We start from the raw sequence: 70,717 nt of genomic DNA on the forward strand, positions 1-70,717 counted from the left end.
AAAAAGACGCCAGTTAGGAAGCCTTCCTCCCACAGAGGAGTACATGGGTTCAATGCCTGGCTCCAGTTCCTGGCTCCTGACTCCGGATTGCTGCTAATGCAGACTCTGGTAGGCAGTGATGGTTCAGGTAGTTGGGTTCCTGCCACTCTGATGGGATACCTGAATGAGTCCCTGGTGCCTGGCTTCAACTTCAGCCCAGTATGGGCTGTCATACACATCTGGGGTATAGACCAGTAGAAGGAAGATCCCTCTCTCTCTCTCCTTCTCTCTCTCTGTGACGCCTCCTTCCAAATAATAAATCTTTTATTTTTTATTTATTTATTTATTTTTGACAGGCAGAGTGGACAGTGAGAGAGAGAGAAGGAGAGAAAGGTCTTCCTTTTGCCGTTGGTTCACCCTCCAATGGCCACCACGGCTGGCGTGCTGCGGCCAGCGCACCGCGCTGATCCGATGGCAGGAGCCAGGTACTTATCCTGGTCTCCCATGGGGTGCAGGGCCCAACTACTTGGGCCATCCTCCACTGCACTCCCTGGCCACAGCGGAGAGCTGGCCTGGAAGAGGGGCACCCGGGACAGAATCCGGCGCCCCAACCGGGACTAGAACCCGGAGTGCTGGCACCGCAAGGTGGAGGATTAGCCTAGTGAGCTGTGGCGCCGGCCCCAAATAAATAAATCTTAAAAAAAAAAAAAAAAAAGACGTCTCCACCTCAATACTTATGAACTTATTCATATCTAGAAGAAGGATTCTTTTTAAGAGCTATTCTATGAAGAAAGATGTCTAAAATTGTTTCTATCACAGTCAATATCCTTCTAAATGTTATTGTTTAAGGGAGATATTATAGAAAATAGCCAGCCACAATAGAATTAATAAATAGACTGTTCTTAAGTGACCAGAGAAACGTGATTATAGTCTGGGTATTAGGTGAAATGAATTAAACTGCTGATGCTGTCAGTGTGATATTAACATTATGGACACATAGGAAAATTATGTACTTTTAAGAGATGCATACTGATATATGTAAGAGTGAATTGAAAAACTTTCTAGGTTTAAAAAACAATTCAGGAAGGGCCAGCACCATGGCTCACTTGGCTAATCCTCTGCCTGCGGCACTGTCATCCCACATGGGCACCGGGTTCTAGTCCCAGCTGCTCCTCTTCCAATCCAGCTTTCTGCTGTGGCCCAGGAAGGCAGTGGAGGCTGGCCTAAGTGCTGGGGCCCCTGTACCCATGTGGGAGACCCGGAAGAAACACCTGGCTCCTGGCTCCTGGCTTCAGATCAGCTCTGGCCGTTGTGGTCATTTGGGGAATGAACCAGCGGAATGGACTTGGCATGGACTTGGGAATGGACTCTCTCTCTGCCTCTGCATCTCTGTAACTTTGCCTTTCAAATAAATAAATAAATAAAAATTTAGAGTGAGAAAGGGAGAGACACAGAATGAGATCTTTTATCCACAGGTTCACTCCCCAGACGGCAGAAGTCCAGGGCTGGGCCTGGTCAAAGCTAGGAACCAGGAGCTTCATCTGGGTCTCCCACGTAGATGCTGGGGCCAGAATTCTTGGGCCATCCTCAACTGCTTTCCCAGGCACATTAGCAGGGACCTGAATCAGAAGTGGAGCAAGTGGGACAGGGACCAGCACCCATATGGAATGCCAGTGTCTCAGGCAGGGGTTTAGGCAGCTCTGACACAACACATACCCCCATAGATTCATTTTAAAGCATTTTATTTGAAAGGCAGAGAGAAAGCAAGAGAGACAGAGACAAACAGAAAGAGAGATCTCTTGATCACTGGTTCACTCCCCCAAATGCTTGCAACTTTTGAGGTTGGGCCAAGCCAAAGCCAGGAGCCAGGAACTCAGTCAAGGTCTCCCACACCGGCAGCAGGGACTCCAGTCTTTAAACCATCACTTGCTGACTCCCAGAGCATATATTAGCAGAAAGCTGGAATCAGAGCATAGCTGGGATTCAAACCCAGGCCCTCTGATATGGGATGTGGGTGTACCAAGCTGTGTCTTAGCTCTGGCACCAGATACGTGCCCCAACTGTAAACTCCTTGAGAGTAGGAGCTATGCCTATCACTTCCAGGCCTTTTGGCTAAGATCAAGTTGTAGGAACTAGGCTTTATACAGAACTTCTTTGCATGGCTCACAAACTTAAGTCCAGAACTATATACTTAAAAGGTAATTTTGTTTTCCCTACAGACTGGGGTTGAGGGGGGAGGAATGCTTACTTTTTTCTGAAGTAATGGGATGGAACCTGAAGTCTACAGCTGTAGAAGAAGCCTCAGTGAGAAGCTAATAGAATCCTAATATCTTTTTACCTCCTAGCAGTGCTCAGGAATAATTAATGTTTATGCAGGTCTTTGAGATCTTCAGATGAAAGGGGCTTTAAGAGTTCGAATTATGATGATGATTCTTGTGTCTCTTCCAAAGCCTCAGACCAAGTTTCACAGCACCCCTCAGGTTTTCCCAGACTAAGTAGTGTCCAGGGATACCCCCGAAGGTGTCTAAGAAGTGACTTTCCAACACTGCTTAAAATTTTCACGAAAAACAAACTTAAAAATAAGACTAGAGAATAGTGCCCAACAAGGCTTGGGTATTACGGTGCAGTGAGTTAAGTCATCAATTGGGATGCCTGTGTCCATATCAGCGTGCCTGGTTCAAGTGCCTGCCACCCTAGGCTTACAATCCAGCTTCCTGCTAACATGCACCCTGCAAGGCAGCGGACGATGGCCCAAGTACTTGGGTTCCTCCCATCCACGTGAGAGACCTGGATGGAGTTCCTGGCTCCTGTTTTCCACCTGGCCAGCCCTGGCTGTTAAGGGCATTTCTGGAGTGAACCACTGGATGGAAGATTGATCCCTCTCCCCCCGCCTACTCCCCCCCCCATCTCTTTCTCTATGTCACTTTGCCTTTCAAATATAAATAAATAAATGAACAAATAAATAATTAAAAAAAGAGAAAGAAATGGCCTGCGCTGTGGTGTAATGGGCTAAACCTCTACCTGCCACAGTGCTGGCCCTAGAGACTGATCATTTACAGGTAGAAGATAATCATCCTTTTTGAGTTACTGGCATTAGTCTTAAATTTTACTGTAAAAGTTTTTTTGGGGGCTGGTGCTGGTAGAGTCCCAGGCTGACCCACTTCCAACCAGCTCCCTGCTAATATGCCTGGGAAAGCAGCAGAAGAAGATGGCCCAAGTCCCTGGGACCCTGGGCCCATGCAGGAGAAGAGATGCATGCTGTAGCAAAAGAGCCATAATGGCAGGGCCAGGGCTGTGGTGTAGTAGGTAAAGCTGCCGCCTGCAATGCCGGCATCCCATATGGGCGCCGGTTCAAGTCCCGGCTGCTCCACTTCTGATTCAGCTCTTCTGATTCAGCTCTCTGCTATGACCTGGGAAAGCAATACAAAATGGCCCAAGTCCTTGGGCCCCTGCACCCACCTGGGAAACTCTGAAGAAGTTCCAAGCTCCTGGCTGCAGATCGGTGCAGCTCCAGCCGTTGCGGCCAATTGGGCAGTGAATCAGCGAAGGAAGACATCTCTCTCTCCCTCTCTCTCTCTCTCTGCCTCTGCTTCTCTCTCTGTGTAACTCTGACTTTCAAATAAATCTTAAAAAAGAAAGAAAGAAAGTTTAGACCACAAATTTAAAAATTCCAACAAAACAAACTCTTGGCTTTTTGAGCAAAAGTAAAACCAAGAAGCTCTCCGTGATCCCCAGCAGGGAGGTGCCCTGCTCTGGAGCCAGTTATTTGCCTCTCACATCTGGTCCCATGCCCTTTGCTGGCCTCACCCTCGGGCTCTGTAGTAACCAGATTCTGCAGTTACCAGAACCAGAAACTTCATGTTCCAGTTATTGCAACTCAAAGAGACTTTTATCTGAATATGAAAGCATTGGCCCAAGTTCTGCTCTTCAGGAAGTATTATAGTTCTTTCTTTTTTTTTTTTTCTTTTTTCTGTCTGTTTCTTTTGTTAAAAAAAGATTATTTATTTTATTTGAAAAGCAGAGTTACGGCCGGCACTGCAGCTCACTAGGCTAATCCTCCACCTGCGGCGCCGGCACCCTGGGTTCTAGTCCCAGTCGGGGCGCCGGTACTGTCCCGGTTGCTCCTCTTCCAGTCCAGCTCTCTGCTGTGGCCCGGGAAGGCAGTGGAGGATGGCCCAAGTGCTTGGGCCCCTGCACCCCATGGGAGACCAGGAGGAAGCACCTGGCTCCTGGCTTCAGATCAGCACGGTGCGCCAGCCGTAGTGGCCATTTGGGGAGTGAACCACCGAAAGAAAGACCTTTCTCTCTGTCTCTTTCTCTCTCTCACTGTCTAACTCTGCCTGTCCAAAAAAAAAAAAAAAAAAAAAAAAAAAAAAAAAAAAAGCAGAGTTACAGGGGGAGAGAGAGAGAGAGGAGAAACACAGAGATCTTCCATCCACAGGTTCACTCCCCAAATGGCCGCAATGGCTGCAGTGACCCAGGCCAAAGCCAGGAGCCAGGAGCTTTATCCGGGTCTCCTATGTGAGTACAGGAGCCAAAGCATTTGGGCCACCTTATGCTGTTTTCCCAGGCTATTAGCAGGGAGCTGGAATGGAAGTAGATCAGCTGGGAATTGAACGAGTGCCCATATAGGATGCGGATGTCACAGGTGGAGGCTTAACCCTCTATGCCACAGTACTGACCCCTTTCTGTCTTTATTTCTATCTCACGCATAATAACTCAAGTAATCTCTCTCTCTCTGATTTATTTATTTGAAAGGAAGATTTACAGAGGCAGAGACAGAGGGAGAGAGTCTTCCATCTGCTGATTCCCTCCCTAAATAGCCACAATGGCTGGAGCTGGGCCAATCTGAAGCCAGGAGCTAGGAGCTTCTTCCAGGTCTCCCAGGTGGGTGCAGGGGCCCAAGGACTTGAGCCATCTTCTACTGCTTTCCCACGCCATAGCAGAGAGCCGAATTGGAATTGGAGCAGCCGGGACTTGAACCCATGCCCATACGGGATGCCAGCACTGCAGGTGGCAGCTTTACCTGCTATGCCACAGCACCAGTCCCTCAAGTAATCTCTCGATTAGCAGTTGAAAATTGTTTGGGATCCAAAGTGGAAGATGTTTTTTCAACAGGCAAGCTTTGGTTTTTTTCTAGCCTCTGTTTTCCTTGTTAACTGTTTACCTCCATTTCCTCTTTGCTTTATGCCTGCATCCTTGTTTTGGGTGACCTGGATTGGTACCACTTTAGCAGTAATTCATTAACCATAAAAACATCTTTCCTGAGACTATTCCTATGACTGCCTGTGTTAGATGGAAAGAAACAAGCTCCAATGGTTTTGCAGGCCCAGGCAGACATGGAAACATAACAATTAAGCAGTAAATCATGACACGATGCTGTCTGAGCATGCCTCAGATGTGCTGGAAAATGCTGAATGTCCTCACCTGCCAGCAGAAAAGAAAAAAAAAAAAAGGCCAGGCAAGCTTAACCAGACAGGACTTATTCCTGGTATGATCATAAAGCCACCCCTGGCTTGTATTTCCAGGAATGAAAAATCCAGTGTATTAAGAGCCGGGGTTATATTACACCCCAAATGCTAATTCCCTCCTTAGCAGATCAAATCAAACCATTTCCTGATCTGCAAGGGGCAACTTAGGTTAGGCTAATGTGTGAGATTAGAAGTCCTCTATTACTATGACCAGCTTGCCAAGAAAGTGTGCAGGTTAATTAAAACAACAACAACAAAACCACATAAAGAGACTTCATCCCAGACCCTAATTAGAAGAAGTAGGTTTTGCATCTGGGTCTGCTGTCAATTAAGTGCTCCAGCCCCACAGTGCCTGGCACTGGCCTCATAGGCTCCTTGTTGCCATTGATACCTGCACCGGGGCATCTGTGCGGTCAGCCCTTGACTCCCAGCTCAGATATTAGGAAAATAAGCAAACTTGCACTTGAAATAATATTGCTAATTCAGGTAAGCCATGAACTAAAAGGCTTTTTTGTGCTTGGACTGGGATCCTCCCCACCTCCCAACCACCATTTATAACTTTTTTTTTTTTTGGTAGGAAAATGCTTCCTGGCTTATTTATTACCTTTGGAATAAAAATCCCCCAGGAAATTGCTGACTGTGTGTCCACACCCCAGGATCTGATTCTGGAAGGGACTTTAGAGATCATACAGTCGGATTCCAGACTGCCTTATGCCTTCCATTGGAGTGCTCCAAGGTGCGGGGAGCAAGGATGCCTCCTCACAACTAAACTGCTCACCATCAGTGTCCTCTCTGTGTGACCCTGACCATCTGGTGTAACAGCATCACCTGCGAGCTTGTTAGAAGTGCAGATTCTCAGGGTTGGCATGCAGCTTAGTAGGTTAAGCCACTGCCTCCAACACCAGCATCCCGCACAGGCACCAGTTCAAGTCCTGGCTATTCCACTTTCGATCCAGCTCTGGCTAATGTGCACCTCCACCCCTTGGAAGGTTTATTTTATTTGTATTTGAGAGGCAGAGACAGAAAGAAGTCTTCCATCTGCTGGTTCACTCCCTAGTTGGCTCCAACAGCCAGAGTTGCACTGATCCAAAGCCAGGAGCTTCTTCGGGGACTCCCACGTGGGTGCAGGGGCCCAAGGACTTGGGCCATCTTCTACTGCTTTCCCAGGCTGTAGCAGAGAGCTGGATTGGAAGTGGAGCAGCCGGTGCCAATATGAACTGGTGCCAATATGGGATGCTGGCGCTACAGGTGTAGGCCTAGCCACAATGCCAGTCTCTCTCTCCCTCTCTCTCTCTCTCTCTCTCCCCCCCTCCATCTCTATCTCTATCTCTGCCTTTCAAATAAACAAATCTTTTTTTTTTTTTCAGTACAGATTCTCGGGCCTCACTGAGAAGCAGGAGTTTGGGGATGGGCTCCAGCACTGCACCCTAGCAACTGCTTTTGGTGCTGCTGGGGTTTGAGAGCAGCACAGGTATGGAGGCTTTAATGCACTTATTATCTGTGTAAATGGCCACTTGTGGCCCATTTTGCAACCCGGTCTTTGCATGTGAAAAGCAGAAATGACCTCGTTTTGCCCTCTTCTCAAGAGTTGGCGGCCCACATCGGAGTTCCACACCCTCTACCTGTCTCTCATCCATGATGGAGCCAAGGTTCTGCTGAGAGGAAGCGCTCCTGCCAGTACCAGGCCTCTCAGGCATGGTGGTCACCAGGATAAGGGGTTCCCATGTGATTCGGAAGCAGCCTGGGCAAGCTGAGGTCAGGGCTGTGAAGGCCTGGCGGCTGCCGAGAAAAAAGAGGTCCTGCCTGGTCCTCGTGGGGAGCCACCTGCTCAGGAAACACCTGGTGGTCAGGAGAGCTGAGGGCAAGAGCAAACGTCTGCAGTAACCTTCCATGGGCTGTTATCAGAACCAATGGCAAGGCAGGGCCGGCCCCAGGGCTCTAGGTCCTTTCAGAGAAAGGCACAGAATGAGGACTTATTCCATGTGGGTGACATTTACCTACTTGGCTCTCTGCCTTATACAAATTCAACTGGGAGTGCTTGGGAAAAGGGCCTCCACCCAGCTGGAGTTTTCCTGCTGAGATTCGGCCGCCTGGCCACACATAGTCATTTGCTTCAGTTGCTGAGTCTCATTCTGTCGTAGGACCTCCACAACTTAGCCAGCAACTCTCCTCTTGATAGGCACTTGGGTTGTTTTTTGTTGTTGTTGTTGTTGCTTGTTTACTGTGAACAGATGATGGGATGATGTGAAAGATCAACAAGGAACAAAGAACTTTCTTGATAACAAAACCTATTATGGGGACCATCACTGTAGTGCAGTAGGTTAATCCTCCACCTGCAGTGCTGGCATCCCATATGGGCACCAGTTCAAGTTCCGGCTGCTCCATTTCCAATCCGGCTCTCTGCTGTGTCCTGGGAAAGCAGTAGAAGATGGCCTAAGTCCTTGGGCCCCTGCACCTGCATGGGAAACTTGGAAGAAGCCCCTGGCTTCAAATCGGTGCCGCTCAGGCCATTGTGGCCAACTGGGGAGTGAAACAGAGGATGGAAGAAACAAACAAACAGAAACAGAGACTCCTCTTAGACCCCCATGCTTTGCCGCTCCCCAGTCTAGGCAGTGCCCACGTCCTTCACACCTGTCTCCCAGGCCTCCCTGCTCCAGTGCTAAGGCCACATTTCATCCATCATGGCCTCTGCCTGGGTGAGCTCCCTCCGCCATCCTCACACCCTTCCACCTGTACTCACCCTGCTCCCAGGGTAGCCTCCCTGAACCCGAGTATCAAGATGTCGCTCCTCTGCTTGAAACTTCTACCAGGCGCTCTGCACTTCTAGGGGAAAGTTTCAACACCCAAACTAGCCACTGTGTCTCAGTGCACACTGGGCCTCCCTCGGACCCTGTGTTTCAGCCACACTGACTACCGTGCTCGCCTGTATCCACCTGATTACTCACACCTTCCTGTCTGCTCACCTTGTACCTTTCCTGATTCTCCTACGCCTGCTTTTCTCCAACTTTCCCTGCCTTCCTGATAGCATTGCCCCTCCCTGCCTTCATACCTTGCTGGGTGCCATGGATAACTCCGACAGTGCCAAGAACACCTGCTGCCCTATTAGCCCCCTGTCTACCTGTGACAGGTCGTGGTCTCCCAAGGACACGGACTGCGTGTCATTTATTGTGGTCTTTCTAGATTCCAGCACAGTATCTGAAAGATAGCTGGTGCTCAATAAATATTTGATAGAGGAAAGTTAGTTTTCATTAGCTTCTTTGGTAATGTCACATTTTTGTTTTTGCATGGGGATTATGTCCTACTTCTCTTTGACCTCAGAAGATGTTAGCCTTTCTCTCTCATCACTGTTTCTTTTCTTTTCTTTTTTTATTTGACAGAGTTACAGACAGTGAGAGAGAGAGAGAGAGAGACAGAGAGAGAGACAGAAAAGAAAGATCTTCCTTCCGTTGTTTCACTCCCCAAATGGCCGCCACGGCCGGCGCTGCACCGATCTGAAGCCAGGAGCCAGGTGCCTCCTCCTGGTCTCCCATGCGGGTGCAAGGGCCCTTACACTTGGGCCATCCTCCACTGCCTTCCTGGGCCACAGCAGAGAGCTGGACTGGAAGAGGAGCAACCAGGACTAGAACCTGGCACCCATATGGGATGCCGGCGCTGCAGACGGAGGATTAACCAAGTGAGCCATGGTGTCGGACCCTCATCACTGTTTCTAGACTGCACAGACTCTGGTGTTCACCCAGAGTGCTTCAAATAGTTTGCAGGAAAATGGAATTAAAAAACAGTGCTGGGGTTGGCATTGTGGTGCAGCCACTTAGAAGGCCAGCACCCCATACCAGAGAGCCAGTTAGAGTACCGGCTGCTCCGCTTTTGATCCAGCTTCCTGCTAATGTGCCTGGGAAATTAGTGGATGATAGTCCACTCGGGGCCCTGCTACCAATGTAGAAGACCTGGATGAAGTTCCAAGTTCCTGGTTGCAGCCTGGCCCAGCCCGTCCTTGAGGCCATTTGGGGAGTCGGAACCAGCAGAAGGAAGATCTGTCTCTGTCTGTCCCTCTTTCTACTTCTCAGCCTTTGAAATAAATAAAAGCTTTTTTAAAAAAATGATCCCTTGCACCCACATGGGAGACCCAGAAGAAGCTCCTGGCTCCTGGCATTGGATCGGCACAGCTTCGGTCACTGCAGTCATCTGGGGAGTGAACCAGAAGATGGAAAACTCTCTCTCTCTCTCTCTTTCTGTCTCTCTCTCTCTGCCTCTGCCTCTCTGCAACTTTGCCTTTCAAATAAGTAAATAAATCTTTAAAAAAAATGATCCCTAGGAAAAGAGATGGTGGTACTGCCTACTGAGTTAGGGAATGCAAAAGATAAAGCAAGTTGAGGGGGAAATAACTTTTTTTTTTTTTGACAGGCAGAGTGGACAGTGAGAGAGAGGAGAGAGACAGAGAGAAAGGTCTTCCTTTTCCATTGGTTCACCCCCCAATGGCCACTGCAGCCAGCGCGCTGCGGCTGGTGCACCGTGCTGATCCGAAGCCAGGAGCCAGGTGCTTCTCCTGGTCTCCCATGCAGGTGCAGGGCCCAAGCACTTGGGCCATCCTCCACTGCACTCCTGGGCCACAGCAGAGAGCTGGCCTGGAAGAGGAGCAACCGAGACAGAATCCGGCGCCCCGACTGGGACTAGAACCCGGTGTGCTGGCGCTGCAGGCGGAGGATTAGCCTAGTGAGCCGTGGCACTGGCTGAGGGGGAAATAATCTTTAGATAGACAAGGGACATCCAAATGACAAAAAGCGTTGCTAGAGGCCCAGTGTGGCATGCCAAGGAACCGAGGTGAAGAAGAGAGGGTAGGACAACCTCAGAGAAACACGTGAAGACCCCAGTAAGGATGGAGAGGACTGAGAGAAGTGGAAGAAGGATGTGGAGGGGGCCGGTGCTGTAGTAAAGCTGCCACCTGCAGTGCCGGCATTCCCATAGGCACGTCAGTTCGAGTCCCAGCTGCTCCACTTCCTATCCAGTGCTCTGCTATGGCCTGGGAAAGCAGCAGAAGATGGCCCAAGTCCTTGGGCCCGTACACCCACTTGGGAGACCCTGAGGAAGCTCCTGGCTCTTGCTTCAGACTAGCGCAGCTCTGGCCATTGCGGCCATCTGGGGAGTGAACCAGTGGATGGAGGACCCCTCTCTCTTCTGCCTTTCCTTCTCTCTCTGTGTAACTCTTTCAAATAAATAAATAAATAATTTTTTTTAAAAAAAGAAGAAGGGTGTGGAGTTGAGGAAGGTTTTTTTTTTTTTAAGTTTAAGACATGTACACATAGATATGTATCTCAACTGTGGAAAAAACAGCTAGTGGAAATGATATGTATTTGAAAATATCTGACATTAGGGATCCATCTTTCTAACATGTTGTGGATGCTGAAATTTTAAACAAAAGGGAATGATATTTCCATGAAGTCATTCTTAGCATAAAATGCATCCTAGACAGTGTAAACATTTCACACAACCCCTCTTGCTTCATCGACAGCAAGCAACAGTTTCGATGCACACACCAGGTATATATCCCAAATCACAACAATCGCACAAAGGAAGGTAACTTAGAATGGCAGGCACAGGCCCAATGTCTTCATCTGCATCTGCATCCCATTAGCATCGTACCAGCAGCCAGCCCCTCTCATTGGGCTTCTCTGTTTACACAGCAGCTGTGACGCAAATGTGCAAGCATTTTCCAGATTCATGCAGATAATATCAGAATATCATTATAAATTCATGACACAGACACTGGCGGGCTGCACATGGAACCCGGCTATATAAAGGGACCCAGCAAGAGGGACATGGGAAGCAGAGACAGCAGGAACGTTCCAGGCTGAGTCTCCCCTGCCCCTACTCAACAGAGCTCGGAGAGTTTCCGGCTGGAAGAAGATGCCCAAGCAGCTTGCCCAAATGTCTGCTTGCTTCTCCCTGCAGGGCTCTGGCCTCTGAGGCGCTTTCCCTGTGAGGACACCAGGTCACCCCAGGCAGGCAGGCAGGGAACCATCCAGCCCTCTGCTCTCCTGTCTCCGGTGAGTCTTCTCTGTTTGCTGCTCTTGCCTCCAGGCCTGCATCACTGCTGGACCTCGGCAGTAGCCTGATTGGTCTTTAGCTGTGGAATCAGACCTGACTCTAAATGCTGGCTCTGATGCCTTACTGCTGTGTGACCTAGGTCAAATCCCTTAACTTGTCTGTTCTGTTCCCGTACCTGTGAGATAGAGACGGCTACTCAGCAAGTGGTGGCTAACATTGTGTTGTTTAAGCTTCCAATCTCTCCTCAGGGATATTCAAAACCTGCTGTTCCAGGCTGGCACTGTGGCATAGTGGGCTAAACCTCTGCCTGTGGCACTGGTATCCCATATAGGTGCCGGTTCAAGTCCCAGCTGCTCTACTTCTAATCCAGCTCTCTGCTATGGCCTGGGAAAGCAGTAGAAGATGGCCCAAGTACTTGGGCTCCTACACCCACATGGGAGACCCAGAAGAAGCTCCTGTCTCCTGGCTTCTGATCAGCTCAGCTCCAGTCATTGTGGCCAGCTGGGGAGTGAACTAGTGGATGGAAGACCTCTCTTTCTGTCCCTCCCTCTCTGTAACTCTACCTCTCAAATAAATAAATAAAATCTTAAAAAAAAAAAAAAACTTGCCATTCCTCCTCGGTGGAATGAGGTGCGGGCACTGCAGCCTGGTGCTAAGAGCCATCGTCTCCTGTGGCTTCCACCCTTGCCCTCTGCCCAGCCTCCCACAGTGACAGCAGACTTCTTCCTGGGCCCTGAACAAAATGCTCACCTCCTCTGTGCCTTTCCACCAAATGTGTCTGTTTATCTGTGTGTGCGTGTGTGTGTGTTGCGAATGTGCTTTTTTTACCTAACCAGTCTGTGCAAGCCATACTCACTCAAAACCCCAACACACACACACACACACACACACACGCACTCCCCTTCCTCTCTCATGCCTTTCAGAGGCAGTGTGCATATACATGTGTCTATCAGAACATTTACTGGTCTGTGAAGTTTTAAGGATGCTTTTTCATTTGCTATGATCTCAAAGCACGTGGAGTGCGCCCTTTCCTTTTTCCATCCTGGTATCTCGGCCTGGTCCTGCTCCCTCTCACCCATCTCTGTTCCTGCACTTCAGAGGTAAGGGACAAACGGCCATGAAATGGAATTGAACAACCACCTGTACTGCAGGTCGCTAAACCTTTGGCGTGAGCTGTGATGTGACAGCTTCATCTTCACACAGCAAATTCCTTTGTGGTTATTGACTCCGCACAGGAATATGAAGCCTGTGTGCCGTGATTGCTTTATCCTCCGGGTGGCAGAGAGAAGAAAGACTCAGCTCCCCAGCGCTGGTCCTAACAGCTGAAAAACCAGATATGGTAAAGGGGTTTTGAGGATGTGCAGAGAAAAAAGTGCGTATGTTTTTATGAAGTCAAATGAACTGAGCTTCATGAGGCCTTGAGCGAGGGCCAGCTGGTCAGCGCCTTGCTGGTAGGCGTCTCTGTTTTTTCATTGAGAAACCCTATAGTTGGGCCGGCGCCGCGGCTCAATAGGCTAATCCTCCACCTAGCGGCCCCGGCACACCGGGTTCTAGTCCCGGTCGGGGCACTGGATTCTGTCCCTGTTGCCCCTCTTCCAGACCAGCTCTCTGCTGTGGCCCAGGAAGGCAGTGGGAAGTAGGATACCATGGGATACCATGGGATACCAGGAGAAGCACCTGGCTCCTGTCATCGGATCAGCACGGTGCGCCGGCCGCAGCACGCCAGCCGTGGCAACCATTGGAGGGTGAACCAATGGAAAAGGAAGACCTTTCTCTCTGTCTCTCTCTCTCACTGTCCACTCTGCCTGTCCAAAAAAAAAAAAAAAAAAAAAAAGAAGAAAAGAAACCCTATAGTTGACCTACAGTTTCACGCCTCAGTCTGAGTCTGTTTTGAATACTGTGCTAATCTGAAATAGGTTACTAGGCAAAACTTGAAGTTCCACAGTTAAATAAATTTGTGAACTATTGGATTAAACAGAGATTTCTCATGGCTTTTATTATGTTAATGAACTCCCAGAGCCTCTAAAAGGGGGCACCTGATGAAGGAATTGTCACAGCCAGAGTATCTGTGTCCCCCAGTGTGAGGATGTCAGAGGAAGTAGCCTTTGTGAGGGGAGGAGGGTCAGCCGAGGTCATGAGGATAGAGTGCTCCTACGGGGTTAGTGTCCTGAGAAGAGGAGGAGCCAGGATACCTGTCTCTCTCTCCCTCCCTCCCTCCCTCCCTCTCCAGCCCACTGCCCCCTCGTGAGCATGTAGTGGAGAGGCAGCCATCTGCCAGCGGGGAGAAAGGCCCTTACCAAGAACTGGATCAGCCAGCACCTGGGTTTGGGCCTTCCCAGCCTCCAGAGCTGTGGGGAGTGTCTGCTGTGTAAGCCACTCAGTCTTTGGGATTTTGTTACAGCAACCAAGCTAAGGCAGGAGCGTCTCCAAATTTATTTGAAAATGGAATTATTTTATAACAGCATTTTGTGGTACACAGTGATTCACAGAATATGCTTTGGGAAATACAGCTCTAATATTTTTTAAAGATTTCTTTTATTTATTTGAAACAGTTACAGAGAGAGAGGGAGAGACACACAGAGATCTTCCATCCACTGATTCACTCCCCAAATGGCCGCAATGGTCAGGGCTGTGCTAAGAGGAAGCCAGGAGCTTCATCCAGGTCTCCCACATGGGTGTAGGGACCAAAGCTCTTGGGTCATTCTCCGCTGCTTTCCCAGGCACATTAGTAGGGAGCCGGATCGGAAGTGGAGCAGTCAGGACTCAAACCAGTGCCCATCTGGAATACCGGCAGTGCAGGCTGTTGCTTAACCCACTATGCCACAATGCCAGTCCCTCTAATTTAGATCTAGTATCACCTGTAGGCTGTCTGTGAGTTTGTTTCATCTCCTAATAGCAGTAGACGGCATGCAGAATTCCTTTCCTTCCCCCACTGTACAGAGGGCTTCTACAGTGAGCAGGATAAATGTGCATTTCATATTCTTCATGAATCCTTTATACAGCCCAGGTACACCAATTACAGACTTTCAGTAAATATTCACGAGAAAGCCCTCTACTCACGTGTGGAAGGTCAGAGAATTTTTCCATCATTTCTATCCTTATTTTCTTTTTTTAAAATTATTTATTTATCTGAAAGTCAGAGTTACGCAGAGAGAGAAGGAAAGGTAGGGAGAGAGAGGTCTTCCATACACTGGTTCACTCCCCAATTGGTTGCAACGGCCAGAGCTGCACCGATCCGAAGCCAGGAGCCAGGAGCTTCTTCCAGGTCTCCCACGCGGGTGCAGGGGCCCAAGGACTTGGGCCATCTTCTACTGCTTTCCCAGACCAAAGCAGAGAGCTGGATTGGAAGTGGAACAGCTGGGACTCGAACTGGCACCCACATGAGATGCCCGCACTGCAGGCGTCAGCTTTACCTGCTACACCACAGCGCCGGCCCCTATCATTATCTTCCTATCTAGAGCAGCACAGATTGCCTTCCAAGGCTCCAAATAATTAAAAGAGAATTTATGTACTGAAACCAATGCTATATTATAGCAACAAGGAATTATTTATTCACACATAAGACAGTTTGTTTTACCTTCTATTCATTTTTTAAATTCTTTAATTTTTAAAAATATTATTATTCTTATTTGAAAGGCAGAGTTACAGAGAGGGACAGAGAGAGACAGAAGTGTTCCATCCACTGGCTCACTCCTCAAATGGAGGCAATGGCTGGGGCTGGGCTAGGCGGAAGCCAGGAGCCAGAAGCTTCTTCCGGGTCTCCCACGTGTGTGCAAGGGCCCAAGCACGTGGGCTATCTTCCACTGCTTTCCCAGGTGCATTAGCAGGGAGCTATATTGAAAGAGGAGTAGCCAGGTCTTGAACCATCACCTGCATGGGATGCCAGCATTGCAGGTAGTGGCTTAACCCGCTATGCCATAGCGCCAGCCCTTGTCTTCTATTTGAAATACATTAGAATGCAAGAGTTATCTGGAGGCGCCCTTCACCCTCTGGAACTTTCAGGAAGCATGCTGTTGTGAATAGCTGAGTTTTTTGAGTACTGGGACAGGCGGCAGCTTTACCCACTATGCCACAGCACCAGCCCCTCAGCAGACTTTTTCTAAAATGTGCATTATGCTGAGCCGAGGGTTCTATGAGAAAACTGCATAGCTAGCTGTTTAGTCTTTTGGCCTCTTTCTTCCTTCCTTCCTTCCTTCCTTCCTTCCTTCCTTCCTTCCTTCCTTCCTTTCTTTCTTTCTTTCTTTCTTTCTTTCTTTCTTTCTTTCTTTTGACAGGCAGAGAGGACAGTGAGAGAGAGACAGAGAGAAAGGTCTTCCTTTGCCCTTGGTTCACCCCCCAATGGCCACTGCGGCCAGTGTGCTGCAGCCGGCGTACTGCGCTGATCCGAAGCCAGGAGCCAGGTGCTTCTCCTGGTCTCCCATGCAGGTGCAGGGCCCAAGGACTTGGGCCATCCTCCTCTGCACTCCCGGGCCACAGCAGAGAGCTGGCCTGGAAGAGGAGCAACCGGGACAGAATCTGGCACCCCAACTGGGACTGGAACCCGGTGTGCCGGCGCTGCAGGCGGAGGAGTAGCTTACTGAGCTGCGGCGCCAGCCTTTTTTTTTTTTTTTTTTCTTACTTTTTATTTTTTAAAAATGTGTTCCAGATAGGTTGTGGGGAGCAATCCGGACTGGACTAAGTTACTGGAATTAAGACTTATTCTATGCATCTGCTCTCCCACAATATGGCGCTGGGAGAGAAGTAAACAGCTTCTACCCAGCTGCCTCTCACCAACTTGACAAGCTGCAGGAGCTGCTCCTGATTGGAGGAGAGCGGCGTGCTCGGCGTGTGGGCAGCCGAGTTGGGATTGGTGGAGAGGACTATAAAGGAGGAGAGAGATGGCATGCACCGGGAACATCTATGGGGAACATCTAAGGGAACCCGTGCAGCCCCCGAGAAAGCCGGCCGGCGGTGTGCCGCTCCCCTGCGGAAGTGGGGAATGCGGCCAGGGGGAACTGCCCTTCCACGGAGGTGGAAGGGATAGTAGCCAACCCGGGAAGAACCAGCAGCAAACCCGGGGAGGGCCGAGCAGACGAAAGAACAGCGCAGGGTCCTGTGTCGTTCCTCCACGAAGAGGGGGAGCGACATAATGGTGCCGTGACTCGGATAGGAAACCTAGCTCGGATAGGAAACCTAGGACGGATAGCAAACTTAAGAGGGAAGAAACGGGAAGAACTGGGAAAATATCGGAGAGAGAAACTAGCAAACAGCCTAGGGAAAAGCCGGACGAAAAAGGAGCCGGAAGAAGCTATTGAAAGCCTAGGCATAGACTCGAAATAGCCTAGGGAAAAGCCGGACGAAAAAGGAGCCGGAAGAAGCTATTGAAAGCCTAGGCATAGACTCAGATACGGACTACGGGGGGAAGCTGGGAGAAATCTCTAAGGTCGAAAGCGAAAGTGAAAGCTAGAACAAACAGACTCGGACGCGGACTGTGGGGAGAGGCCAGGAGAAATGAGGGAGGAATATTGTTGGAAGAAAACTTAGGGAAACATACCGGGTAGAGAAAAATGTTAGGGAAATTGAAGCCGCGGGGGGCAGGCCGAGGCGGAAACGGAAGCCACTTTGGGGTTCTCAAGTTAGCCCGGGAATAGGGGGCGAAAAGTTGAAACCAGAAGCTGAAACGTGAGCCAGGTTGGGATCCGTCTGATTAGCCCGGGGAGCAAAGGACGGGAAGCCAAACCGTGGGGCGGAGACGTACGCTGGGTTGAATTCGCCAGGCTAGCCCGGGGAACTTGGATTGAATGCTAGTGGTGGAGACGCAAGCTACGCTGTGTTACTCGCGGAAGCCGCCGCGTGCAGAGAGAGCACGGGGCGTGAATAGATAGGGAACGCTGGCGTAGGCCGTGGTTCAGACGCGAAAGGGTTAAGCGTGGAGACCGCGGAGCGCGCAAAGCCGAGCCGCGCAAAGCCGGGAAGCTGCGCAGATGAGAGAGGCGCGCGGGCTGAAGCGGCGCAGAGCCGGGAACCCGCCGGCGGGGCGAGGTGCCGGAAAGCTGCGGGGATAAGAGAAACAGAAGTTTAGAAGTAAAAGAGAAATAGGAATGTTGGCAGACAGAAGTAAAATGGGAGAAATAGAAATGCCCGGAGATAGAGAAATAGAGAAAAATAAGGCCTCCCCTCAACATGCCAATGAGAAAGCTTGGATTCGGTCTGCCCAATTAAGTGAGGCGATGAGCACCTGTGGGCAGCTAGCAGCTTATGCGCCGCAGGTCACCGAAGACAGGCACGAATTAACATCAGTAAGGCCTCCCCACAAAAAGGCAATGAGAAGGCTTGGATTCGGTTTGCCTGATAGGTTTTGTAAGCCCCTGCGGGCAGAACAGAGCATGCGCTGCAGGGCACCGAACACAGGCACGCATCAGCGCCTAAAAACCTCCTCACAACATGGCGAAGAGAGGACCCGGATTCGGTTTGCCTGATTGATAGGACTTGTAAGAGCCTGTGGCAACTCTAGCAAGTAGAGCAGAGTGTGTGCCGCGGGACACCGAAGACAGGCGCGTATCAACGCCAAAAAATAAAAAGAAAGGGGGATCTGTGGGGAGCAATCCGGACTGGACTAAGTTACTGGAATTAAGACTTATTCTATGCATCTGCTCTCCCACAATATGGCGCTGGGAGAGAAGTAAACAGCTTCCGCACAGCTGCCTCCAGTTCAACCAATTAACTGTAGGACTTGCTCCTGATTGGAGAGCAGCGTACTCGGCGTGTGGGCAGCCGAGTTAGGATTGGCGGAGGAGGACTATAAAGGAGGAGAGAGATGGCATGCACCGGGAACATCTATGGGGAACATCTAAGGGAACCCGTGCAGCCCCCGAGAAAGCCGGCCGGCGGTGTGCCGCTCCCCTGCGGAAGTGGGGAATGCGGCCAGGGGGAACTGCCCTTCCACGGAGGTGGAAGGGATAGTAGCCAACCCGGGAAGAACCAGCAGCAAACCCGGGGAGGGCCGAGCAGACGAAAGAACAGCGCAGGGTCCTGTGTCGTTCCTCCACGAAGAGGGGGAGCGACATAGGTGAGTTATGAAAATAAACGTAGGGGCCAGCGCTGTGGCATAGTGGTAAAGTCGCCACCTGCAGTGCCCGCATCCTCTATGGGCACTGGTTCTAGACCTGGATTCTCCACTTTCAATCCAGCTCTCTGCTATGACCTGGGATAGAAGATATCCCAAGCCCTTGGGCCCCTGCACCCACGTGGGAGACCTGGAAGAAGGTCCTGGCTCCTGGCTTCGGATCGGTGCAGCTCCTGTTTTTGTGGCCAACTGGGGAGTACACCAGCAGATGGAATACCTCTCTCTCCTCTGCCTTTCCTTCTCTCTGTGTAACTCTGACTTTCAAATAAATAAATAAATCTTAAAAGAAAAAAAAGAAAAGAAATGGTGTTTATTGATTCGAAGCTGAATCCTAATCCGGTTGCCCAGTGAGCAACCCTAACCTTTAGTTGATAAGGCCAAACACCTTTCATCTTGAAAATCTCAAAGATAAACTTTGACCACACCCAGTGGTGGAAAAGTTCGTTCTAGTAATGATTGTGGTTGTAGTTCTTCAACCATTCAGAAGCAGAAGTGTAGAGCCATCAGAGTTTCCTGAGCTCACATGGCAAAACCTATGAGTAAAAAATATCTAACTTCCCCCTAAATATCACTTCCTCTTTGGTCCCCACAGCTAAATGTAAACAAAATAGTGAAGGTTATTTCTTTATCAAAGATCCAGTTCGTGGATATGATGGTTAATTTTATCTGTCACTGGACTGGGCTGTGGAGTACCTGATATTTGGTCAAACATTACTCGGGGTGTTCCTGTGGGGGTGTTTTTGGATGAGATTAACATTTAAATCAGTGGACTGAGGTAAGCACAATGTTGTCTCATTGTGGGCCTCATCCAATCAGGTGACAAAAAGCCTGAACGAACTCTTTTCCATTAAGGACAATTCCTCCTGCCTGACTGCTTTTGAATTGAGACATCAGCTGTTCCCTAACTTTGAACTTGAAGACTTAGAACTGAAACACCAACACTTTATTCAGTTTCCACCCTGCCAGCCTTCTCATGAAAACTATACCATTGGCTCTCCTGGGTCTCCAACTCACTGATTCACCCTACAAAGCTTGATCTCGGGACTTGTCAGCCTCCATAATCACACGAGCCAATATCCTATTATCTACCTACCTACCAACCTACCTGTCCGTCTGTCCTTTTGTCCATCCATCCAATTGGTTCTCTGGAAAACCCTAATGCAGTAGACATACACTAAAGTCAAACACCATCACTTTCTAGCAAGAAAAATCATCTTTTGAAAGGCTTGGCTCGCAGAACTCTTACAGGAGAGTGGATTTTTATTGACTAGAGAAAAATCAAATTCAATGTTGAAAAAATTCCAGTGCTGAGATACTGAATTTCTGGAAGACAGGCATGGTGTTAGTTTTGCTTTATAGTTCTAGTACAGTCAATAGCATGACAGAAATTAACATTTTAAATGAAACAATACTGTGTGATAGTGATGCTAAGAAGAAGAATCGATGAGGCTTTGTAAACCCGTGTTGTGATAACGCAAACAAGGCGCTAGCTAGGGCAATTAGGAGTGATGGAATTGATTGATGGAGTGCACCCTGAAGGAAGCTCATTTCGCGCTGAGACTACGCAGAGGTAGGCTTCTATATTCAGCACCGACGGGGTGCAGCTGCTTCTGCTCTGTACCTTAGTCTCTCCTCTGCTCCCTCCTTGCCTTTCCAGCATCGGCGTTAAATACAAGCCTTGTCTACCTCTCGGCTCCACCTCACCCTTAACATGTCCTGTTTTCTTCCACCCAATAAAGGCAGGAGGGTGGAGTTGTGCCTTCCCTGGCAGCCAGACATCTTAGGGCTTGCTTCAGGCTCCACCTCCCACCCCACGCACCATCTCTTACCCAGAAGCTGTTTTTCCATGCGAGGAGCTGACCTCATTGTTCCTGGGGCTGGAGCCATCCCTAAGTCGACTGCCAGTTTGGGAGTTTATGGCAGTTCTGTGATTTTGGCACAGGAGTCAGCCCTGTCACAAAGACAGTGTTCGCTCCCACCTCTCCCCTTCTCTGAGCGTGCGACTGGCACGTCCCACGTGCATGGGGCCTATGGATACACTAGTTTCGTAGCCTCGCTGTCATTTCTGGGACTTGCCAGGACACCGCTCTGCTTCCTGTTCCTGCAGAGCAGCATGACATTTGGCTCCACCGAGCCCCTGTCATGTTGCCACACAAACATCGCCTGTCTGGTGCTCTCGTTTCCTCGCAGTGAACTATTATTGCACATCGCCTCAGGACGCTCTCACAGTGTCCCTCTCCCTTGGCTGAGCCAGTCTTCAAAAAGCAAATGTGTAACTAGAGTCATGCTTTTAGGGAACATGGATAGAACAGGACTAGTGCAGTTTACTGGAGAGAACACCAAACATGGCTGCCCTGTTTGAACAACAGAGGAACGCTCCCCACCCCCACGCACCGTTTAGTTGCCACAAGCATACACATACCTTCCTGTCCCTTCCCTACCTGACACCCTGAGCGGGAGGTGGCAGCAGTTAGCTCTTAATTTCCATAAACACCGATCAGCCTGGCCACATAGCACCGTCTGCCGGACAGCATCCTCAGATGCCCAGCTAATCAGCCGTCTTTCTAGACTGGATGTGCTGTTGGCTGTAATGCTAACTTCAGGTGGCTCAATTTTCCCATTGTTTAAATGAATTTAATGGTGAGCAATACAAGTCGAATTGTGCATCTTTAGGATAGAATGTATTGCACTACTGCAACTACATTTTTTCAGAGGTACCTTGGGAATAATTAATTATCTGATTTACTGCCATAGGAATTTATCAAATATCCAACTAATATTCACTTAACATCTACCCTGAGTGTGTCATGTGCTCATTGTGAAGATATGATAATGTTTACAAATTGATACTTGGGCCTATTTAGTAACAGGAATTTAAATGCAACAGAAGAGAACTGGCATAGCAGGTAAAGCTACCACCTGCAGTGCCGGCATCCTATATGGGCAATGGTTCAAGACCCGGCTGCTCCACTTCCAATCCAGTTCTCTGCTATGGCCAAGGAAAGCAGTGGAAGATGGCCTAAGTCCTTGGGCCCCTGCACCCACGTGGGAGACCTGGGAGAAGCTCCTGGCTCTTGGCTTCAGATTGGCACAGCTCCAGCTGCTGCGGCCACGCGGGGGATGAACCAGAGGATGGAAGACCCCTCTTCCTCTCTGTCTCCTTCTGTTTGTAACTCTGCCTTTCGAATAAATAAATGTCTGTAAAAAAATGAATGCAACAGAAGGATGAAATGTGAACAATTCCATTTAAACTTCAGGTTTGAGGAGGACTAGATATAACGTTAGTAAGTGGAGTGCACCTGCCATATTAGAAGGACCGAGCTTAATCCTCACTGGCTAGAAACCATTATGGTGACACAGAAATGTTATGTCGACCTAAACTGAACTTGACTCTGGAAGAAAGACTCCAGGCCGTTGAAATGGCCATTTTGATGCCCTTCCAGAAGAAAGAATTATGAAGGAACAAGGAAAAGACTTGGGGCTCAGGTCTCTACTGCTCAGACTCCCCGCGGGCTTAGAGCAGGGGAAGAGAGAGCGGGACGCGGTTTCCTGGTCCGCAGATGCTGGTATTTAGCTGGTGAGACACCCCCTTTGCAAAGTGCCGCTCCCTAGGCACAGGATCCCTATTTTCTGGTGTAATTTTTCTTTATCTACTGAGAAGCCCACACAGGCCTTTTTTCTCTCTTTGCCTCCTGTGTGACAGCCACAGAATCTAAACTTCACAGCCCTGGCAACTCTATTTTTGCTCGCGCCGCCACAGCTACACGGCTTCTGCATTTGTTGTTGTTTGTCCCTCAGCACTGTGCTTCGTGGGTCCGCCATCCTCACAGCAGAGAGCGCGATCCTGCCTCCTGACACCCCTCCGCTCGGCACACCCGCGGCTCTGGAACCGCAGAGGAATTTAGAAGTGCCACCCCTGTGTCCGGGCGAAGTTACAGCAGGGTTTCGAAGCAGCGTGGACTCTAAACGTCACTCCTGCCGCCGCGTTTCGCAAGGGCCCCCTCGCCTACGACGTGTTTTTCAAACAGAACTGAAGTGGATAAACCCCAGAACGCAAACAGGCGGAAGAATGAGCCGAGCGGAGGGGGCAGACATCCGGCGGCTGCCCCGCTCTGGAGGGGTTAGAGCAGCTCTGGAAACCTGGGGGCAAAAACCCTCGCTGGCTGTTGCAGGGGGGCCTCCCGAGGTCGCGTCCCCTGCCCCTCAGGTCGGGCGGGCTCCCCGGGCGGAGGAAGCAGGCCTCCCCGATCCACTTCCGGGATTGCAGCTTCTCTCCTCACACTCCCGGGAGCACAGCCTTCTCAGGCCACGACTCTCCGCGACCCAAAAATAACTACACAGATGTGAGGAAAAGGGCCAAAGCCTGCGGCACGGGGCGGCGCTTAGCCACAACCTTATCGCTCACAGCCAGAACGCTCGAAACCGAACCCTGCACTAGCCTTTTATAGCCGGTCCCTCGAGCCCCGCCCTAGCAACTGCTCCTAGCAACGCCTCGCCCTCGCGTTCTGCCCTCTTATCGGCCTCCGCCAGGCCCTTCCTGTTCCCCTCCCCCACGCCAGCGCCGCTCAGACGCCCGCGTCACGTGACTTGCCCCAGGGGAGGGGAGGGGCGAGCGGAAACGTGCGGGGCGGGGCGCTGGAGGGAGCGGCTGGCGTCATCGGCATGCGACCGGCTAGTTAGTTGTGGCGCCTGGTGTTTCAGGGCATCTCCGGGTTCCGGGATTAGATGAAATGGCGGAGGCTGCGGGGCTGGTGTGGGTTCGTGGCCCCGGCTTCGGGTGCAGGGCGGTGCGATGTACTTCGACTCAGTGCTCCGTGCAGGATTTCATCTACCAACTTTGCCAAAATCGGGTGAGGATCGCGGTTCCTGGAAGGGGAAACACTCGGACCATTGGGAGGGCTGCGTGCCGGGAGGGTCTGTCGGGAGGGATAGGCTGCGTCTGTTTGGGATTTTGAGTTTCTGAGACTGAGTTCTTCAGTTTTAAGGTACCTCAGACTGATACTCATACCTTCCTTTGCTTTCGTGTTGTGGTGGTCTTGCTTTGCCTCTCAAAGGAGGAGAAAAACTTGAGAAGCAAACCAAAAACCCTGCAGCAACAGGTGCTTAGTCCACACTTCGGTCGTTCATCAGTAAATGAGATAGTTGGACTTTCAGATGACCTGAAAAACCTCCGTTCAGACTGTGGATCGGCGACGTGCGCTTTGTGCGCTGATCACACAGTCCTGTTAGTTCCAGCCGATTTTTAACCCCGCCTCCGTCGTGCTGTTTCTTTCGCTGTTCTTTGTAAGCTTAATATTGTTGGCATTACCCGCTTAAGTCAAAGCTTCGCTAGACTTGGACGTCCCCACAAAGAAGTGTTTACAGATGTTTTTCAGATTCCTCGTTTTTATTTCTATGCTTACAGTCCAGTCTAAAAAGAATGTTAAGCAGAACCATTTTTGATCATCTGAATCGAGAAATGTTTCCCAAAATAGTTGGATTTTAATGTCTTTGTAAATAAGTATTATCTCAGGAGTACAGTTTTCAGATCTATTGACAGTTGAGCCAAAGTGGGACCAGAAAAAAGTAACAATCCTAACTGTGAGGAATGCTGGAAATAAGAGTTTTTAAACCAGAGGCCAAAATATAAATGAATTCAGTTACTCAAGGAACAGGACCATAGCGAATATGAATAGAAACACAATTTTAAAACGGACATCTGTTGAGATACAGGGACCAAAAAAAAAGCCCATTTTCACACTATGCTGTTTAAAATGAAACTGAAAAAGTTAGTGTTAGCGCCCACTGAAAAAAATTAAAATCTGCCCCGCTCTTCCTCAGACGTGGAGAATGCCAGCTGTACGGTTTGCAGGAAGCAGTGTTTCCCTGAGGGCTTGCTGCAGTGGTGAAATGGCACTGGGGCCCCTTGCAAGTGTACTGTTATTCAGGGAGAAACCTGGTGTTCAAGAACTGGACTGTAAGGAACTTTGAAATTATTCCAGTAAGAAGGAAATATCCCACTCTTTTACTTTTTTCTAAAGACTTTATTTATTTATTGAGAGGTAGAGTTATAGACAGTGAGAGGGAGAGACAAAGAGAAAGGTCTTCCATCCACTGGTTCACTCCCCAGATGGCTCCAACAGCTGGAGCTGAGCCCATCGGAAGCCAAGAGCTTCTTCCAGGTCTCCCATGTGTGTGCAGGAGCCCAAAGACTTGGGTCATCTGCTTTCCCAGGCCATAGCAGAGCTGGATGGGAAGAGGAGCAGCCAACGCTAGAAATGATGCCCATATGGGATGCTGGCACTCTTCCTTTGAATATCTAAGTCACTCTGATACAGAGAAGCACCCTTGATTTCCAGTGCACATGCAGAACTTCAGATTAAGGGTTTCTAAATACTATATTCCACGTTTGTCTGAAATTTGTAGTTTCCAAGGAAAGAGGAGCCTGAATCTGCAGCACAGTCCAAACCTGATGTCTTCCTACACATAGCCCTGCTTTGTTTTGAGCTAACCTCCACCCATGCTTCAAATCCTACGGTGTCTCAGTTTCTTTCGTTGGTGAGATACCCCTTGGTTTCTCTTGTGTGCAGTTCCCCCTCACTGGCAGTGAGTCAGTAAATTTGACTTTATTTCTCTCTGGCCTTGGGCTGGTTGGGCAAAGACTGGCATAATACTCTGTGGTTGAAATGCTTTATGATATGGAATAGTTAAAAACAGTTAAATTAATTTTAAATTTTCTCTTTTTTTTTCCTAGTAGTGATTTAATTGCTAAGAATCTTAGCAAGTAGAAAATGCAGTTTTTATCAGTTATCTTGTTTAAAAAGCACTTCTCTTTGGAAATTAAGTATGATGCATAATCATTCTACCTTCACATTACTGTCTTTCAAAATTATTTAAAATTTTAGAAGTACCATAACCTCTAGACATATAAAGTGACTAAAAGAACTCAAAGTGGCTTTTAGTTTGTAAACATTAAATAGATACAAGGTGCATTACCTGCATCATTTAATTATTATGTCAGTCCTTTGAGGCAAGCAGTATGTTACAAACAAGAGTCCCTTCGTGTTAATCACTTCATTGCAGGGAGCCTGAACTTTCTTGCTCCTGGGTTCTGCCATCATATTTGGGAAAATGCGCATCCACTCACGTCCAACTCCAGACCCCTCCTGCCCAGGCATGTGGCAGTGACTGGTAGGGAGGCTGCAGTCACATGTGTCTGCCTCACTGGGACTTCACAGCCAGCAGCAGTTCTGCTCAGTGCTGAGCCAGCACTGCTCAGCAGTTCTGTGTTTCCTTCAGCCAGCACAGGCCTGCACTGGGTTGAATGCTGATCTGTGTAGCCCTCAGGGTGGCTGCGTGGAGTATGCAGCTTCACAGAACCTCAGCTTATCTCCAGTAGCCTTGCTGGTATCCCCCAGGGATGACAAATGAGGGGACAGTAATGTGTACCATGGTGTGGGATTGGGTAGCCCATCTTAGTTCACCATTCTTCCACTGTCCTGGGTTACTGTTTGACATTCTCTTTCTCTAAATTCCCCATCCTTTGCTCCTGAGGCCTGAACTTTCTGAAGAAGTACAAGCAGTAAGCAAAGAATATCTTCATCGTCACACCAGTGCCCCGAACTGCCTGCCATGTATTCAGCCTTCTCTTCCGTGGCTATGGTGCACTGCCCTTTTTATTTTAGTAGTGATTTGTAATTATCACTGACTCTGCACAGGGTCTCTACCCTCTCACCTTAGGAAAGACTTATTTTAGCATTTGTTCTTTCTCCCTGAGTTTTCCGGTGTTGTGTCTACCTGAGTGCAAACATAAGCCAGCATCCCTTCCAACTGTCGCTTCATTTTCTCTGAATTGATTTATTTTCTTTCTTTTTTTTTTTTTAAGATTTTATTTATTTATGAGGCAGAGAGGGCGAGACAGAGAGAAAGGTCTTATTTTTTTTAAATTTTTATTTATTTATTTATTTTTTGACAGACAGAGTGGACAGTGAGAGAGAGAGACAGAGAGAAAAGTCTTCCTTTTCCATTGGTTCACCCTCCAATGGCCGCCGCGGCCGGCGCGCTGCAGCTGGCGCACCGTGCTGATCCGAAGGCAGGAGCCAGGTGCTTCTCCTGGTCTCCCATGGGGTGCAAGGCCCAAGCACTTGGGCCATCCTCCACTGCCTTCCCGGGCCACAGCAGAGAGCTGGCCTGGAAGAGGGGCAACCGGGACAGAATCCGGCGCCCTGACCAGGACTAGAACCCGGTGTGCTGGCACCACAGGCGGAGGATTAGCCTGTTGAGCCACGGCGCCGGCCGAGAAAGGTCTTCTAACCACTGATTCACTCCCCACATGGCCACAACTGTTGGAGCTGGGCCGATCTGAAGCCAGGAGCCAGGGACTTCCTCTGGGTCATCTTCCATTGCTTTCCCAGGCCATCAGCAGGGAGCTGGATCTGAAGTGGAGTAGCCAGGACTCTAACCAGCACACATGTGAGATGCTGACACTGTAAGTGGAGGCTTAACCTACTGTGCCACAGCGCCAGCTCCAGAAAAAAATTCTAAAATGTAATGCTCTTCTCCTTTAGAACCCATTCTAGTTAGACTTCTGTTCCCATAATTCTAACAAAGCAGATCTAATCTTGCTCATTAATATCTTTGTGATTGCCACATCCAGTGATCAGTTTCCTATGTTCCTCTTGCTTTGCTTGGCAGCTTCATTTGGCACAACTGTAACCTCCTAGAGACACTTTTCTTGCTTTGCAGACATCACTCTCAGTTCTCCTTCTCCTTACTGCCTTGACCAGTCTCATCTTGCTGCTTCCTCTTCATCTTCCTAATGTCTTAACCTTCGAGTCACCAGGGTTTTGGTTTCTGATCTTTTTAAAAAATATTTATTTATTTTTAAGGTTTATTTATTTATTTGAAAGGCAGAGAGAGAGAGGTCTTCCATCCGCTGGCTCATTCCTCAACTGGCCACAATGGCCGGAGCTGGGCTGATCCAAAGCCAGGAACCAGGAACTTCTTCCAAGTCTCCCACATGGATGCAGGCACCCAAGGACTTGGGCCATCGTCTGCTGCTGTCCCAGGCTGTAGCAGGGAGCTGGATCGGAAGTGGAGCAGCTGGGACTCAAACCAGCACCCATATGAGATGCTGGCACTTCAGGCAGCAGCTTTACCCCCTATGCCACAGCGCCGACCCCCTGAAGTCTTAATTTCAACTCAACAGCCAGAGTGATTGTTTAAAAACATTCAGATTATAGAACTTGTTCAAAACCCTACAATAGGTTTATTTAGAGTAAAATCCAGACTCCTTAGCTTTTAAAGCCTTACCATGCTCCTGTGCTTATTTTGTTCCAATCATAGTGGCCATTTTGCTGTTCCTTGAGTACTCTGAGCTTATTTCTGCTTCAGATCTTTGTTTCCTACTGCCTGTATGTGGAATGCTGTTCCCCTAGATAACTTGTTCCCTCACTTTATTTTACTCTGCTCAACTGTCACTTGATGAGAGAAGGTTTCTATATGGATTATATAAAATAATAGATCACCACCACATTCAGCCACATATCCCATCCCTTATCCTGTTTATCCTCGCTTGGCATACTGTGTAATTTGTTTGCTTTGTCTTCCCCTCTGGGATGGTAGCTCCAGGAGGCAGATGGATTTTAGTTTTTATTTGCTATAATAAACTAACACCTGAAATCTACCTGGCAAATAATAGGTACTTAACTAAAGTTACTGAATGATGAATGGTTCCCTTTGAAATAGCTGTGTGCTTCAGAATGAATTGCTAATAGTGTTTGTTTCAGGAAGACACTAATAATATATTTTCTCTTTCCTAATGGTGTTTAGATCTCTGCGTTCCTGATATTCTAGATGTAGATTGAATTATGTACTTCCTAGTTCCATGTGGTTTTTTTTTTTTTTTTTTTATTTCTAAGTTTTATTTATTTGAAAGAGTCACAGAGAGGCTGGCACTGTGACATAGCAGATGAAACTGCTGCCTGCATCCCATAGGGGTGCTAGTTCAAGTCCCAGCTGCCTTGACTCAGATTAACTATTAAAGGAGAAAAAAAGCACTTTTTGTTTTCACCAAAAAAGACTGAGCCTTCTAAGTATCATTATCAGGCAACGTTAGGAAAAAATTGTCCCCAGACTGCATCATGTGAAATGACTTTTGCTTTCAGTACTTTTTTTTTTTTTTTTTTTTTGACAGGCAGAGTGGACAGAGAGAGAGACAGAGAGAAAGGTCTTCCTTTTGCCGTTGGTTCACCCTCCAATGGCCACCGCGGCTGGCGTGCTGCAGCCGTTGCACCGCGCTGATCCGATGGCAGGAGCCAGGTGCTTTTCCTGGTCTCCCATGGGGTGCAGGGCCCAAGCACTTGGGCCATCCTCCACTGCACTCCCTGGCCACAGCAGAGAGCTGGCCTGGAAGAGGGGCAACCGGGAAAGAATCCAGCGCCCCAACCGGGACTAGAACCCAGTGTGCCGGCGCCGCAAGGCAGAGGATTAGCCTAGTGAGCTGCGGTGCCAGCCCCCCTCTTTTTTTCTTAAGATTTATTTATTTGAAAGTCAAAGTTACACTGAGGGAGAGGAGGGAGATTTTCCATCTGCTGGTGCATTCCTTGGATGGCCACAATGACTAGGGCTGGGCCAGGCTGAAGCCAGGAGCTTCTTCTGGATCTCCCACATGGGTGGCAGGAGCCCAAGCACTGGGGCCATCTTCTACATCTTTTCCCAGGCCATTAGTAAGGAGCTGGACCGGAAGTGGAACAGCCGGGACCCAAACGGAGCACCCATTTGAATGCTGCCATTGCAAGCATTGGCTTTACCCGCTACACCACAATGCCTGCCCGTCTTTCAATACTTTTCATTTTCTTTTTAAATATTTTTTGTTTTGTTTATTTTAAAGAGTTACAGAGAGAGGAGGAGGGAGAGCAAGCGCACATGAGGGAGCTTCTATCTGCTGGTTCACTCTCCAAATGGCTGTAACAGGTGGGACTGGGCCAGGCTGAAGTCAGGATTCAGTGCTTCTTCTGGGTCTCCCATGTGGGTGCAGGGGCTCAAGTATGTGGGCCATCTTCTGCTGCTTTCCCAGGTACCTAAGCAGGGAGCTAGATCGAAAGTGGAGTAGACCGGCGCCGCGGCTCACTAGGCTAATCCTCCGCCTGCAGCACCGGCACACCGGGTTCTAGTCCCAGTTGGGGCGCCGGATTCTGTCCTGATTGCTCCTCTTCCAGTCCAGCTCTCTGCTGTGACCCGGGAGTGCAGTGGAGGATGGCCCAAGTGCTTTGGGCTCTGCACCCGCATGGGAAACGAGGAGGAAGCACCTGGCTCCTGGCTTCAGATTGGTGCAGCACGCTGGCCTCAGCGCACCAGCCACTTGGGGGGTGAACCAATGGAAAAAGGAAGATTTTCTCTCTGTCTCTCTCACTGTCTAACTCTGCCTGTCAAAAAAAGAAAGAAAGTGGAGTAGCCGGGAATCAAACCAGTGCTCAAATGGGATGCTGGCGTCACAGGTGGAGGCTTAACCTTCTACACCACAACACTGGGCTTAGTACTTTTTATTTTGAATTCAACAGATATTAATTGAACACAAACTATCTGCTGTGGCTGTGTTAATAAAAAATAGTAAATTAGGTCCCTTTTGTAAGAAACTCGGCTCATGCAAGGCATTAAGAAAACCCAAACTTGTCTCTAGGATATTCCTGTGGAATACTTCTTTGTGAAATGCAACGGAGCCCTCATTAACACCGGCGACACAGTGCAGCATGGAGCTGTGTACAGTTTGGAACCCAGGCTTCGTGGTGGAAAAGGAGGTAGGCATGACTGTGGATTGCACAGCTGATACACATCTGTAGTTTTGAGTAGAATGTATTAAATTAACAAATTTCTTTGTCTCAGTAGTTTGCCAGCCTTGGTTTGCCTAATGAAATTCTTATTTACCTGCCTAATGTTAATATTTTCTCTTTTATTCTTTTTGAGGAAGAAATAATTGTATGACATAAGGCCCACTTCATCTGGCCAGATAGCTCTAAGGAAGCCTAGGGTAATGCTTGGGGAGAGATCAGATGAAGAGGGGTGACTGTAGAAGAAATAGCTTCAAACAGTCAGCTGTTCTTCTGCACCTGTCAGGATCTTGTCTCATTATTATAGTTGCAAGGGAGGTTTAAAGTCACCTCAGGAAACACAGCTGTGTACCAGTTGGGGTAGATAAAGGTCTTGGTTGTGTTGATACATCCAAGAGAGAAAAACACTAAAAGCAAAACCACAGTATGAGTAGTTTTTGTTATTTCTCCTGAGGCGCTACTGTGTAATCCCTAAGCTTTCTCAAAATCTAAGTGGTTTTGGTTTGGCTTTCCAAGAGCTGACATCTCAAGACTATAACCACCTTGCTGATTGAAGTTGTATCAAGCATATCGAATGAAGCTTGTCACATCAGCCAGTGACAGCTTAAAATTGCCTTTTAAACTCATTGAAAATTTTTACTGTATAATTTTTAAGTTTTTTTTTTAAGGTTTATTTTATTTATAAGGTGAGTTACAGAGAGAGGTAGAGACAGAGAGAGAGGTCTTCCAACTGCTGGCTCACTCCCCAGATGACCACAACAACTGGGCCAGGCCGAAGCCAGGAACCAGGAGCTTCTTCTGGGTCTCCCATGTGGGTGTCGGGGGCTCAAGCACTTGGGCCATCCTCTGCTGCTTTCCCAGGCACATTGGCAGGGGACTGGATCAGAGTGGAACAGATGGGACTCGAACAGGCGCCCCTATGGGATGCTGGCGCTGCAGACTGGGTCTTTAACTTGTTGCACCACAGTGCTAGCCCCATAAGTTTTAAGTTCTGAATTTGGGAATCGTGGGGGCTCTTTTACTGAGTAAAGCCCTCTAAGTATCCCAGCTGTACAGGTACAATATTTCAGAAATGTAAAATGAAGCCAAAGACATGAAGCAGCATCTAGTTGATGAATCCTTTCATCTTTCTTGTCCATCTCCTTAAAAAAAGGGGGGGGGGTGGGTGGGTAGAGGTTACTTTGACTATTAGCCTTGTCGTATAGACTATTTTCACAGATTTAGCTTTCAGCCATCCTTGAGTTCGTTTTAACCTGCTTTCTCCAAACACATTGGCTCAGGTTTTGGATCTATGCTTCGAGCACTTGGTGCTCAGATTGAGAAGACAACCAATCGGGAAGCTTGCCGGGACCTCAGTGGAAGGAGATTACGAGATGTGAATCACGAAAAAGCGTAAGTTCTTTTTGTTCTTTTATTTAGATTTTTTTTTTTAAAGACAAAATCACAGAGAGAGAAAGATGGAGAGATCCAGGCCAAAGCCAAAAGCTTGGAGCTGCTGTCTTCCATGTGGCTGCAGGGGCTTCAAGCACATGGGCCATCTTCAGATGCTTTCTCAGGCTCATTAAAAGGGAGCTGAATGGGAAATGGAGCAGCCAGCATACAAACCGGTGCCCATATCGGATGCTGGCATCGCAGAGAGCAGATTACCCTGCTTTGCCATAATGCTAGCCCCCTGTTGTTATTTTTTAAGACAGAAATAGACTTTCTTATCTGTAGTGATTATATGGATGCCCTGCATATCAAAAATGTAAACTTGAAATACTCTCTGTTGTAACATTGAATCTTATGCATATTTTGATAACTGAGTTTTAGTTATGTCTGTTACTGTATGCTGGTAGTAAGCATGGCACCATTTTCTGGGGGAATGTCATGTTGTGAACAAGAGCCTGTTGGTCGGGGCTGGTGCTGTGGCATAGTGGGTAAAGCCACCGCCTGCATTGCCAGCATCCCATATGGGCGCCAGTTCAAGTTCCAGCTACTCCACTTCCAATCCAGCTCTCTGCTATGGCCTAGGAAAGCAGTAGAAGATGACCCAAGTCCTTGGGCCCCTGCACTTGTGTGGGAGACCTGGAAGAAGCTCCTGCCTCCTGGCTTTGGGTTGGCGCAGCTCCGACCATTGCAGCCAGTTGAAGAGCGAACCAGCAAATGGAAGACCTTTCACTCTCTCTCTGCCTCTCCCCTCTCTCTGTGTAACTCTGACTTTCAAATAAATAAATAAGTCTTATATAAAAAAAAAAAAAGAATCTATTGGTTTGTCTGGAGGGCATTTCGTATGTGTAGGCACATGTTTGGCATAGCCACGCAATTACGTGTCTTTCTCTCCCTTCCCCAGAATGGCAGAATGGGTAAAACAGCAGGCTGAGCGGGAGGCTGAGAAGGAGCAAAAGCGCCTGGAACGACTGCAGCGGAAGCTTGCAGAGCCCAAACACTGCTTCACCAGCCCCGACTACCAGCAGCAGTGCCATGAGATGGCGGAGCGTCTGGAGGACTCCGTCCTCAAAGGTGAGAGTGAGAATGGCATAGTGTGGTCAGCAGCTACCTGGAAGCCCGCAGTTTCAGATGGCTACACCCTGCCCACAGAAAGCAGTTGTTAAGCTTAGTTTGGGCCACAGACTTCCAAGAAGCTTCTGAAAGCCTTGGGAATGCACCTCTCATAAATGAATGCAGTGTACTTTGCCCCTTCTGAACATAGCACAGGCACACACACCATTTGTCATGTTTGACCCCTGAGTTCCACTGACCTATGGGCCCCAGGTACAAGTCACATTTGTGTTTGTGTTCAGGGATAGGCTAAGTCTGCAGAGTTCTAGACCTCACTGTATTTGCTCCCAACTTTAGGTCAGGTTTTTTTGTTTATTTGTTTTTGGTTTTGGGTTTTTTAAGATTTATTTTATTTATTTGAATGGCATAGTTACAGAAAGAGGTAGACAGAGAGGTCTTCCATCCACTGGTTTGCTCGCCAAATAGCAGCAACGGCTGGAGCTGAGCTGATCAGAAGCCTAGAGCAGGAGCTTCTTCTGGGTCTCCTATGGGGGCACAGGGGCCCAAGGACTGCTCCACTGCTTTCCCAGGTGCATTAGCAGGGAGCTGAGTTGGAAGTGGAGAAGCTGGGGCTTGAAACGGCTCCATATGGGATGCCGGCGCTGCAAGGTGGGGCTTTAACCTGCTGCACCATGGGGCTGTTTTTTTTTTTTTTTTTTTTTTTTTTTTTAAGATTATTTGAAAGGCACAGTTACAGGCTGGGGCAGGAGAGATAGAGAGAGAGATCGATCTTCCATCTGCTGGTTCACTCCACAAATGACTACAACAGCCAGGCCTAGACCAGAGCAAAGCCAGGAGCCTGGAATTCCATCCAGGTCTCCCATGTGGGTGGCAGGGGCCCAAGCACTTGGGCCATCTTGTGCGACTTTACCAGGCATGTTAGCAGGGAACTGGATCAGAAGTGAAGCATCCAGAACTCAATGGTGACCATGTGGGATGCCACCATTGTTGTGGCAGCTTAACTTTTCTGGGCCACAGCACCAACCCCATGGTCAGTTTTTTAAGAGTGAATCTCGGCCAGCGCCGTGGCTCACTAGGCTAATCCTCTGCTTAGCGGCGCCGGCACACCGGGTTCTAGTCCCGGTCGGGGCACCGGATTCTGTCCCGGTTGCCCCTCTTCCAGGCCAGCTCTCTGCTGTGGCCAGGGAGTGCAGTGGAGGATGGCCCAGGTGCTTGGGCCCTGCACCCCATGGGAGACCAGGAAAAGCACCTGGCTCCTGGCTCCTGCCATCGGATCAGCGCGGTGCGCAGGCTGCAGCGCACTGGCCGCGGCGGCCATTGGAGGGTGAACCAACGGCAAAAGGAAGACCTTTCTCTCTGTCTCTCTCTCTCACTGTCCACTCTGCCTGTCAAAAAAAAAAAAAAAAAAGTGAATCTCATTAATTTTTATTTTATTATTTTTTAGCATCTGAAGCATTATATAAGACTTGATATGAGTGCAGTTGATTACAAAGGAATCTTTTCTGTCAAATAGGTTATGATATAATGAGAAAGACAAATATATGCAGATATCTCACATGAGAGGATGAATATGTAGGTTTGAGGAGGGCTAGATGTGAATTTGTCAGCCTAAAACTACGTATTGGACATTGGTGTTTTAAAAATCTGGTTCTAGCCAGGCTGCTGTGGCTCAGCTGACAAAAAGATTCATACAGAGAAAAAAAATTTTTTTGACAGGCAGAGTGGACAGTGAGAGAGAGAGACAGAAAGGTCTTCCTTTGCCATTGGTTCACCCTCCAATGGCCGCTGCGGCCGGCGCAGCGTGTTGATCCAAAGCCAGGAGCCAGGTGCTTCTCCTGGTCTCCCATGGGGTGCAGGGCCCAAGCACTTAGGCCATCCTCCACTGCACTCCCGGGCCACAGCAGAGAGCTGGCCTGGAAGAGGAGCAACCGGGACAGAATCCGGCGCCCTGACCGGGACTAGAACCTGGTATGCCGGTGCCGCAAGTGGAGGATTAGCCTAGTGATCCGCGGCGCTGGCCAATACAGAGAGAAATTTAAAAACCATTAATTAGGCCTGCGCCGCGGCTCACTTGGCTAATCCTCCGCCTGGGCCCCAGCACCCTGGGGTTCTAGTCCCGGTCGGGGCGCCAGATTCTGTCCCGGTCGCTCCTCTTCCAGTCCAGCTCTCTGCTGTGGCCCAGGAAGGCAGTGGAGGATGGCCTAAGTGCTTGGGCCCTGCACCCACATGGGAGACGAGGAGGAAGTACCTGGCTCCTGGCTTCGGATCAGTACAGTGCGCCGGCCGTAGTGGCCATTTGGGGGGTGAACCAACCTAAGACCTTTCTCTCTGTCTCTCTGTCTTAACTCTGCCTGTCAAAAAAAAAAAAGTTAATTGAGGTATCTTTTGAAATGAACCGTGTTGTTGGAAAGATACTTTTGCTTTGACATAAAGAGCCTGTGAAAATCAGCATAGCTACTGATGCCTTCCAAGATCACCCTTGGTTCTGGAATTAATTGTGATCTGAATAATGCTTACTCTTTAAATGGCATTGAGAGATATGGGTGCTCAGCTGTTCAGTTTTCCACTTACCTTTTCAATAACTGTGCAATGAATTGTACATTTTTCCTATTACCTGTATTAAAATAAATTGAATTACTTGTTTAAAAAAAAATCTGGCTCTAGAACCAGAACTATTTATTGCTTGAATCTGTGCATTTTAGATTAATCCCATTTTAATTATTTATATAAAATTTTTATGTCTTTTAAGAAATGTAAGTCCAGAACATTAGGTTACAACTCTTTTAGCAATCTAGATTATTTATGGTTTCCATAAGCTCAGTGTTGATAGTACAAACAGTTGTTAAACTTTCTGATTAGGTATGCAGGCTGCTTCCAGCAAGTTGGTATCAGCAGAAGTAAGTGAGAATCGGAAACGGTTTAACCAGTCAAAAACAGACCGAGGAGCCAGGGCAAAGAAAAGGAAATGCTTTTGGTAAGTGCATATGTTTCATTTTCTTTTTTTCTTTTTTTCTTTTTTTTTTTTTTTTTTTTTTTTTTTGACAGGCAGAGTGGACAGTGAGAGAGAGAGACAGAGAGAAAGGTCTTCCTTTGCCGTTGGTTCACCCTCCAATGGCCGTCGCGGCTGGCGCACTGCGGCCTGCGCACCGCGCTGATCCGATGGCAGGAGCCAGGAGCCAGGTGCTTTTCCTGGTCTCCCATGGGGTGCAGGGCCCAAGCACCTGGGCCATCCTCCACTGCACTCCCTGGCCACAGCAGAGAGCTGGCCTGGAAGAGGGGCAACCGGGACAGAATCTGGCGCCCCAACCGGGACTAGAACCCAGTGTGCCGGCGCCGCAAGGCGGAGGATTAGCCTAGTGAGCCGCGGCGCCGGCATGTTTCATTTTCATTACAAATTGATCTTTGAAGACTGAGATGATATATTTTCCTTCTGTCTGGCGTAAACACCTGTTTAAGTAAAGTGTGATGGAAGCTCAGAAAATTCAGAGTGCTTCATACTCCCAGCTTCACATATTGTCACAAGTACCTACTCACAGTGGTTTCTGCTGGAAGTGATATTAATAGAATCTAAAGGTTAATTTTTTTTCCTTACAATTAAATATCTTATGTGATAGGTTTATGTTTGAGTTATTTTTGGTGTTGAAAGAGTTAACTGAAAAATTCTAGGTGGAAGTGGATCTGTACTTTCCAGGTGGTTCTGTTTTCTCTGGGTTTCACAGGCATGGCAGAGGTCTTTGGTCACTTTGCCAGCACTCTTGCTCTGGGGATAAAAGCATAACTGTACTTTTCCTTACCCCTTCTTCTGATAGTTCTTTCGCCTCTCCCAGCTGCTTCTCTGGTTGCCCGCGCAGTTCTGTTGGGCCAAGTTCTAGAAAGTGGTAAGAGTAAAGGGATCTTGCTTCCTTGCTGGCCGCCCCTTTGGGGATAGAAAGATAATTATTACTCACAGATCTTGTAATTCTGTGAGTTCAGCATAGAATTCTGTGTGTGCTTTCACAAATAGGAATTAAATGTTCCTGAGAGAAGGCCAGTGCTGCGGCTCACTAGGCTAATCCTCCGCCTGCGGCGCTGGCACCCCGGGTTCTAGTCCCGGTTGGGGTGCCGGATTCTGCCCCGGTTGCTCATGGAGTGCAGTGGAGGATAGCCCAAGTGCTTGGGCCCTGCACCCGCATGGGAGACCAGGAGGAAGCACCTGGCTCCTGCCTTCAGATCGGCGCAGCGTGTTGGCCGTAGCAGCCATCTGGGAGGTGAACCAACAGAAGGAAGACCTTTCTTTCTGTCTCTCTATCTATCTATAACTCTACCTGTCTAACTCTGCCTGTCAAAAAAAAAAAAAAAAAAAAGTTCCTGAGAGAAAAGATAGTGACATTACTTTTTTTTTTTAAGTCATATTTATTGTGGTATTATTTGTAAACGCTAAAACTCTAACTTTTTGGTTGATCAGTTCTGTTTCTGAGAAATCTGTAGTCACGGAAATGCCACCACAGTTAAGATGGAGTATTTTTGTCAGCCTAAATAGTTCTGTGCATCCCTTTGTAGTTAGTTCCCTGCTGCTCCCCGTCCCCTGGCATCCTCTGGCATCCTCTGGCTACCATGTGACGTTTGTTCTTAACAGTGTGGTTGTCTCCTGGCAGTCACAGAGCCTTCTGTGCTGCCCTTTAACTTAGCCCTCCGCCCATAGGGGCCGTCTGTGGGATTCCGGCTCATTCCATGTTATTGCTGAGTGCCATTGCGTGGTGTGGGTGTGTCACGAATAGTGTACATCACGGTTTGTTTATTTTCCATTTGAGACACATTCATTGGTTTCCAGTTTTGAATATTAGGAATAAAAAAATGGAATTTTCTTTATGACTTAATTTTTCTAATTCCCAGCAGTTGAAATTAATATAGGTGATTAAAGCTTTAAACAAGATCAATTTTAAGAGATTTTTAACCTTAAGATTTATTTATTTAATTGAAAAGCAAAATTAGAGGAGGGACACATGGGGCGGGGTGGGGAAGGGAGACCTTCCATCTACTGGTTCACTTCCCAAATAGCCACAACAGGTGGAAGCCAGGAGCCTGGAACTCCATCCAGGTGTCTCACATGAGTGGCAGGGGCCTGCACTGTGGCGCAGAGGGTTAAAGCCCCCGCCTGCAGTGCTGGCATCCCATATGGGCACCAGTTTGAGTCCCAGCTGCTCCACCTTTTTTTTGTTTGTTTGTTTAAGAACTATTTTATTTGTTTTGAAAGAGGAGTTACAGAGAGAAGCAGAGCCAGAGAGAGCGAGAGAGAGGTCTTCCATTCACTGGTTCACTCCCCAGTTGGCCACAATGGCCGGAGCTACACCAATCCGAAGCCAGGAGCCAGGAGCTTCTTTCAGGTCTCCCACATGGGTGCAGGGGCCCAAGTAATTGGACCGTCTTCTATTGCTTTCCCAGGCCATAGCAGAGAGCTAGATTGGAAGAGGAGCAGCTGGGACTCGAACCAGTGCCTATATGGGATGCCGGTGCTGCAGGCTGGGGCTTTAACCCACTGTGCCACAGCGCCAGCCCCCTGGCTGCTCCACTTCTGATCTAGCTCTCTGCTATGGCCTGGCAAGCAGTAGAAGATGGCCCACGTCCTTGGGCCCTTGTGTTGGGAGACCTGAAAAAAACTCCTGGCTCCTGGCTTCAGATCAGCCCAGCACTGACTTTTGAGGTCATTTGGGGAATGAATCAGCGGATGAAAGATCTCTCTCTCTCTCTCTCTCTCTGCCTCTTCCTCTTTCTAACTGTGCCTTTCAAATAAATAAATAAATCTTTAAAACAAAAAAAACAAATCAAAACATAAAAAGGATCAGCTAGGTCTTGAACCACTGCCTATACAGGATGCCAGTGTTGCAAGCAGTGTCTTAACCTTCTGTGCCACAACACTGGCCCCAACTTTAAAAACTTTAAAAAAAGAGAGATCCTCAGGGCCAGCACTGTGGTGTAGTGGATGGTGCCGCCACCTGCAGTGTCGGTGTCCCATGTAGGCGCCATTTAGAGTCCCTGCTGCTCTACCTCTGGTCCACCTTTTTTTTTTTTTTTTTTTTTTTTTTTTTTAAGATTTATTTATTTACTTGAAAGAGTTACACACAGAGAGAAGGAGAGGCAGAGAGAGAGAGGTCTTCCATTCACTGGTTCACTCCCCAGTTGGCCGCAATGGCCAGAGCTGCGCCGATCCAAAGCCAGGAGCCAGGAGCTTCTTCCAGGTCTCCCATGCGGGTGCAGGGGCCCAAGGACTTGGGCCATCTTCTACTGCTTTCCCAGGCCATAGCAGAGAACTGGATAGGAAGTGAAGCAGCCGGGACATGAACCAGCACCCATATGGGATGCCGGCACTGTAGGCAACTGTCTTACCCGCTACGCCACAGCACCAGCCTCTCTGGTCCACTTCTGATCCAGCTCTCTGCTGGAGATGGCCCAGATCCTTGGGCCTGTGCACTCACGTGGAAGACCAGAGGAAGCTTCTAGCTCCTGGCTTTGGATTAGCTCAGCTCCAGCCATTGCAGCCATCTAGGGAGTAAGCAGATGGAAGACACTTCTCTCTTTTTCTTTCTCTCTCTCTTCCTCTCTCTGCCTCTTTGTACCGCTGCCTTTCAAATAAATAAATCTTTAAAAAAAAAAAAAAAAAAAAGATAGTTCCTCTTGGATCTTTGCAATGGTGAGTTCCAGTGTCTTTGAAATTTTTTTTTTTGTTAAATTGATGCCTTTGAAACTTTTTTTTTTATAAAGATTTATTTATGTATCTGAAAGGCAGAGTTACAAAGAGGGAGGGAGGAAGAGGGAGAGAAAAATCTTCCATATCCTGGTTTACTTCCCAAATAGCTGCAACAGCCAAGGCTGGGCCAGGTTGAAGCCAGGAGCCAGGAACTTCCTGCAGGTCTCCCACGTGGGTGCAGGGGCCAAGCACCTGAGACATCTTCCCTGCTTTCCTAGGCCATTAGCAGGGAGCTGGATTGGAAGTAGAGCAGCCAGAACACGAACTGATGCCCATATGGGATGCCAGGGTGCAGGTGGCAGCTTAACCCACTATGCCGCAGTGCTGGTCTCTGGAATATCTTTGTAATTTACCCATCCTCCATCTGAAGTTAGCAGAGACTTTCATTCAGAGTCCATTTCCTGGACAAACTGCAACTCTGGTTTAAGGAGAAGCTGTCATTGGTGTTAAACCCTTCTGTTGCTTCTGACAGGTTGGGCATGGAGGGGCTAGAGACTGCAGAGGGGTCCAGCTCTGAGAGCTCAGATGCTGACAGTGAAGAAGGACCCAGTACTTCAGGGATGAGCTCCTGTGCTCCAAAAGACAGCAGTGATGGTGTTGAGGTGGCGGCCGCGTTTCCCAGTGATTCCCAGAGGGCAAGGGTGTTGAGTGCACCAGAGGAGCTGCAGGTCCCAGTGCCTGACTCTGGGAAGGCTGTTTCAGAAGACTTGCGAGCTGAGCTGGGAGAGAAATCTGTCCAGGAGCACGTGGAAAGGGAGATGGCTGTTGAGACAGAGGAGGAAAAGGGAAGGAAGGCAGAGAATCAAGAACCCACAGAAGGAGAAGCAGCTGGGACAAAAGAAATGACTGAAGGGGACGGAGCTGCCAAGGTGGCATCTGGAGAAGACACGGACAGCGTTTCCATTGCCAACATTGCCAAGCTGGAGGAAAGCCAGTCGGCAAACACAGTGAGTACTTCTCAGGGGTTGATGTCAATAGAACTGAGTCAATTTAATCTCTCCAGTAAGTCATTAAAATGGAAATATGCCTTTCCCATCAATTGCTTAATGAATGGCCCAACACTAAGAAATACAGATAATGATTGTCCCCTCAAAAAGGGTGTTTTGTTTTTGTTTTTGTTTTTCTTTGAAAGAGAGAAAGAGAAAAATCTGCTGTCTTCTGGTTCACTCCCAAAATGCCTACAACAACCAGGGCTGAGCCAGGCTAAAGCCAGCAGCCAGGAACTCAATCCAGGTCTCCCGTGTGGGTGTCAGGGACTTAAGTACTGGAGCCATCATCTGCTTCCTCCAGATGTGTGTTGCAGGAAGCTTTTTCTTTTTGTCTCTGGAATTCATACTATTTTGCTAGTAGGTGGCGTCCTTTGTTCTGTATGTCATCACATTTTAGCTTTCCTGAAATTAGATGTGTATCTCATATTAGAGCTTAATTGGTATTGTTTATTCTTTCCTAATACATTCAATAGTGCATGGGTAGAGGGTAGGCATTGGCTTGGTGGTTAAGATGCCTCTTGGGGGGTTCGAATCACCTGTCAGAGTGCCTGGGTTCAAGTCTTGGCTCTGCTCCCAGGTCCAGCTTCCTGCTGATGTGCACTGTGCAAGGCAGCAGGTAATGGCTCAGCTCCTTGGGTCCCTGCTACTCACGTGCAACACCTGGATTGAGTCCCAATTCCTGGCTTTGGTCTGGCCCAGCCCCAGCTGTTGTGGACATTTAGGGAGTAAACTATGAGATGGGATATTTCTCTCTCCGCCTTTCAAATAAATTAAAAAAAAAAAATCATTTCATTGTTGTAGTATATTACCATGGGTGGCATCTTAGATTTGATGAAGAAATGTCCTCATTTTCCCTATCACTAAATCGCTGCTCAGTTTTGTCTTCTCATTTGAGATATAGTTGGATGTAAAGGTCTTTCCTATAGAAGAGGAGCTGCTCCTTTTTAACTTATCATTAAATCTTGAGTACCACATTCAGCCTTTTGAAAGGTCATTTTCACTGTACACACTTTCCTGAAAGAGTTCATTATTCACCATTTACAGTGGACTGACTGCCAGCAAAAGTCTTCAGATTTTACTGTGTGATCTAATGGGTTACTTTTGAGAATAGATGAAACCTGATTTCCTTTGATAAACACAAAGTCTACCATTTATTTAACCAACACCTTCCCCTGACCCCAGTGAATCAGCAAAATATATAGATACCCCTTTCTGGGGAGGAGAGTGGATCTTTTTTTGCTAGGGACTCTAATTTGATCTTCACACCATCTCTGGAGTTGTAAGGGGGTGATTTTTATGTTAGATGTGTATCATAAGAGCTTTATTGTCACTCAAGTCTTGGAAAAATGAGTGAAGGAATAGTAGAATAAAAGCTGGTTTGATTTGTTTAAAAAAGATTTTATTTACTTATTTGAAAAGCAGAATTACAGAGAGGGTGGGGGAGACAGTGGTCTTCCATGTGCCAGTTCTTTCTCCAAATGGCCGCATTGCCGGAGCCAGGAGCTTCCTGCAGGTTTCCTGCATGGGTGCAGGGGCCCAAACACTGGGCCAACCTCTGCTGCTTTCCCAGGCACATTAGCAAGCAACTGAATTGGAGAGGAGTAGCTGGGACTGAGACAGGAACAGGTGCCCGTATGGGATGCTGGGGCCGCGGGTGGCGACCTAATCTACACAATAGTGCTGGCCCCAGCTGATTTGATTTTCAGTGTTACTCATGGAAATTTTGGACTTGGGGTTGTAGTAAGAGCTGCTGGTTCAGGTCTCCAAACTCACGTACGTGACATTTTAGATTTTGGCCATAAATAAGTCAAGGTTCACTCCAGAAATCTAACAAAATAGCTTTTTTAAAAAAACAAAGATCAACTCGAGAGTGAGTCTGTCCTCATAGCACTTTAATATTTTTGGAAATAACAAAGTCATTGTTCTTTGAATACATTAAAACAATTAGAAGTAAACATTTTCATTCTTCACAGTACATCCATTATTAGAAGCAATTAATTTTTCTAAAAATATTAATTTATTTATTTGAAAGGCAGATTTACAGAGAGGCAGAGGCAGAGAGAGAGGTCTTCCATCCGCTGGTTCGCTCCCCAGATGGCTGCAATGGCCAGAGCTGAGCTGATCCGAAACCAGGAGCTTCTTCCAGGTCTCCCACCTGGGCGCAGGGGCCCAAGCACTTGGACCATCTTCCACTGTTTTCCAAGGCCATCAGCAGGGAACTGGATTGAGGTGGAGCAGCTGGAACTCAACTCGACCGGCACCCGCACAGGATGCCAGAGCTACAGGTGGAAGCTTAACCTACCGTGCCACAGCACCAGCCCAGAAGTATTAATTTTGACTTAAAGTCTATAAAGGGGGTTGGTGGATAGAACAGTTACAAGTCTATTGAATAGCATTTAAATTGGTTGAATTATGTAAGTGGGAATTCTGACAGTCTTAATTATTCAATTAGAATAGAAAGCATTAGGATTGTGGAATTAATAGATTCAGAGACATGGGAATCTCATTAAAATTAAGCTTTTTAATAAAGGTGCCTGTTCTTTTCTGTGGTTGTATTTTACTGTTTGGATTTTTATTGGAAAAATCATAAAAGGGAAAAAGCAACACTAAGAATTTGTTCAGGGATTCTATATTTCTGTTACTGTCCTTAATACTTGTTTTCTGAAAATATAGATGAACAATTTTATTAATTGCATTGAGAATGTATACAGATGGGGCCAGCATTGTGGCATAACGGGTAAAGCCACTGCCTGCTGTGTCAGCATCCCATATGGGCGCTGGTTCAAATCCTGACTGCTCCACTTCTGATCCAGCTCTCTGCTATGGCCTGGGAAAGCAGTGAAAGGTGGCCCAAGTCCTTGGGCCCCTGCGCCTGTGTGCAGAGACCCCGAGCAAGCTCCTGGCTCCTGGCTTCAGATCAGCGCAGCTCTGGCCGCTGCAGCCATTGGGGAATGAACCAATGGACGGAAGACCTTTCTCTCTGTCTCTCCCTCTCACTGTCTGTAACTCTACCTCTCAAATAAATAAATAAAATCTTTGAAAAAAATAAATGTAAATAAATAAACCTTTAAAAAAAATAAAAAAATGTAAACGGAATTAGATCTAGATGATTTTAAAATTCATAGCAAGATGTGGCGGATTAAATGAAATGTCTTCTTTCTTTTTTCCCCTCAGGTTCTTGGTCAGGAGACTATAGATTTATTGGCCTTCAGCTCCGTGGCAGAACTGGAGTCGCTGGGTTTGGAGAGGCTCAAGTGTGGACTGCTGGCCCTGGGACTGAAATGTGGGGGCACTCTGCAGGAGCGGGCGTCGAGGCTCTTCTCTGTCAGAGGACTGGCGAGGGAGCAGATCGACCCAGCTTTATTTGCCAAGCCTGTGAAAGGGAAGAAGAAATGAACTGGACCCGAGCTGGCTTCCTGTTTCTTTATATTCTGCCACTTAGAACCTGCCTAACGTGGACTCTCAGCCAATATTCGTATTGTTAATAAAAACTAACTTTTTAATAACTCAATTCTAACTCTCTTTTCATTATTGCATGTGTGGTATTATTGTGTGAGACCATTAGGCCCTGAAGTTTTTTTTGTGAGGTTTTTTTATATTAATAAGTATAGAGCTATTCAGATTTTTGGCTTCATACTGTGTCATTTAGGTAAGTTGTATTTTCAAGGAATTTATACATTTGACCCCTCGGAGTCAGGTTCATAGAGTTATCCACAGCAGTAACTTTTTTTTTTAAGGTTTACTTATTTGAAAGGCAGAGTTAAAGAGAGGCAGAGAGAAAGAGAGAGAGGTCTTCCATCCACTGGTTCACTCCCCAGATGGCCACAGTGGCTGGAGCTGTGCCAATCCAAAGCCAGGAGCCAGGAGCTTCCTCTGGATCTCCCATGATGGTGCATGGACCCAAGGACTTGGGCCATCTTCCGTTGCTTTCCCAGGCCATATCGGAGAGCTGGATCAGAAGTGGACCATCTGGTACTCGAACCAGTGCCCATATGGGATGCCAGCACTGCAGGTGGTGTCTTTACCCGCAGTGCCATAGCGCCGGCCCCTACAATAATTGCTTCTTACCCTTCTAATTGTCACAGCTGTTTGAAAACTTCTTTCTTCTGTTTTAAAAAATATTTCTTTATCTGAAAGGCAGTAATTGACATCTTCCATCCACTGATTCACTCACCAAATGGACCCAGTGGCTAGGACTGGTCTAGGCCAAAGCCAGTAGCCATTTGGGTCTCCCACATGGATGGCAGGGGCCCAATTACTTGGACTAATCCTACTGCCTTCCCAGACACAGGAAGCTGGATGGGAGGTGGAGCAGCTGGGACTGCGGTGCTCTGGTAGAGGTGCCAGCATTGCAAGCAGCAGCTGAAATCACCGCCACAAGGCTGGCCCTCGCCTTGTTTTTTTTTTTTTTTTTTTTTTTTTAACATTTTACTGGCGCCAGCACTATGGTGCAGAAGAGAGGGAGAGAGATATCTTCCACCTGCTGGTTCTGTCCCTAAATGGCTGCAACAGCCTGGGCTGAATGAAGGTGAAGCCAGGAGCTTCTTCCGGGTCTCACAGGTAGGTGCAGGGGCCCAAGGACTTGGGCCATCTTCCATTGCTTTCCCAGGCTGTAGCAGAGAGCTGGATTGGAAGTGGAGCAGCCAGGACTTGAACCTGTGCCCATATGGGATGCTGGCATTTAGGTGGTGACTTAACCCATTACACCACAGTGCTAGCCCTGGCCCTGCTTTTTTTATATATATATATATATTTGGTACTTGTCTATCCTGCTTGGTCTGACTCAGGAGTTCATCAGTTTTGTTGATCTGATTTTTAAAAACTCAGCTTAAGACTATTTTTCTCAATTGTTTTCTATTTCACATCTTTATTTCCTTTCTTTCACTTGCTTTTTTTCGTTAGCTGGTTTTTAAAAGATTGATTTATTTATTTTGAAAGTCAGTTATAGAGAGAGAGGGAGAGATCTTCCATCTGCTGTTTCACTCTCCAGATGGCTACAGTGGCCAGTGCTGGCCCAGGCCAAAGCCAGGAGCGTCTTCCACATCTCCCGTGGGGATGCAGGGGCCCAAGGACTTGGGGCCATTTTCCACTGCTTTTCCAAGCACATTAGCAGGGAGCTGGACTGGAACTGGAGCAGCCACTACTTTAGCTACTTGAAAATTTTAATGTGTTATATTTTCATTATGATTCAGCTTTTTTTTTTTTTTTTTTTTTTTTTTTTTTGACAGGCAGAGTGGACAGTGAGAGAGAGAGAAAGGTCTTCCTTTTGCCGTTGGTTCACCCTCCAATGGCCGCCGCGGCCGGCGCACCGCGCTGATCCGATGGCAGGAGCCAGGAGCCAGGTGCTTTTCCTGGTCTCCCATGGGGTGCAGGGCCCAAGCACCTGGGCCATCCTCCACTGCACTCCCTGGCCACAGCAGAGAGCTGGCCTGGAAGAGGGGCAACCGGGACAGAATCCGGCGCCCCAACCGGGACTAGAATCTGGTGTGCCGGCGCCGCTGGGCGGAGGATTAGCCTAGTGAGACGCGGCGCCGGCCCATGATTCAGCTCTTAAGTATTGCTTGGTTTCCTCATTTGAGTATCTGCTCTTGTTTGATTAACAAAACTTGTTTTTTTCCCCTAAATGTCTCATTATGACTTGAGTTTTACTTTAATTCCACTGAGGTCAGAAAATGTCAGTACTTGGTTTTATTGAGATAGTGTTTTGGGTGCCAGTGCTGCAGCATAGCGGGTAAAGCTGCCAGCTGCAGTGCCAGCATCCCATATGGGTGTGGGTTTGAGTCCCGGCTATCCCACTTCTGATCCAGCTCTCTGCTATGGCCTGGGAAAGCAGTACAAGATGGCCCAGGTCCTTGGGCCCCTGCACCCACGCTGGAAACCCGGAAGAGACTTCCCGCTCCTGAGTTCAAATCAGATCAGCTCTGGCCGTTGTGGCCAACTGGGGAGTGGACCAGAGGATGGAAGACCTCTCTCTCTCTCTCTCTCTCTCTCTCTCTCTCTCGCTTCCTCTCCTCTGTGTAACTCAGACTTTCAAATAAATAAATAAATCTTTAAAAAAAGAAAGAGAGATAGTGTTCTGACCCAGTTTATGGTCTGTCTTGGTGAATGTCCTGTGGACGGTTGAGAAGAGTATCTGTTCCAAATGGCTGGGTGACTGTGTTGTATCATGTCAATTAGGCTAGCTGGTTGGATTTTGTTTATTTCTATGAAGTGCTAAGAGAGAGTGTTAAAATCTTCCATTATAAGGCCAGCACTGTGGCACAGTAGATTAATCCTCTGCCTGCGGTACCTGCATCCCATATGGGCACCAGTTTGAGTCTCGGCTGCTCCTCTTCTAATCCAGCTCTCTGCTGTGGCCTGGGAAAGCAGTAGAAGAAGATGGTCCTGGTCCTTGGGCCCCTGCACCCATGTGGGAGACCCGGAAGAAGCTCCTGGCTCCTGGCTCCTGGCTTTGGATCAGCGCGGCTCCAGCTGTTGCAGCCATCTGGGGAGTGAACCAGTGGATGGAAGACCTCGCTTCCTTTCACTGTCTGTAACTCTACCTGTCAAATAAATAAATAAAATCTCTTTTCCCATATGGGATGCTGGGTCATAGGCTGTGGCTTTACCCGCTATGCCATGCCAGCCCCGTGACTTCCATTTTCCCTGGAATATTGGTCCCAAGGGCCTTCAAGTCACCAGTTGGTGGATTGCCGACCCACCTACTTCCCAGTGGTGTTTCCTCAGGCCCCACGAGCTTCCTGAGCATCCGTTCCCTGGTCTCGCTAGGGTTGTCAGGGTCAAATCAAACACTAGCAGCTCAGGCACTGGAGACCACATCTAAGGCAGGGCAGTGAGCACGGCAGGACAGTCTGTGTACAGAGGAATCCACGCTGCCCTCAGCTGTGTGATCCAATGGAATCTGCCAGGTATCACACAGCTACAAGGCAGGCGGCTCTCCCGCAGGGACTCAATGCACGCCAGGTTGGCACAGGGACAGAAGCAAGTGTGAGGTCTGGGCTCTGAGAGTCCCAGACTTGGGTTCACCAGGGCGGGGCTGGGGGACCTTACTTGAGGTCTCTGTGTACATTCCTGGATGGAGCTATCAGACATAGCTGACATTTCTAGGATGTGATAAATGAACCATTTAAGACTAAGGCATCTTGAATTGAAAATGTAGCAAAGAATTAGAACTTCGACAAATGCCAGTGAAAACAGGACTACGATGTTGGCTATTGCACTGGGCCCTAACTTTCGTTCCCTCGGTTTACCACGCTGTAGTGGAGGACAGCGATGTCCATTAGTCTGAGAAGGTGTGCCATGATTCTGCCTGTGAAAGTTCTGTTTATCTTGGAAGACAGCCCACATGCTACCAACTGAAGTCTCAGAAAGGAAACAGCAGGCTCGTTAGGAAGTGTATTCTGCAGATCTGTAGTCTCCAAACTTGACTATGTTTTACTTACTTGAGGGTTCCTGTCCACTGGTTCACTCCCCAAATGTCCACAACAGCCAGGACTGGGTCAGGCTGAAGCTGAGAGCCAAGAACTCAACCTGGCTCTCTCACAAGGGTGGCAGGGACCCAACTGCTTGAGCCATCACCTGCTGCCTCCCAGGGTCTGCACAGGAAGGAAGCTGGAACTGGGAGCCAGAGCCAGGAATTGAACTCCAGCACTCCAGTGTGGGATGCAAGTGTCTAACTGGCCTCTGAACCACGAGGTCAAACACCCACCGCTGCACAGTCCATCCACTGTGCACGTCAGTGAGACACTTGAAGGGGCACACCCTGGACAGTGTCCCTCCACTTGGATCCCATGTCCCTCTGAATACAAGCCCACGTGCCTGCGATGGCCAGCAGGCCTCTCCCCTGCTGACCTCACTCCATCTCAGCCATAGTGGCCTTGCTGCGGCTCCCCACTCCCAAAGCTCAGCCCATTTCTCTGCTTGGAACAGCTTTCCCCAGGTGTCCACAGGACAGCTTCCTCACCGCGTACTCTGATTTCAAATGGCAACAACGCCCTCCTCCCCGTGCCTCCGCCACACACACACACACACACCCCTCTGTCTCCTGGGGTGTATTTCCCGGTACTTACTATCAATGGCGGTGCTTTTTATCATACCTATTAAATGTCCCTCCATCCCTGTAGACAGGGTGGGTTTTGTCTGTTTTGTTAGTTCATAGAAAGTGCTTCATAAGTTTTTGTTGACTGAACTAAAATACTGCTGTGTTAATATGTTGTATTTCATAAAACAGTAAACAAATAGAACTCAAAATATGCTCACCATCCCTCAGTGAATCATAGAGCACATCAAGGCGTTCAAGGGTATTTCAAAAAGTCCATGGAGGGGCCAGCACGGTGGCACAGTGAGTAAAGCCGCCGCCTGCAGTGCCGGCATCCCATATGGGCACAGGTTCAAGTCCTGGCTACTCCACTTCCAATCCAGCTCTCTGCTATGGCCTGGGAAAGCAGGAAAAGATGGCCCAAGTGCTTGGGCCCCTGCACCCATGTGGGAGACCCCAAAGAAGCTCCTGGCTTCTGGCTTTGAATCGACGCAGCTCTGGCCCTTGCAGTCATCTGGGGAGTGAACCAGTGGATGGAAGACCTCTCTCTCTCTCTCTCTCTCTCTGCCTCTGCCTCTGCCTCTCTGTAACTCTACCTTTCAAATAAAAAAAAAAAATCTTTATTTTAAAAAGTATATTTTGTTGCTAACACACAGACACACAACTATGTACCTACTTTGAACTTCTGCTTATAGAAATGGATGCCTTCATAGGTTGTTGAAGAAAATGAGTGTAGCTGTTTTACCAAAATAAAATCTAGGCGGGCAGTGGGTGTTTGGGGTAGAGATACCACTTGGGACACATGCAGCCCATATCTGAGCCTGAGTTGAGTCCCATCGGCTCCCAATTCCATCTTCCTGCACTGCACACCTGGGAGGCAGCTGATGGCGCCCAAGTAGTTGGGTCCTCGCTACCCCCATGGGAGGCCTGGATGGAGTTCCCTGCTCCTGGCTTCAGCCTGGCCCCAGGCCCAGCTGTTGCAGGCATTTGGGGAGTAAACCAGTGAATGAGAGATCTGTGGCTTTCTCGCTTTCAAATAAATTAAATAAATAAATAAATAACAATTTTTTTTTCTAAAAACCTGGGAGCAACTTGCAGAGTGAGCATGAATGGCAATTCTGTGGAAAGGGGGTCTGTTGATGACTTGCTCTCCACCAGCCAACATCAGAGGCCACCTGTTTCCATGAGGAAGACGCTGCCTGTGGCCTGTAGGGGGCGCTGTGCACCAACAAATGCAAGCAGAGCAGGGTGGCTGCTTGGGGAGGAGGTGGGCCGGAGACCTGAAGAGCCCGGCCTGACTCGCCCCGCTAGGTCTGTGTTGGCAGTGCCAAGTGGCAGGCAGATGGTTAGGAGCAGCTGGCCCGGCTTTGATAAGACTTTTTTTTTTTTTTTTTATGACTCCCGAATTCTCAGATTTCACTTCAGTTTTCACTCTATAAGTCATGAATAAGTCATTGACAGACTTGCGGAGCATCCCGTAACATTTCTACTTCTCACCAAACAGCTCCGTCCTAACCATTTGCCGTTGGTTTCTGCTGGAGGAATCTGAGCATCCTGATGTTTGCAACCATTGCTTTATTTTTGTGTTATCAAAAATGGCAGAAGTTTTCGAATCTACTTTCGGAGCTGTGTATTACAAAGCTCTGATGTATTGATTTCCAACGGCTGCCTGCATGTCACCTTAGTGACAAGGATCTACACTGAGGCTATGTTCAACTCCGTCACGACCAGCGACCTACACTGCTCTTCTATCAGCCAGCAGGGGGCCTCTGCCCGGAGCACACGTCCCGTCTGTTTCTTTGAAAGCTTGGTCACAGCTTGCATGAATGGGACTGCAGGAGAGAGAGAGAGAGAGAGAGAGAGAGAGAGAGAGAGAGAGAGAGAGAGAGAGAGAGAGAGAGAGAGAGAGAGAGAGAGAGAGAGAGAGAGAGAATCAGGCTAGGAGATGGGGACACAACCCCGGCCTCTGCCCTGGCAGATGATAGAAACAATGGCTGATTCTGCTGAAGTTCATCACCCAAAGCAGGGGTCCAGGCAGATGGGATCCCCAGTCAGCCTTCCTCCCCCTCGTCAGTTTGCAGTAGGGAAGCTCCTCCAATGGCCTGGGAATCCCAAGTGAGCACAGGGAGGAGAGCCTACATGCCAGACTCCTCCTGGAGTTGGCAGATCTGATTTCTGGGCCTGCCCTGGGGGTGGGGCATGGGGGACAGCTCCCTGTCTGGGATGTCCTTTCCTGCTGTGCCTCGAGGGGGCTCCAGGCTTGACTTCACTGAACGCCCCAGTGCGCTGGCTGATGGACGTCACCATCAGTGAATGCCAGCCTGTGATTCAGAAAACAAGGGTTTGGTTTCTTTCTTTTTCTTTTTTTTTTTTTTTTTAAGTCACAGTTATTTCCTTGAATATCATGGTTCTACATAAGACTGTACTTATTACAGGGTTCCTGGATGAAAGTAGATCCGAAAGCTTCTGCCATTTGGAGACATGAATTTTGGGGAAATGGACAGTGCATGGCTGAGTCAAGTAGGGGAAAAGGAGGAAAATGACGCTGAAATACAATGAATGCTGCACCTGTTCTAAGGTTAAGAGTGCAGATATTGGTTAAGACACCGGCTAAAGGCCAGCGTCGCGGCTCACTAGGCTAATCCTCCCCGCCTTGCAGCACCGGCACACCGGGTTCTAGTCCCGGTCAGGGCGCCGGATTCTGTCCCGGTTGCCCCTCTTCCAGGCCAGCTCTCTGCTGTGGCCAGGGAGTGCAGTGGAGGATGGCCCAAGTGCTTGGGCCCTGCACCCCATGGGAGACCAGGAGAAGCACCTGGCTCCTGGCTTCAGATCAGCGCGGTGCGCTGGTCGCAGCGCGCCGGCCGTTGGAAGGTGAACCAATGGCAAAGGAAGACCTTTCTCTCTCTTTCTCTCTGTCTCTCTCTCTCACTATCCACTCTGCCTGTCAAAAAAAATTTTTTTTAATTAAAAAAAAAGGCCGGCGCCGCGGCTCACTAGGCTAATCCTCCGCCTAGCGGCGCCGGCACACCGGGTTCTAGTCCCGGTTGGGGCGCCGGATTCTGTCCCGGTTGCCCCTCTTCCAGGCCAGCTCTCTGCTGTGGCCAGGGAGTGCAGTGGAGGATGGCCCAAGTGCTTGGGCCCTGCACCCCATGGGAGACCAGGAAAAGCACCTGGCTCCTGGCTCCTGCCATCGGATCAGCGCGGTGTGCCGGCCGCAGTGCGCCGGCCACGGCGGCCATTGGAGGGTGAACCAACGGCAAAAGGAAGACCTTTCTCTCTGTCTCTCTCTCTCACTGTCCACTCTGCCTGTCAAAAAATAAAAAATAAATAAATAAAATTTTTTAAAAAGATTAAAAAAAAAAACCAGGTTTAAAAAAAAAAAGAGACACCAGCTAAGATACCTGCATCCCATATCGGATGGTACCTGGGTTTGATTCCCAGCTCTGGCTCCTGACTCCTGCTCCTGCTGATGCTGATCCTGGGAGGTAGCAGCTGATGGCTCAAGCAGTTGGGTCCCTGCCACCCACACGGGAAACCAGGATTGTGTTCCAGTTCATGGCTTTGGCTATTGGAGGCATTTGGGGAGTGAGTCAGCAGATAGGAGTTTCTCTCTCACTCACTCTCAAGTAAAAATGATCTATTAAAATGTTGTGTATGGAGCAGGTGTTCCGCATAATGGGTCAAGCTGCAGCTTGGGATGCCTGCATCCCATCTTGGAGCACCTGGTGTGAGTCCTAGCTGCTCTGCTTCCCACCAGCTCTCCGCTAGTGTGCATCCTGGGAGGCAGCAAATGGTGGCTCGTGTACTTGGGTCCCTGCCACCCCCTTGGAGACCCAGATGGAGTTCCAGGCTTCTGGCTTCAGTCTGGCCTAGTTCTTGCTGTAGCAGGCATTTGCAGAGTGAACTAGCAAGCAGAAGACCTCTCTCTCTCTCTCTCTCTGTTTCTATGCCTTTTAAACAAAAATTTAAAAAAGGTGGATAGATAGATAAAGTTGTAAGGAGACAAAAAGAGGAAAGAAAATTGTAGGATTCTAGATGAAATTAATTTTTTAAAAGAGTAATTTATTTGAAAGTCAGAGTTATACAGAGAGAGAAGAAGAGGCGGCGGCGGTGGGGGGGGGGGGTGTCTTCCATCCACTGGTTCAATCACCAAATGGCTGAAAAGGCTGGAGCTGTGCCGATCTGAAGCCAGGAGCCAGTAGCTTCTTCCGGGCCTTCCACATGGGTGCAGGGGCTTAAGGCTTGGGCCATCTTCTACTGCTTTCCCAGGTCATAGCAGAGAGCTGGATTGGAAGTGGAGCAGCTGGGACTCGAACTGGTGCCCACATGGGATGCCGGCACTGCAGGCGGTGTCTTTACCCACTACGCCACAGCACTGGCCTCGTGAAATTAATTTAATATTCCCCCTTCTCTTCAAGTTTCAAAATAATCAGAAATCAGGCTGCTTGGGTGCTGTCGGCATAGTAAGGCAGGAGCAATGTGGAACAGGCGGCCTCTGTCCACCCTCCCTGGCCTAGCTGGCTGTGACTTACCCTTCACACATCAGGGGGACCAGACCTCCCCGGCTACACTAAACCTAGACACACTTCATTTTCTCTCAGGGTGGCCTGTTCTTTTCCTTCTTAGCACTTATTTCCCCCTTCTGGAACCAGATGGCTTGAGAGTAAATCTCAGGTTCAATCTAGGAACAAGTGACTTCACCACTCTACCTCAGCTTCCACCTCTATAAAATGGGGACAATGACTGCGTCCTCTGAGAGGGCTTTGAAGAGGAGTTCACGAATTGGCACTTGTAAAGGCACTGTAGTTTTGGTTTATGGTAAGTGCCACAGAAGTGCTGGCTGTGATTATTGTATAATAGAACACCATCCATGTACTCATTAAACACCATGTGTTTGAGGGGCCAGTGCTGTGGCGCAGTAGGCTAAGCCTCCACCTGCAGCACCGGCATCCCAAATGTCCCCGCTGCTCCTCTTCCAGTCCAGCTCTCTGCTGTACCTGGGAAGGCAGTGGAGGGTGGCCCAAGTGCTTGGGCTCCTGCACCCACGTGGGAGACCAGGAGGAGCTCCTGACTCCTGGCTTCAGTTTGGCTCGGCTCCGGGTGTTGTGGCCATTTGGGGAGTGAACCAGCAGACAGAAGACTTTTCTCTTTCTCTATCTCTGCTTGTCAAATAAACAAATAAATCTTAAAAACAAACACACACTGTGAGAGCAGAGGGTTGAGTCTGACACCCTGAGGGGAGCGGGACCTCACCAGCTACAGTCCCTCAGGGTGCCGCACGGTGGCAGCACTGTCCGAGCCCGCCGTGCTGGCTCTTCATTCCTCATCCCAGAGATGTCCAGAGTCAGTGTTCCTCTCACCTTCCAGGGGGACCGCAGGGGGCGTCCGCCTAGGAGGCAGACTTGTCTGAGGCTCTCAGTAGGTGGATGCAGGCAGAACTCAGCTTCACAACTCCAGCATTTATGCACTAGAAACAACGGAAAACCAAGTCAGTTTTTTTCTGATTAAAAAAGACTCCCAGGGGCTGGTGCTGTGCACAGCGGGCTAAGCCTCCATGTGTGATACACGTATGCCTTATGGGCGCTAGTTTGGGTCTCTGCTGTTCCACTTCCAACCAAGCTCCCTGCTAATGCACCTGGGAAAGCAGCAAAAGACGGCCCAAGTGCTTGGGCCCTGCACCCACGTGGGAGACCAGGATGAAGCTCCTGGCTCAGCCCTGGCCTTGCAGCCATCTGGGGAATAAACCAGTGGATAGAAGATCTCTCTCTCTCTCACTCTGTCTCACTCTGACTCTCAAATAAAGAAATATATCTTTTTTTTTATCTTTTATTTAATGAATATAAATTTCCAAAGTACGACTCATGGGTTACAATGGCTTCCCCCCCCCATACCGTCCCTCCCACCCACAACCCTCCCCTTTCCCACTCCCTCTCCCCTTCCATTCACATCAAGATTCATTTTCGATTATCTTAATATACAGAAGATCAGCTTCGTATACCTTAAGTAAGGATTTCAACAGTTTGCTCCCACACAGAAACATAAAGTGAAAAATAATAGATGATTTTTTTTAAATGATGATGAAATCAGATCAGACCTCTTGTCATGTTTTTTTTTTTTTTACAGAAGATCAGTTTAGTGTACATTAAGTAAAGATTTCAATCGTTTGCACCCCCATAGAAACACAAAGTGAAATATACTGTTTGAGTACTCGTTATAGCATTAAGCCTCAGTGTACAGCACATTAAGGACAGAGATCCTACATGAGGAGTAAGTGCACAGTGACTCCTGTTGTTGACTTTACAAATTGACACTCCTGTTTATGGCATCAGTAATCTCCCTATGCACCAGTCATGAGTTTCCAAGGCTATGGAAGCCCCTTGAATTCTCCGACTCTTATCTTGTTTAGACACGGTCATAGTCAAAGTGGAGGTTCTCTCCTCCCTTCAGAGAAAGGCACCTCCCTCTTTGAAGACCTGTTCTTTCCACTGGGATCTCACTCACAGAGATCTTTTTGCCAGAGTGTCTTGGCTTTCCATGCCTGAAATACTCTCATGGGCTTTTCAGCCAGATCCGAGTGCCTTTAGGGCTGATTCTGAGGCCAGAGTGCTATTTAGGACATCCGCCATTCTATGAGTCTGCTGAGTATCTCACTTCCCATGTTGGATCACTCTCCCCTTTATTTATTCTATCGGTTAGTGTTAGCAGATACTAGACTTGTTTATGTGCTCCCTTTGACTCTTAGTCCTTTCATTATGATCAATTGTGAACTGAAATTGATCACTTGGAATAGTGAGATGGCATTGGCACATGCCACCTTGATGGGATTGAATTGGAATCCCCTGGTATGTTTCCAACTCTACCAATTGGGGCAAGTCAGCCCGAGCATGCCCCAAATTATACATCTCTTCCCTCTCTTATTCCCACTCTTATGTTTAACAGGGATCACATTTCAGTTAATTTCAACACTTAAGAATAACTGTGTGATAATTACAGAATTAAACCAGTCATATTAAGTAGAACAGACAAAAAAAAATACTATGAGGGATAATGTATTAAGTTGTCCATTAGCAGTCAGGGCTATGCTGATCAAGTCACCATTTCTCATAGTGTCCATTTCACTTCAGGAGGTTTCCTTTTTGGTGTTCAGTCAGTTGTCACCGATCAGGGAGAACATATGGTATTTGTCCCTTTGGGACTGGCTTACTTCACTCAGCATGATGTGTTCCAGATTCCTCCATTTTGTTGCAAATGACTGGATTTCGTTGTTTCTTACTGCGGTATAGTATTCTAAAGAATACATATCCCATAATTCAAATAAAGAAATATATCTTAAAAAAAAAAAAAGAAAAAGAAAAAGCTCCCAGAAAATTTTCTGGAAAAATATATAAAGAATATAAAGTGAAATTAAAATCTCCCAGATGTCCTCAACTCAGTAATCATCAGTATGAAATACTTTGGTAAAAATCTGTGTTTGCTTTCTGTGCATGCTGACAGGGCCCATGCATTATAAATGATGGCGCATGTTCCTTTTTTTTTTTTTTTAAGATTTTATTTATTTATTTGAGAGGCAGAGTTACAGACAGTGAGAGGGAGAGACAGAGAGAGAGAGAGAGGTCTTCCTTCCACTGGTTCACTCCCCCGATGACCGCAAGGGCCAGAACTGTGCCGATCCGAAGCCAGGAGCCATGAGCTTCCTCCGGGTCTCCCACGCAGGTGCAGGGGCCCAAGGACCTGGGCCATCCTCTACTGCTTTCCCAGGCCATAGCAGAGAGCTGGATTGAAAGAGGAGCAACCGGGACTAGAACTGGTACCCATATGTGATCATGGCACGTAGGTGGAGGATTAATCTACTGCGCCATGGCGCTGGCCCCAGCATGTTCCTTTTAAACTTAACAAAATACAGTATGACAGTGTGAGCTATTTTCATGGTGTTTAAAGTTCTAACCATGTTTTTTTTTTTACAGATTTATTTATTTATTTGAAAGAGTAACACAGAAAGAGAAGGAGAGGCAGAGAGAGAGAGAGAGAGAGAGAGAGAGAGAGAGAGAGGTGTCTTCCATTTGCTGGTTCACTCCCCTGTTGGCCACAATAGTCAGAGCTGCGCCAATCTGAAGCCAGGAGCCAGGAGCTTCTTCCTGGTCTCCCACGTGGGCACAGGGGCCCAAGGACTTGGGTCATCTTCCACTGCTTTCCCAGGCCATAGCAGAGAGCTAGATCGGAAATGGAGCAGCCAGGACTCAAACCGGTGCCCATATGGGACGCTGGCACTGTAGGCGGCAGCTTTACCCATTATGCCACAGTGCCGGCCCCCTGACTGTGGTTGTTAATGGTGCTCTGAGAATTCTTTTCATGCAGGTTCCATCATTTCATCTTTATTTATGTAGGGCTTTTGCCATTTTCTTACTGGCATGCACCATTTTTCTTAATTTTTTTGAAACTTGTATAAAAGCTGTTTAACATCTTGTTACATCAACCTTTGTCTGAATCTCAAATCATTTCCCAGGACATTCACAAAAGGAGACTCACGGGGGCAGGGCTACGAATATTTTTAAGATCCTTGATACGTTTGACAGGTTAAAAACCCCAAATCCCATATGTGACGTGCACTAGAATCGGAAGGTTCCCGAGCACCCACGGGACACCGCAAGTGGAAAGTTCCACACCTGATGTCACCTGATGGGACCCAGTCAAAACACAGGTGCTCTACACAGATGATACTTCAGGATCTGTGTGCAAAGGTGTAAAGGAAACATAAATAAAATTTATGCTTAGACTTGGGCCGCATTCCCAAGATACCTCATTATGTGTGTGCAAATATTCCATAATACAAAAATAAATCTGGAACCAGAACCACTTCTGGTCCTGAGCAGTTTGCCTGAGGAAGTCTCAGTCTGTTCCGGTTCCTGTACAAAGAGGAGGCACCTGGACCACGCCCGCACGGCCCTGTCATCAACGCTGACTGCTAACCTTTCAAAAGAACGTTCTGCCAATGCGGTGCTTCCTGCTGCTCCCCCCAGCAGGTCAGGCTGCGTGCTCCACCGTGGGGGTCCTGGCTCAAGACCGGGGGCTTGGGCCGGGACCGCGGCTCAGTTGGCTAATCTTCCGCCTGCGGCGCCGGCACCCCAGGTTCTAGTCCTGGTTGGGGCACCAGATTCTGTCCCAGTTGCTCCTCTTCCAGTCCAGCTCTCTGCTGTGGCCCGGGAGTGCAGTGGAGGATGGCCCAAGTGCTTGGGCCCTGCACCCTCATGGGAGACCAGGAAGAAGCACCTGGCTCCTGGCTTTAGATCAGAACAGCGTGCCGGTCGTAGCGGCCATTAGGGGAGTGAACCAGCGGAAGGAAGACCTTTCTCTCTGTCTCTCTCTCACTGTCTAACTCTGCCTGTTTAAATAAATAAATAAATAAATAAATAAATGGCTGCGGGCTCGGGCCAGCACCTCTGGGAGTGCTCCTTTTCTCTTTCTTTTTTTACTTATTTACTTCACAGGCAGAGAAGCAGATAGAGAGACGTGATGAAAGAGGGAGAGAGAGAGCACACTCCCATCAATGCCTGCAACAGCTGGGGCTGGGCTGGACCAAAGCCAGGAACCAAGAACTCGGGAGATTGCTCTTGTGTGTGTGTGTGTGTGTGTGTGTGTGTGTCAGAATCCTGATTACTTAAGTCATTGCTGCCTCCCAGGGGTCTGCACTGACAGGAAGCTGAGTCAGGAACCGGAGCCGGGTAGCCCGCTCAGGCACTCCAATGCGGGCCCTAACCAGCAGCTTAACTGCCAGGCCCAAGGCACGGCTCCCGTCTCTTATTTGCTAACGGTGCTTCTCATGTTGTGGGAACTGCTTAAGAGCTACTCGGTGATTTAAACAGCCCTGCAAAGGTTCTATCATCATCCCCTCCTCACTCTGGAGATGTGGACACTCAGGCATGGAGGGCAGCCCAAGGTCACCTGGCTCGTGGAGTGGCGGCTCGGGACCCAGTGGGCTTGACCAGCCCTGCACACGGCCTGGGTGTGGATGCCGGGGCCCCCTGGAAGCGGGGGACAGTGGAGGCTGAAGGAGGGCATGTGCGTAGGAAGAAGCCAAAGTGCCTGATTCGGGTCCCAGCCACATGGTTTCTGACTTGATGCCTCATTGCTTTTAGGCGCCGTCTTACTTCTTTGGGTGCCCTGGTTCGTTGGGGCTTGTCGGTCCACAGTGCGGCACAGACCTGCAGCCTGGGGCTCGAGCGGAGCCAGGTGAGATGGGGTTCACCCCCTCCAGCCGCTGGCCTTCTCCAATCCCAGCCTCAGCTGTGCCTTCAGCAGGCACGGGCCGGCCCCTGAGGAAGGAAGGGCTGAAATCTGCTCGCCGGGAAGCTAATGAGAATCCACATTAGCGTTAGCACGGCCTGGGCCAGCCACACTTAGCACCTGTGCACTGTTTACCAAGCCTGTGTACTGAACGCTCACCTCCCTGGGGGTGGGGTGGGAGGATCCTCCTGTTTGCCCAGCTTCCCAGGTGTCTGAGGACGCACAGGTGCTGGGTAACTGCGCGTAGGGCGGGCCAGCTCCCGGATTACGAGATTGGACCCAGAGATCAAGGTGCTCAGGGGGCGGCCTAGGCTGCGCAGGAGCCCTGGGTTCAAATCCCACGGGGGCCCTGACCTTGAGGACATGACAGCCAGGCTGCACTACCTCGGACGACGTTAGTTTGAGGGTTTTGGCTTTAGTGTCCCTTTTTTTTCTTAAGAGGCTGGATTCTTTTCCTTTCTTTTCTTTTTTAAAATTAATTAATTTATTTGAAAGGCAGAGTTACAGACAGGCAGAGGCAGAGAAAGAGAAAGAGAGAGAAAGGTCTTCCATCCACTGGTTCACTCCCCAGATGGCTGCAACAGCTGGAGCTGGGCCAGTCTGAAGCCAGGAGCCAGGAGTTTCTTCCTGGTCTCCCATGCGGGTGCAGGGGGCCCAAGCACTTGGGCCATCTTCCACTGCTTTCCAGGCCATAGCACAGAGCTGGATCAGAAGTGGAGCAGCTGGGCCTTGAACCGGCGTCACAGGAGGCTTTACCTGCTTCGGCCCCAGCCTCAGTGCCCCTTTTCAAAGGCCTCCATTGTTTCGAGGGGAGAACCAGGAGTGTATGTGGAAGCAAGCAGCCCCTAGACGGAAAGCACAAGCACTGAGTTTGGGGCTGGGACCAGGGAGCCGCAGGGCCCCTCATCAGCTCCCCGCTTCCGTCGTCTGAGGACAGCTGACAGCTCCAGGGTTGACTCCCCCGTCCCTTGCCGATGCTGTTCCTAAATTGGGTGCAGCCCACCTGACTGGGCTCTCCGCTGTGGGAAGCTGAGGTGCAGACACTGCGGGCGGTCTGCCTGGAAATGTCCCTCACTGGGCCGAGGCTGAGCTCCAGGCCGCTGTGGGACCACCCCCCCTCCCCCGCCGCCGCCAAGTTGAGAAGCGTCAGGTGTAGTTGAGAAGCGGCAAGGTGACAGAAGGCGCAGGGCGTCAGAGGAGGTCTTATCCGCTGCAGTCCCTCCGGGAGCACTGTTTGAACCCTTTCCTCCTGCAACCTCATTTTCTGGCTTTCCCTGCGTGTTCCAGGGCCTCAGCTGGGCCCCCTGCTCTCCTTGGGGTGGGAACCAGTGCGAGGTCAGTGAGGCACTCACCTTGGATGCAAAACTTAAAGGAGCACGAGGGATGGGAGTTCAGCAAAGAGGTTAAGGCACCCCTTGGGATGCCCTGGGTTCAAGGCCCAGCTCTGTTTCCAATTCCAGCTTCCTGCTAATGCACACCCTGCGAGACAGCAGGTGATGGATGGCGCAAGCCCTTGGGGCCCCTGCCACTCTCACGGGAGACCTGGATTGCTTTCCTGGCTCCTGGCCTGGCTCTGGCTGTCGAGTGCACTTGGGGAGTGAACCCTTGGATGGGAAACGTTTGTCAGAGTGACAGAGAGTGAGCGACAGCGTTAGTTCCTGGGAGCGGAGGCCCCAGCCCCAGTGACGCCTTGTGTTGTCCACAACCCTGACCGACACCTTGACTGCGGCCACGCGGCTCAACGGCTCCTGGTTCCTGAGGGGACGACTGCTCGCCAAGCCAGAGGTAGTTCGCTGCACAGCAGTCTTTCTCACCTCTGGAGAGTCCTCGTGGGCTTCTCCGTAGAGCTCCCAATTGCCCTCCTCCTCCTCTGCCCCCCCACCCCGGTGATGGCAGCTGCTCTCGACCCGGCCCCCCCCCGGGGCCCAGGCGCCACTGTGTGGCCCAGGGCCTGCCCCCACGCATCTATGCAGAGTTCCCAACCCTGTCTTCTGCTGGGCTTCCCCTGGCTCTGCATGACTCAGAACCTGAGGTCTGCCCTCTGGAAGCCTGGACCCAGGCCCCTCGCTGGCGCCGATCCAGGAAGCCCAGCGTCTCCCTCCGCGCCATCCGGATGGCTCGGCCTCCTCCCACTCCCTACTGCGCCTGCCTCCTGGCCTCCATCCTCCTGCCCACACAAGGCCACGAGAGCTTCAGGGCAAAGCGGAGCCTGCTGGTGTGGTCCCCAACCCCACACTGTTGATGACTACTCGGGGGGTCAACAAGGACCTCCCTGGCCCCCTCACGGGTTCTTTTTTTTTTTTTTTTAACATTTATTCTATTTACTAGAAAGACAGAGTGACACAGAGAGGAGAGACAGGGAGACAGAGAGACACCTTTCATCTCTTGGTTCACTCCCCAAATGACAGTGACAGAAGCCAGGAGCCTGGAGCTCCATCTGGGTCTCCCACGTGGGTGGCAGGGCGCCAGGTACTTGGGTCACCTTCTGCTATTTCCCAGGTGCATGAGCAGGGTGCTGGATCAGAAGCAGAGCAGCTGGGACTCGAGCCGATGCTGATACGGGGTGCCTGTGTCGTAGACTGCAGCTCAATTCAGTGCACCACGACAGCCCCTGTTTTGTTTCCATTAAGGAAAGGGTCACTAATTAAATTTTAGAATTTATTTCAAGTTTATATGAAAAGCTACAATAGCTGGGGCTGGGTCAAGGCCAAGCCAGGAGCCTGGAACTCATCCCCAGGGATGGCAGGGACCCAACTCTCTGAGCCCCCACCTGCTGCCTCCCAAGGTGCACATTAGTGAGAAACTGGAACTGGAAGTAGAACTGGGACTGAACCCCAGGCACTCCGGCAGGGGAGGAAGCATCTCACGTAGCATCTTACCTGCTGGACCAAACACCGGCCTTACCTAACAACAGGTTGGTTTGTTTATCTGAAAGGCAGAGTTACAGAAAGAGGGAGAGACAGAGAGAGAGAGAGGGAGTCTTCCATCTGCTGGTTCACTCCCCCAGTGTCCGCAACAACCAGAGCAGGCCTAGTTTGCACACTGGAGCCAGGAGCTTCATCCAGGTCTCCCATGTGGATGGCAGGGGCCCACGCACTGCCTTCTCAGGCACATTAGCAGGGAGCCGAACAGGAAGTGGAACAGCCGGGACTCAAATCAGTGCCCACATGGGATGCCAGCATTGCAAGCCGCAGCTTAACCTGCGGCACCACAGCTCTGGCCCCAAGAATAGGTTCTGGTAGTGGAGACCCACAGGCCTTTCCCCAAGGAAACAGGTGATGACATGGGTTGTCCTCTTTGAAGAGCTGACTCTAGAGTAAACAAAGGTTACCTGGGAACATAAAATGCTTAAAAGCCATTATTTGGGGCCTGCGTTATGGTACAGCGGGTTAAGATGCTGCTTGCAACTCTGGCATCCCATATTAGAGGGCTCATTTGAGTCCAGCTGGTCTGCTTCTGCTCCAGCTTCCTGAAAATGCACCTGGGAATACATCAGAAGATGGTCCACATTCTCGGGCCCTGTCACCCATGTGGGAGACCAGGATAGAGTTCCTGACTCCTAGCTTTGGTCTGGTCCAGCCCTGATTGTTGTAACCCTTTGGGGAATTAACCAAGTGACAGAAGATCTCTCTCTCTGTCACTCTGCCTTTTTTTTTTTTTTAAAGTTTCTTTTGATTCCATTTTCTGGGTACCAGCGCTGTGGTGTAGTGGGTAAAGCCTTTGCCTGCAGCTCCAGTGTCCCACATAGGCGCTGGTTCAAGTCCTGGGTACTCCTGATTCAGCTCCCTGTTCATGTGCCTGGGAAAGCAGTAGAAGATGGCCCAAGTGCTCAGGCCCCTGCACCCACATGGGAGACCCAGAAGAAGCTCCTGGCTCCTGACGTTGGATCAGCCCAACTATGGCCATTGTGGCCATTTGGGGAGTGAACCAGCAGATTGAAGATTTTCTCTCTCTCTGTAACTCTGCCTTTCAAATAAATAAATAAATATTAAATCCATTTTCCATGAAGCTTTTTTTAAAGATTTATTTATTTATTTATTTGAAAGAGTTAGAGAGAGGGAGAGAGAAGTCTTCCATCTGCTGGTTCACTCCACAAATGGCTGCATTGCTGGGGCTGGGCCCAGCCAAAGCCAGGAGCCAGGAGCCAGGAGCTTCTTCCAGATGTCTCATGTGGGTGCAGGGGCCCAAGGACTTGGGCCATCTTCTACTGCTTTCCCAGGTGTGTTAGCAGGGAGCTGGATCTGAAATGGAGCAGCTGAGACTTGAACCAGTGCCCATATGGGATGCCGGCACTGCAGGCAACAGCTTTACCAGTTACACCATGAGGCCATGGTGTATTTCTAAATTCCATTTTTTTCTACAAACATTTTAAAGTCTTGTGTTAAGTGAGTAAACCAAGCTGCAGGACATTATGTGCAGTGTTATCCCAACCACATGAGAAAGGAAACAATGCGAAATAGAGGTGGGTATCTGCCGTTCCCCCTCTTCGTGGAGGAACGACAAAGGACCCTGCCTAGGTTTCTTATCCGAGTCACGGCACCATTATGTCGCTCCCCCTCTTCGTGGAGGAACGACACAGGACCCTGCGCTGTTCTTTTGTCTGCTCGGCCCTCCCCGGGTTTGCTGCTGGTTCTTCCCGGGTTGGCTACCGTCCCCTCCACCTCCGTGGAAGGGCGGTTCCCCCTGCCACTTTCCCCACTTCCGCAGGGGAGCGGCACACCGCACCGCCGGCCGGCTCTCTCGGGGGCTGCACAGGTGTTCCTTCAGATAGATGTTCCCCTTAGATGTTCCTGGTGCATGTTGTCTCTCTCCTCCTTTATAGTCCTCTTCCACCAATCCCAACTCTGCTACCCACACGCCGAGTACGCTGCTCTCCTCCAATCAGGAGCAGGTCCTGCTATTTATTGGTTGAACTGGAGGCAGCTATGTAGAAGCTGTTTCCTCCTCTCCCAGCGCCATATTGTGGGAGAGCAGATGCATAGAATAAGTCTTAATTCGAGTAACAGTCTAGTCCCTGTTGCTCCCCACAGGTATCTGGCCTCACTACTTAGACACTGGGGAGGAAGCCCAAATCCCACACTGGAGGTCCTGGGTTTGATTCCCAGCTCGGGCTTCTGACTCCAGCTTCCTGCTATTGCAGACCCTGGCAAGCAGGGTAATGGCTCGAGTAGCTGGGTCCCTGCCACCCACGTAGAAGACCTGGATTACATTCTCAGCCTGGGACTTCAGCCAGGGCCAGCCCTAACCATTGTGGACATTTGAGGAGTGAACCAGGAAATGGGCACTCCCTCTCTGTCTCTCTGCCTCACAAAATAAATAAAAACTTAAAAATATTGAAAAAGAATGAAAATATTCTATTTCTGCAGGTATATGTGAATGCATATCCATTTATGGAAAAAATGAAGGATGCACAGCAGAATGATAGCAGTGGCTACTTAGCTGGGGAGAATGTAAAGGGAGGCAGAGAACATCAAGAGGTTTCAGAACAGGGGAGCTCAGTTTGATCCTTGTTGTTTAAATCTTCCACGGTGAAAATTTATTTGCTTAATTTAAAAATGATATATAATGTTCCTTATTCGTTTCCAGGATTTAAAATCAACTTACAAACAAGAGACTGAACGGAATGTAAAGGTTCCCAGCTGTGACTTCAAAACAAGGAAATAGACGGTGAGGTCGGGAGAACAGCGACAGAAGAGTAAGTGGGTACTGAAGGTGTTTGGTTTGTCTCTTGGTCCTGGAGCCCTAAGAGGCCCCAAGTCATCGTCTTGTTTCACCTAGCAAGTCGCCGAAATGTTTCCTGAAGCTTGCGGAGCAAACAAAGAGATTTTAGTACTGTCATATGTTGCTTATGTCGGGGCGTATTTGGAGAAACGCTTCCCTGGGCTGTTTTGTCAGCGTGTGAACATCATGGAGTGTACTTACACAGAGGATCAGCACACGCTGTGTGTTAGTCTACCACGCGACCATCAGGAGATGCACACACACACACTCATCTTCCGAAAACTCATCAGCTCCCACCAGGAGCCTCTTAGAGCTCCAAGACCAAGAGGCAAGCCAAATGCTACAAGGACAGCTTGGAGTTGAACTGCAGAGGAAGCAAAAAGTGTTTCCAGGAGGTGTCGGAGCTTGGTGGCTACAGTGTCACATTCCCTAATAAACACGCAGGAAGGGGGTAAGACAGGCCCGTGTGGAGGGCAAAAGCTCGTTTCCTCCCTGTGATAGCTGCGGCTGAGCTGCTGATAAAATGCTGCCCTGGCTGGGGAGGGGTCTGTCCCAGCAGGACAGGGCTTATCCCAGCCATTCCCAAATGACCCCATATTCATTATTTTGTATTCTGTTTACCCAGCCCAGCTTTCCAATTACCTGTCAGAATGTGCAAATCCTGCTTCCCGCCTTATCAGCCCCTCTCTGAGATTAGGGAAGCGGTAATGACCCTTATTATCAATAGGGCCCTACTCAGGCTCTCCCTCCTCCCTCCCAGCTCAGTACCCCCAGGGTCTCCCAGGGTCTTCACAGAATTTTGCCTCTAGAACAGAGCTAGCCTGAAGACAAGCAGAGGGAGTGGGCATCATGCAGGGTTGGGGAAGAGTGCCCCGGGGGAGGGGAGGTGGCAGGGCCAGGAGGGGCATTCCTCCAGGCACCGTGTTCTCACACCTGGGCTTGAGCCAACGCAGGCACAGGCTCAGTCGTCCAGGGATGTATGAATCACAGCGCTGCTTTGGTGAAGCTAAGCAGAGGTTAGGAGAGGAACTTCTGGCTGGCTGTCCTTTCCTTTGCCAAGCATTGAGTTTGTTATTGTTTTGTCACTTTGAAATTGTATGGATTGATGGGTAGTTTGCAATGAATACTGGCTATTATCTGAACTAAGAGCTCACATCTCTAATTTCCCATTTCAAATTTCTTAGAGAATAAAGGCTCCTTCATATCTCTCTCTCTCTCTCTCTCTCTCTCTCTCTCTTTCTCTCCCTTCCTCCCTCCCTCCCTCCACCACATACCCAGCAGGCACTGTGCTTGATTGTAGAATGGAACAAGAGGGTCCTCCTGCGTGGAGTGGGTGCTCTGTTGGGACAGCTACACGAGCTCTGTGATGCCAGGGTTGGTGGCACCCGACAGCCTCAGGGAGAGAGGGCAACAGTCAGAACATTAGGGAAGGAGTTTCATGATGGAAGTAGAATTTATGCTGAGACTTGCCAGTTAAGACATATTTTTTAAAAATATTGATTGATTGATTTGAAAGGCAAAGAGAGACAGAGACCAAGATGGAGAGAAATCTTCCATTGGCTGGTTCTCTTCCCAGATGGCCACAACTGCCAAGTCTTGGCCAGGCTGAAACCAGGAGCCAGGAACTCCATCCTGGTCTCCTGCCAGGGCCCATGTACTTGGGTCATCTTCCGCTGCCTTCCCAGGCGCATTAGCAGGAAGCTGGATCAGAAGCAAAGCAGCCAGGACTCGAATTGTGTCCTGTTAAGCGATGCTGGCATTGCAAACAGCAGCTTAACCTGCCGTGCCTAATGCTGGTGGCTAATGAGAAACATTTTAAAGGTGAAGAAGAGATAGAGGGCGTTTAGGCACAGGGAAAAGAATGAGCAAACAGATGGGTCTCCGGGACATGCACGGAGAGGCCAGAATGCTAGGAGAGGCTTTGGTGACAGCAGCAGCGCGTGGGCTGAAGGCCCGGCTGGAGCTTCCAGGCTGGCTCAAGAGGAGCAGCCTCTGTCTGTAATAGGGGTGAGGCGGGCACCACGGTGCACAGCATGGAAACACCAGGGTCGGGGCCACCAGGCAGAGGGGCGGCCCGGAACCAGCACATGGGCTCCCGCCTCCTACACAGATATTAAAACTGGAGGGAAAGACACAAAAGAATTTTTTGCAAGAGCAAGAAGTAATAGAGAAGGTACCGAAATTTTCAGGAAGGTGGAGACAATTACAGTTTGACGGACCCACTGACCTACAGAGTCAACTTTAGAGCATTAAATACTTGTTGCTTAATTTGTATGCAACATGATTCTGTTCTGAGTACTTATTTAAAGAAGGAAGAAAAATTCTTTTATGGCTGATGTTGTGGTACAGTGGGTTTTGCTGCCGCCCGCAACACCAAATCCCCTACCAATCAGAGTCCCTTTTGCAAGGCCCGGTGACACTGCTTCCAATCCAGCTCTCTCTCTCTTTTTAAAAATATTTATTATTTATTGAACTGAAAGGAGAGTTACAGAGAGGGAGAGGAGAGACAGAGGGAGGGAGGTCTTCCATTTGCTGGCTCATTTCCCAAATGGCTGCAATGACCTATGCTGGGCCAGGCCAAAGCCAGGAGCTAGGAGATTATTCCAGGTCTCCCATTTGGGTGCAGGGGCCTAGGGTCCTGAGCCATCCTCCACTGCTTTCCCAGGTGCATTAGCAAGGAGGTGGATCAAAAGTGGAGCAGCTGGGACTCAACCACACAGGATGCCAGCTTCCCATAGGTGGCAGCTTTACTTACTTTGCCACAGTGCCAGCCCCATCAAGTACATTTAAAAAATTCTTTCTGTGCACCTGTTTTCAATCTCAGAATTTTCATCAAATCCAGAAAAGACTTCAAGGAAACAAACAGGGGCTCGTGCTGTGGTACAGCAGGTTAAAGCCCTGGCCTGAAGCGCCGGCATCCCATATGGGTGCCAGTTCTCATCCTGGCTGCTCCTCTTCTGATCCAGCTCTCTGCTATGGCCTGGGAAAGCAGTAGAAGATGGCTCAAGTCCTTGCGCCCCTGCACCTGCGTGGGAGACACGGAGGAGGCTCCTGGCTCCTGGCTTCAGATTGGCGCAGCTCCAGCCATTGCAGCAATTTGGGTAGTGAACCAGCAGATGGAAGACCTCTCTCTGTCTCTACCTCTCTCTGTAACTCTGTCTTTCAAATAAATAAAATAAATCTTAAAAAAAAAAAAAAAAAAACAACAACAACAACAAAACAGTTTTTTCCCAGTTGTTTTCTTTCATCTCATCACAGGCTATCAGGGAACTAGGGCATCATCTAGAAGGGCCAGGGTGCACCTGTGTCGGTGGTGGGATTTCCTTTGCACTTGAACATTCTGACAGCCTCCTCAACAACCCCAACTCCACAGCGCTGCCACAGGCCCCCCACACCCTAGCCTTACTGCCCCTGCTTCTCAAACCTCACCAGCAGTGTGGCTCCTGGACGCTGCCTCCTCCACGTCTACTCAGGAGGCCTGGGTTGGGGTCCAGGAACCCACACTTACACAGGCTCAGACCCAGAGCTGCTGGGAGGCAGGGGTGCCGGAACCACGGGGCTGTGGAACAGCTGTCTGGTGGCTGAAGGAGGTGAGGAACAGAGATGCCAGCCCCAGAGCTCAGGGTGCAGCTTGCACTGGGCTCTGCCATGGCCCAGCTGTGTGGAACAGCCGGGCCAGGTGCCGCCAGGGCAGGGAGAGGCTGCCCGAGTCGCAGGACATGGTGCGGAGAGGACCGCTGAGCGGAGCAGTCTGGGTTATCTAAAGGCCATCTGGGCTGGAGGAGACTGGGTCCTAAGTGCCTCTGGCCTCAGCCAGCAAAACAAATAGCATGGAGAGCATTCCCATTCGCATTCGCATATGGCATCAGCCCAGTGACCCTCAGAGAATTCCCAGCACAATAAAAAGAATCTTTGCAACATTTAAAACCCCGTCACCCTACAGGTGAGTCAACAGTCTGGGCTGCTTCCACCCAGCTGTCTCTGGGATCCAGGGGTCTGGGCCAGACAGCTTTATGGGGAGGGGTCCCTGGTCTGCAAACATCTGCCCTCCCAGGGCAGCAGAAGAGGCTGTTTTGCCAGTGTCCAGCTTCTCCAGCCTGACCTGACCCCAGACCCCTTCCTCTGCTCGACAAAGGGCGGCTGCCCTCCCTCCTGCCCACTAATCTGCCCATTGTCAACAGCCTCCCAATCCACATTTGGAAGCTTCTCTTGGCTGTTAGCTAATTGCCCAATTACTTTATTTCCCTAGCAAAACTCTTCAGGCGGCTAGGAATCCACATTCGGAAGCCCTGGCCTGTGTCTTGGGAAAGCCTCAGAAGTCTGGGAGATCGGCCCTCTGTTTGTCTGTCTGTTTCTCCTGTACCTCCCCGCCCCCGCCCAGACGTGGCCCCTGGGTTAACTGAGTCTCCAGCCACCTGGGGCTGGTGGCTGAGCCTGGCTGGCTTCAGGGGGCACTGGAAGCAGGCCGAGGGTGGAAGACCCCACTTTGTGTGGGTCTCAATCACTAACTCGGGGACGTTATCCTCTCTCTGAGCCTCACTTCCACTTTGCACTGAAACTTGAGGACAAGAGCGTGGTCTGCATAGTCCGTTTCAGCTGCAAGCTTCCTGATTGCGCAGACTCACAGGGGCACAGAGGAGCTGGGGCACCTGCTAGATGAACCCTCTGTTGGTGCTAACTGCTCCCAGACACCCCACCAAGAGAGCACCCCACAATCAGAGGGATCTCTTTCCCAACGATGAACCGACTGCCCAGGATCCCAGAGGTCCCAGGACCCTGCGAAGCAGGCAGAATTGGTCTGCAGAGAGGCTGGACGTTGACTGGGTAGTTCCAGTGACTGTGGAGCCCAGGGAGGGCTCAGTCCCAGGCTTGCCTCTGTGCTAACAGGCTAACCCAGAAGCACCAGCAAGACTTCTAGGGGAGGCAAGGAGTGGAGCAGGGGAGGGTCCCTCTGCATTGCTGTCTCCTCTGGAAAATGAGTTTGCGGTTTAGCTGGTCAGTTACACCAGTGTAGGGGGACTCCTGACCAACCAGCGACGCCCTGCGATGCGCAGACCTGAGACGTCTCCTAGGCAGGAGGCATCTGCCAGTCAGAGAAGCAGTGGCACCAAGGGCCTGGGACAGCAGGTCCCTACAGGACCGCAACAGTGGTCCGCGAGGTCTCCCTGTGCATTGAGATGCTGGGGCTTGGGAGGGGGTGTGGCATGCAAGGGCAGCCTGAGTGTCAGATCCTTGGCACCGCTCCGGCTTAAGCCGCTCCGCTGGGGCTCCTCTCACCCCGCAGCAAGGCTGGGGGGCTTCTGCATGTTTACGGAACACCAGCCCCAAACAGCTACCAGGGCCTCAGGCCACCGGGCCTCGGTCGCCTGTAAATGTGACACTTCTGCACCTTTTGGCCTGACTTAAGACCCAAATGTTTGCACCAAGTAAGTCCTCTCCCTGCTAATCACTTGCAAAGAGAGGGCTCAGCTACTCTTGGAGGAAGGCTACACTTGTCACAAAGAGGGGCCAGATGCAGCCTCGTATTGCAGCGGACGTTCAGACTATGAGATACGAGCTCCAAGAGGGGATGTGAACGCCTCCTTGTGAGTCACACAATTTCCTGGGGAAAGGAGAGGGGCGCAGACAAGCAGCTGAAGCCAGGATTCTGTACTTCCCTAAGATTCCCTCCCCACCCCACCCCGGGGGTCAGCTGCCAGGATTCTGTGCTGCTTCTTACCTCTTACCGCCACACGTGACCGAATTCCTGTCTCCTTCCCTTCCACGTAGACTAGTGGTCTGGCCTTGGGAAGGGCATGGGACAGCTTTGTGCCCCAGTTTCGTGGGCAGCACAGCACAGCAGGTGCAGCTGCCACTCGGGACACGCACATCCCCTATCAGAGCACTGGCTCCTGTCCCTGCTGTTCCACTCCTCACCTAGATTCCTCTTACTGTGCCTGAAAAGGTGGCAGATAGTAAACCAAGTACTCGGGCGCCCGCCACCCACCTGGGAGAGCTGCACGGAGTTTCAGAATCCTGGCTTCAGCTGGGCCCAACTCCAGTTGTTGTGAGCATCTGG

At 49.4% G+C, this 70,717-nt stretch overlaps 1 protein-coding gene across 1 annotated transcript; it reads left to right on the plus strand.

Moving 5' to 3' along the window:
- Positions 1–23,191: 23,191 nt before the first annotated feature.
- SDE2 (SDE2 telomere maintenance homolog) lies at positions 23,192–44,130 on the plus strand. The gene is made up of 7 exons (XM_002717480.5): positions 23,192–23,447; positions 30,257–30,374; positions 31,685–31,796; positions 32,737–32,906; positions 35,766–35,880; positions 40,103–40,577; positions 43,794–44,130. Exons 1-7 carry the CDS (start codon positions 23,328–23,330, stop codon positions 44,013–44,015), a joined length of 1,332 nt encoding a protein of 443 aa, XP_002717526.3. The 5' UTR covers positions 23,192–23,327; the 3' UTR covers positions 44,016–44,130.
- Positions 44,131–70,717: the final 26,587 nt, after the last annotated feature.

Source organism: Oryctolagus cuniculus, chromosome 13 (genome assembly GCF_964237555.1).
Source record: "Oryctolagus cuniculus chromosome 13, mOryCun1.1, whole genome shotgun sequence".
Taxonomy (NCBI): Eukaryota; Metazoa; Chordata; class Mammalia; order Lagomorpha; family Leporidae; genus Oryctolagus; species Oryctolagus cuniculus.

Bases quoted from the DNA above. Each gene is read 5' to 3' on its own strand.
- SDE2 (XM_002717480.5), top strand. From the start codon at position 23,328: ATGGCGGAGGCTGCGGGGCTGGTGTGGGTTCGTGGCCCCGGCTTCGGG. The intron at 30,375-31,684 runs GTAGGCATGACT...ACATTGGCTCAG, and splicing joins GCTTCGTGGTGGAAAAGGAG to GTTTTGGATCTATGCTTCGA. The intron at 40,578-43,793 runs GTGAGTACTTCT...TTTTCCCCTCAG, and splicing joins AAAGCCAGTCGGCAAACACA to GTTCTTGGTCAGGAGACTAT.